The sequence below is a fragment of the Rhinolophus sinicus genome, linkage group LG10, assembly GCF_036562045.2.
Source record: "Rhinolophus sinicus isolate RSC01 linkage group LG10, ASM3656204v1, whole genome shotgun sequence".
NCBI lineage: Eukaryota > Metazoa > Chordata > Mammalia > Chiroptera > Rhinolophidae > Rhinolophus > Rhinolophus sinicus.
The window spans coordinates 64,557,752-64,629,840 of record NC_133759.1 but is presented as its reverse complement, the minus strand read 5'-3'; positions in this window follow the sequence as shown (position 1 = coordinate 64,629,840).

Below are 72,089 nucleotides of genomic sequence, written 5' to 3'. Positions count from 1 at the left end.
TACCAATCACTTCAAAACAGTGTTTCCGGTTCATATTTTACAGCATCACACTTGCTATATTGACATACCCTCGTCTGAAAGGTGTTTTCCCTACCTCTACATTCTAGGTCTGTCTTGCTGTTTTCAAGAGTAAGGAAGTGGTGGTTTTAGAAGTTACATCTTAGTTATGTGTAAAAAATATTTTTGTGTTGCAGTGTCCCAGGAGCTTTTGCTGACAATTCCAGTTTCCAAACGAAACATTTGGGCAATGGTGAGGGCTTTGATCCCTTCTCTGATTTGCTGTCAACTCTGAATGGGTGGATGTGATGCCTGCTGGCCGAAAGGGTGAGTGAACATTTATGATTACTCATCTGAAAATTCACAAGACAAAAAGTCAGCTGAAGGGGTCCAACCCAGTGCAGGAAACTGATGAAAGTCTTAAGTGATCAGAACAATTGCATTGAGGAGGAGTGATTCTCATTTCGAAAGGAGGCACACACTCTGTCATTGTTTTCTGGTGTAATCTTTTTGGATAATCCCTACAGTGATCTGAGGACTTATAGAAGGCATAATAGGATGCAGGAGAACTTTTTTTGTTTGCATGTTTTTTTAACCATACTCTGAAGGGTGGACTATCTAGATCAGGGGTGTCCAAACTTTTTTCAACGTTTTTCACCAAGGGCCATGTGCGGTAAAATACACAAACAGCCGGGCCACTCACTCGAGGTGAAGTACATATTTCCTCACCTGGTTTATTTAAGTAAACTAAATATATTTTTGGAATTTGCTGCGGGCCAATTAACAATGGGTCACGGGCCGCAGTATGGACACCCCTGATCTAGATTATGAGCCACATGCACAGGTGAAAGAGGATTGCTTTTTTGGTCCATTACAACTCGGTGATAAAAGGAGCCACCATGAAATAAGACTATAAGGACCTTCTCTTGAGTTTTGGGGGAAATTTAAGTCTAATTTGTTTATCGAGAAGGTCCCATCCCAAGCCTTCCACATGACTAGGGCTCTTGAGAAAGCTAAAGTGTTGGGAACTTCGATGTTCAAAGATTTTCAGAAGGACTTGTGGGCATTTTTTATACCATAGTTTACCTCATCAGGTTATTATTGTAATTTTTAGGGGGGAGGTTAGAAAGGACATGATGATCTTTGTCTGTTACATATGTTATCCATATTTGATGGCATCTGTTCCTCAGAAATCAGTGGCTTCCAGGTGGTAGTGAATGAACAATTGTGAATTGCTTTTATCAGAGACAATAATTGGTTGAGGCCAGGTCTTTTGCGTAAAAACTCTGACACCATTCAGTGGTAGCGTTGTCATAGAGTGAGGTCAAATTTATGGGGAATCATTTGGTTTCAGGTTTTATACTGAATGGTGTTTAATGGTAAGCGCCCTTGGCATAAGCTCTTCTTGTTTGTCTTAGTGGAGTTGTATTTTAGACAGATTCTAATTACTAACGGAGGGAAGTAAAGTGAAGTAGAAAAAGCACTGTATTGGAAATTGGGAGACCTATTAGTGACCTGACATCGGGCAAGTTAGTCTCAGTTTTGATTTCCTATTTTTAAAAATAAAGCAATTAGATGAGAGTGTCCTATTTGTCAGGCCAACAGGGCCCTAGAAGACATCTATTTAAATCCCCTCATTTTACAAATGTAGCAGCTGTGAAACCGACAGAGTTTGAGATGTAAAGTCCCTGGACTTGGTCAGAATTGGCTCCTGTTCCTTTTGCCTTCAATCAATGCGTCTTTCTATCTTATCTCAATGATACAGATTGAGAAATTCAGCCCATGCAGTTTAGTAAACCTTTTCTGACAAGTGCTTCTTCTAAGACTTTGTAATGCATTCAGTGATGTGGGCCTGATTTTTAAAGATTTTGCAGTTAGAGATCATTTCATAGATTAAGGAACAAAAAAGAGAGCTCTAGTGAAGCAGCTGGCCCAAATATCGCAGACCAAATGATCCTCAGAGCCTGTGCGCTCTAAAATTCACTTCCACTTAGCCTAGTTCATCTGACTACTTGTCCCTTTGCATTCAATTCTGTTGGAGCTAGAGAGAGAGAAGAAAGTCTTCTATCTTCCTTACAGTATTCTCTTTCATTGGCAAGAAATAAGGCAAACAGTAAACAGTAACACATACAGCAAGGATGTCCCCAGTGAAAAGAAATGGTTGGCGGAGTCATGGAATTTTAGATATGTTAGAGGTCTTTGACCATCTTACAGGGTGGTCCTGGGCATGTCATTTGGGTCCCTTGCCTATGAAGTTCTTCTGAGGTTTTTCCATTGCTGCACAGCTGTGACAGACTTTTGTGAATGGTCTGTAAACTCGTGAGCAGATAGCATGCAGTATAAAAAAATGATATCTTTGGGGATCCAGGTAGAGTTGAGAACAAAGCTGGGTCTACCTCATATACACACATGAGAATTCATAGAAGTGGTTGGAATTCTGAAGGTATTGAAATAGCAACAAACTCAGGTTTGAGGTTACGTCTCATCTCTGTCTTCAGTATTGAGAGACTCTGACTCAATTTCACTAACTTAAAATTGATGTATGAAATTTAACAAACCACATGAATGGATTTATTGAAGATTAGGTTGGTTTTATTCATTAATTTCATTGGGTAAGACCTGTTATTCAAAAAATCAATCCGAACTACTATAATGAAAACATTATCTCCTTTGAATTGATAAAATGTACTGTTAGGCCCAGTCAAATACCAGTTTTATATAAATATGGAAGTGCTTTGTATTTATCAGATTGTAATAAATGTCCCTTCACTATATTTTTAGTAGAAAACGGATGGATGTCCCTGAAATCTGATGAGTCGGAGCATGTGTTCTGATTTTCCATCTGTTTTGGTTTTTCTCAAAGCACACCTTCAAAGTTTAGCTTAAAGGATGAAGTCTCTTCCTCCAGGACGCAATAACCTGACTTTGTGCATTATGGATTTGATAGCTAGTTGGTCCTTCCATTGTCAAAAATGTATCCACAGTCTTGTGGCTTTTAGAACTTTACAGTTTACTGAGTAACCAAAAGAAGCCAATTAATTGTTATAGCTAATAATTTGCAGTCTTTAGGCTTGAAATAAACTCGTATTCTGAGTGAAGTAAGTCCTGGTGAATATCCTTCTGGTAGAACAAGGTCATAGTCACAGGGGTCAGGCAGCCAGAACAACAAATTGCCTCACTCACATACAAGGAACTGAAACTGGACAATAAAATGTTTGTACAGATAGATCGTTATGGCAAAGTTTTTAAGGTCAGAAAATGGAAAATGGGCTCAGTTTATGTTGGTGATAACATGCCCGCCTAACAGATAACTCAGGGACAGGATCCAGAGCGAGATGGGTGAAGCCTTGACAGCTCTCTTCAGTGATGTGGTTCTGTAATGCCACCGTTCTCCAGCAGGGAAGCCATGTTGGCTGCTGTGTCCCTGGCATGGGGCTTTAGTAGACGTTGGTACCTATTGGATGCACGAGACCCAAGCGTGAAGAGCGGCTAAGTCTGCTGCATGATTAATAAGCAGTTAGCCACAGTGTTATTAATAAATGCGGTACTTACAGTCTGGATTTGCATAGCGTTTTCCTGAGAAGAGTTGACAATAGATGCTGGCTTGTTTGTCAGCCTGTGCTTTGGCGTCACACTGCCTCTGTCAATAACTGTCCCTTGCTGGTGGATGTGGTGTAAGAGTGTAAACATCATGTGATACTGTTTTGTCACCACTTGTTTTTCCTTATTTGCCCACAGTTCCTCTTTTGATCTCTCTCATAATCAAATTTCTAGCATTTGACCTACTAGGAAGAGGTGATAATGGGGAAAATAATTCTTCTCACTTATGACTTGATAATGGGCTCCTTTTTGGCTTGCACGTCCTTGCTTTTTTATAAAACTCAAGTGTGTGGATTTTTTTTTTTTTGTCATTGGTTTTGGGGTGGGGTGGTGGTGGTGGTGGTACAGCTTCCAGGAAGAGGTGGGGGTAGGTAACAGGGTTTTGGGGACAGGAAAGCTGGCCCATGGGCTCCCCTTCCTACAGACCTGCCTTGTGTTGGAGCTTTCAGTGGGCCAAGCCACTTTGTTGTGCTGAAACTTTCAGTCCCTGAAATTTTGACTTTGAAAAGTAATTTTAACAATTTAATAAACTACATAATATGTTTTATAAGCTGGAGCGAATGATCTTAAGTATTTTGGTCTCTTTCATAACACAATGAACCTAATATTGGTAAAAATACAGATCTTCACTCACCCATAAAGAGAGGCTAGATTTAATAAGCAGTTATGAGTGCTGGCAGCTGCCTATCAGATTGTATAACTTGGGCTCCAGCATGCGAAGACAGTGTCAACTTACATTTTATCTCTGAAGTATTTTTAAGGCGTTTATTTTGCTTTTCTCTCCAGTCCCTAACGTAATAGAAGTAATATAATTGGCTGAATATTTTCCACATAGCTAATTGGCTAGGGGCCAAGGTGGAAACCATTGTGTGGCTTGATGAAGATCAGAAATTAACATGACATTTACGTGGAGGTAATGGAATATATTAGTAATATAGTAATTCAGGATGGTGAGAGCAAGAGTGTCCATCCTTTTCCCGCCCATTATCAGCAGGAGTTCTCAAGATGATGAAAGAACCTCCAAGCCCCCAGTACCTCACAGCAGTGGCCAGACAATCCCTATGTCAAATTTACTTTTAAATTCTTCAGACAGAACCATAAAATAAACTAATGAGTTACTCTAGTTGTCAATTAAAAAAGAAAATCCACCAACTACTATTATAAGATTAAATTCCAATTAAAAGATTGCATTTAATTCAGAAGCTATAACACTATTTTAATGAATTCTGTTGGAGGTGACAGTCTATGTGAGATAAATTGATATGGTATAGGTAGATATAAATTCATTGGATAATGTTAAACATATTACTTCATATATATTAGCTGTGAAATTTATTTCTTCTCTAGTTATGTCCCCAAGGAGGTAGAGTCAGAGGAAAAAACATATCTTCAAAGAAAGAACCCTTTCTGTCCTTTCAGATACTTGCTCTAAAACAGTCTTTTCTCACTTTTATTAAAAAAAAAATTGTTAAATTTCTGCATTAACTGAATTTATGATTCTTGGCGTATGCTATTTATAAAATTGAATATAGGTTTTATGATATAGGAAATTAGTCTAGGAATGAGAATATGATCCAATTTTGTAATAAAGGTAATCTGCATTTATATTACAGATATTTTCCATTCCTCTCTAAGTCCCTTATGAGATTATATACACAGTTATCTGGACATATAATATAAGTTCACTGCAGAGTAAACTTTTAATGTGTTGGACAGGCTTTTGTTCCCATGACATCTACACAAAGCATCAAGCCCTTTGCTTAAATCGAGGGTGGCAAACATTCTTAACACATTTTCAATCTCACATTACCTTGCTCTCGCCCATTTCTATGCCCCTGGCAGACATCACTAATTGATCACATTCTCTTTTCTGCTGAGTATGGTTGTGGCCTCAGATATTATTCCACTTAAATTCTTGTAGGCAAGCTTACAAATACAGCGTTTCCATGAGTGTAGGCATGTCAAGCAAGTAGCTTTTGCCCACCAATCTTTGTGGTTTTTCTTTGTACACCTGATGCTTATCCCAATATCTGGCACCCAAGGGTTAAACAGTACATGTTTGCTATATTAACGAGAGAATCTTACACATACTCAGTTCTGGCAACTATTTGGATTTTTGACATGTATATGCTGTATTTGTATGATTTTTTTTTTGATAGTTTATTTTCTACCCTTTATCTGGTTTTGGTGTGAAACATTATAGTTTTGTAGGGTTGTTTTTGTTTGTTTATTTCTGTAACTTTGGAAAAGGTAAGACAGAGACAGTTGTCACCTTGTTACCTGTGCATCCACTGAGGCTCACACGTAGCAAGGAAGTGGTGGGGTGAGCACTAGACCCAGACTTTCACTGTCCCAGTGCAGCTTCTTTCTCAAAGGGAGGGGCGTGCACATGTACCAGGTGCTGGCCGGTGCAGGGCAAGTTCCTTGCAATTTCCTTTTGCATATTAATCTTGGTTTTCATCAATACACTGAAGCAAGCTGTACCAGGGAGGAAGGCATTCAGCTATTATATTTCAAATGATATCTTCCGTGATGTAAAATTCTAGGAACTTAAACTACATTGCGTGCTGTTTTGAAAATATTCTGTTTTCTGTTAACTTGGTTCAAATAATGCACAGAGACTAAGAGAAGGAAATTTCCATTCAGTTTATATGCAGGCTACTGAGTTACCCTGTTGAGAATTGCTGTCATTTTAATTCCTCCTTAAAGAAAAATGAGCAATTAGTGCATTTAAGCACCATTTAGTTAACGTACATTTTAATTTCATTTCACCATATTGTTTGATTATGTGCATTGGTCATGGTAACTGGAGTTCTGGAAAGTGGTTGTAGGTGAACTTGTGCATGAGTAACCTCTCGGCCCATATTCATAGGATGGTATGGTTGGTGTTGGTCAGGGATGCCAAAAGCAGTGGGCCCTGCCATGGTCCATTCTCATGGTGACTCTTGGATATTTTCTCTGCAGAATTCCATGCAACTCCGATCACTTGATTGGAATAGGCTCATGAGATGAAATGAAACTTTTTTTCATCCCTCCTTGTGTTCCCTGAGATTTTAGCAATATTTATAATAAATAATTAATTATGGGAGCCACTCATTGGGCAGTTATTTTTCCTACAGTGGTTTGGATATCACATTAGTTATCTCATTGAATTCTAACAGCACTTCTGTGTTCTGGATATTATTGTTCTGGTTTTATTGTTGTGAAGGCAGAAGCTCAGTGCCTAAGTCACCTGATCAGGATCACATAGTGTTTCACAAGTGGGGTTACCTCAAATTGGACAGTTTCAAAGCCTGTGTCTTAACAACGAGGGCACACTACCTCCTTATGTCTGAGTAGATAGATTCTTTGGTTCTTTAAGACCCTTTGATTTGATTTAGGCAGGGAGGATTTTGTAGCTTATAGTTATCTTTATGGAAGAAATGGAATCTAATTCATTTAAAACTGCAGCTTAATTTACACAAAGGATTTTTACAGAACCAGTGATGTAAATGCGAACAACTTCTTCCCCAAATACTCCTTACTTCCTGGCCTTTTCCTCAGTCTGCAGTCTCCCAGAATCATGCAGTTTGGCTCAGCGTTGTGTGCTTCCTTTTGTCCTCTAGCAAAGCAGAGATGCTTCTGGTGCTGGTGGCTCCTTGGTGCACTGTGAGCAGACCACACAAGACTAGCAGGCCAGCTACTTCCGAGAGTGGGTGTGGCGGGAAGGGGAAACCTTCGCTACTGGACACCTGTGCCCAGGGTGGGAGCCAGGCAGTGGAGAGAGGTCAAGCCCTGCCACTTCCTTTGTCAGGTTGTTTAGGCCCCCTGTCTGTGGACTGCAGGGACTTTTGCTCTTCTGGGATGAACTTTCAGGTTAGATGGCCAGGTCCTCATTTCAGGTATGCTCGTGGATTATTTTTTCAACACATGCATTCAATTATTATTTAGGGGATTTTCCTCTGTATGTTTTTTAGAGTTGGATATTGGATTGTGTAAGGGTGAAATGGCATGCCATTTGCAATTTCCTTTACAAATCTTCAGAAAAGGAAAAATGGAATGGAATCTTGATATTCTAGAATCTGGGTGATAGGTATATAGGGTTTATTATGCTATTTTCTCTCTTTATGTATTTAACCACTTTTATAATTCAAGAAAAGTGTATGAGGGGTGGGGGAGTGCGGGGCTTATCTAGCTCATTGTCTAGTGTAGTGGTTGATAAACCAATCACTGGCTATAAACAGGTCCCTGCTCCCCTTTCTTCCACCCCACCTTGGGCAGCCCTTGGCTATGGGTATAATTTAATTGATATGGAGTCTTAGGGCAAGGAAATTCTAACCTAATCAGCCAATAGTTGAAGTAATTTTCTGGACAGTATGGATAAAGTGACTTTACGTGACATACAAGCATTCCCTGACCAACCTATAGAAAAATATGACAGCAGTTCAGTAGTTGTTATAACTGAGCATATGTGACAGGCCAGGGGCTATGATACACCTGTTAAAGATTTTCTCTCTAATTCTCTGGGCCGTGTTTGGAGAGGAGTGAGAGGGGACCTGAACCCAGGGCCTGTTGGACTTTCTTTTCCTTTACTTACCTCCAAGTCTGCGGGGACCATGTTTTTCAAAATTTGAGGCGAGGGCTGCCTGGAAAGTGTGTCACATACAGGCTTCTGGGTCCACACCCGGCATCGGCCGCGGGTGCGGTGAAGCAGAGCTTGGTCCCTGAAGTTAGAGTAGATGTCCCCAGATCCTAGCCCCAGTTCTCCCTAATAGTTGTTGCCTTGGCCAAGTCAGGGGTCCTCTGCAAGCCTCAGTTTCCTCATCTGCCAGGTGGGGACAGTGGTAGCATCTGCCTTGCTGGCTGTGACAAGTCCTTAATGTAGTGCTCAGCATCTGTAAGCACTAGGTATGTATGTCACTTGCAACTCTAGCTTAACCTTTTTGAGCCATTTGCAAATACCCTGACATAAATGGGAACATTAAGGATGAAGCAATTAACACTGCAGGTGGCAGTTTGGCGGATATAATTTAAACCTTATCTATATCCTAGAAGTGTTTTTGTAATTATTAAAAACATTTTAAAAATCAGTATTAGAGTTTTTTACATAGATATTTGAAAAAGAATTCTGTCACCAAAGTGTATGAGAGTTGACAAGTGTAAATATGCAGTTAAAAAGTTTCAAAAAAACGTGTATTATTTTACTGATCAATGTAGTGTCTCCTTTGCAGCCATTATACTCAGTCATTTCCTGTCAATCTCTCCACACTGTTATAATCAGACTATGGATATGCATATTAAAAGACAGCAAAGTTATTTTGGTGGCAGCTTTTTAATTGTTAATGTTGCTGCCTTAGAAGGAATCAGGGTAGTTGACTCATGGGAGGGTGAGTGGTCATCAGAATTGCATAGAAATTCTACAGCCAGAGCTCAGGGTGGGGGGACCTGAGGCCTGACTGGTGCTGACCAGGGGCTGCCTGCTCTGTCAGCCCCGTCACAGAGGGAGCCTTTTATCTGATGCTGGCGCTGATACATGGAGACTCCTTATGCTCTCCTTTCTCCTGCTGTGTTTGTTTGAAAACTTTTATGTTTGTGTCCTGTGTGATGGTAAAGGGTGATCTGACTTTTCTTTCTATGTCAGAAGTCAGCAAACATTTTCTGAGCCAGACAGCAAACAGTTCAGGCTTTGCAGGCTGCCTGCTCTGTTACAACTGCTCTCCACTGTTGTAGTGGGAAAACAGCCATAGATGATACATAGACAAATGGGTGTGGCCATGTTTCCAATACAATTTATTTGCAGATACTGAAATTTGAATTTTCTATAATTTCCATGTGTCACTAGCTAGGGATAATATTTTTATTTTTTTCCAAGCCTCTTTAAGAATGTTAATCTATTCTTAGCTCTGGAGTATAGGTTCAGTTTGGCCCAAGGAGGTCCTAGAGGTGACATCGAGCCCTGGTCTAAAGGAGAAACAGCTTGAAGGGATGGTGGGGAGGGGGATTCAGTTCTTTGTTCCAGCTCCATGTGCATTTACCCCATCATTTATTCCTCAGTTTTTGATGAAATAATGATGTCATCAGCCTTTTTTCCGATCTCCTCTTGAGATAGGTTGTTCTATGGGGTTGGATTATTAATTTAGAGTGAAATTTAGTGAGGGTCCTTCTCCCCCTTCCATTGTTTAAAACAGGGGAAAGATAATCTAGAAGTAAAAGTGAAGCTAGGGAAAAAAGATGAAATGAAAGGGAAAACAAGTCAAAGAAGAAAAGTAGTCTTTGAAAGTGATGTAAGATACATATTTTCTTCAATGCCAGTGTTTTCTGCAATGTGTTGTGTCTCACCAGTGGAATTGAAGATGAGTTTTCTAGGAGACACAAATGAACATTTTTGAAAATGTAAGAGTTAGGTATTATTTTTAATATATGATGTGTGATCAAAGAATGCAGTGAATGTTTAAATAAAAAAAATTACAGTAAAAGACACATTGCCATTAATTCCCCTCAAAATTCTCCCCCTCATTTGATGGGAACACTGTCATCCCAACGTTATTGCCACTTTCTGAAGCAGTTCTGGAAGTCCTCTTTTGTGTCTTTACTTCATCCTCTATCATGACAATGTTCCATGTCACACATCACTTCTGGTACGGCAATTTCTGTCAAATGAAAACATTACAAGGTGTCCTCACCCACCTTATTCACTGGATCTGGCACTGTGCGACTTCTGGCTCTTCCCCAAAGTCAAAATGATTCAGGACATCGAGGCAGCCATGACAGCGCAACTGAAGACACTCACAAAAGAGGACTTCCAGAACTGCTTCAGAAAGTGGCAAGAACGATGGGATAAGTGTGTTTGAAGCAACGGGGAGTATTTTGAGGGAGATTAATGGCAATATGCCTTTTACTGTAATTTTTTTTTTAAATTTAAACATTCACTATATTGTTTGATCACACCTTGCATATACATTGTTTATTAAATATATGGCAAAGTATTAGCACATCAAGCTTGGTTTCTCAGATCATATTGCTTAAATGCAATATTTAATAAAATTAAGAAATTTAAGGAAAAACAGAAGAATTTTTGTACAAGTGATTTTTGGGCACAAGAAAACTCTTAGAGATGGTACTGGATGATGAAAGCGGGAAATTTTCTTTTAACTGTCCCTTATTTTATCATGAGGGAAGAGTAGAGACCAGGGGGCACAGAATATGTGTCACTTGATTTTTCTCTAAAGAAATCTCTGGAGGACAAGAATGAGCACCAATGAGTGAGTGAGCATTCTGGAGAGAAGATGCCTTAAATTAGAGTCCTGGCTTCCCTTTAGGCTAAAGAGTTTCATCTTTTACCTTGTAAGCAGGCAGGGGAAGTCAAGGCAGGGGAAATACTGAAGAATGGGTCTGTGGAGTAGAACATGTTCATAAAATGGTGTCACAGCATCGAGTTAGAGAAATGTGTGACTGGGGAGGAGGAATGCCAAGGATTGCTGTCCCAGAAAGGTGTAGGAGAGTAATCTAGAGGAATAGTTCCTTGTCATGTATCATGATAAAATTGACTCGGATATGAAGGGGGAAGAGTCTCGGATTGTCAGCAAGCAAAAATATATGAAGCAAGGCGTTGTTACAGTTGGGGAATAAACACCGAGAAAAGACGCACCCCCTAAGAAGCCAATATGTTTTCACACAAATATCCATTGTAATAAAATAGGTAGGAAGTGGGAAAGAATACAACAAAGGTAGGATTATATTGAAAGCCTTGCAAATGGTTAGTTTATCTTTATTGTTGTTAAATAAAATATATGTATAATTGCATGATCCACACCAAGACTAGAACCTTCAATTTGTAATAAACACTAAATGTGGTGATTAGGGACATATGATGTTGGCTGGACAACTTGGGTTTGAATCCTGGCTCTGCCACTTACGAACAGGATAATCCTGGGTAAACTACTTTGCTCTGTGCCTCAGTTTCCCGACCTTTAAAATACAAATAATTATAGTACCTAACTCAGAGGTGATTGTGGGGTTAAGTGAGCTAATACACAACAAACATTACAAAAGAGTTGGCACATAGTAAATTTTCAGTAAATAATATAGCTAGCTATTAGCCGTAAAGTATGCCCTAAATAAAAAATGTGGTTTGAGATCATTATAGCAAATTTGCTCTTTTCTGTCTGGAGTGTCCCAGGATGTGAATTTTTGTGTGTATCTGTACATTTTAGTGATATACATTCAAAGTCTCTTAGACATTTAGTGTCTAAGGAATAGTGACGCTTAGGCTGCCCCCATGCTTCTCATGCCTAATCTTGGAGGCTGTATTGCTCCAACATGAGCAGAGTATTTGAATAAATCTGGGAACTTCTATCTGTGAAGGCCATTTTATCTTTGACCAGCCCTTAGGGCTAGGAAGTTCTCTCTTACACTGGACTAAAATCGACCATCCATCGGCTTCCCACTTAATAATTGGGTTTGGTAACTTCAGATTTGACAGAATCCATATCTTCTACATGACAGCCCATCAGTTATTTTCAGATAGTTAATCAGTCCTTCTTGATCCTTCTCCAGGCTAAAAATGCCTTGCACCCTCAACTACTCCTCTCTTGTTTGGCTTTAGGTGTCCCGTAGCCATCTTGATTGTTTATCACAACACCAATAGCCACAGGGGTGATTTTCTTCATATGTATTTACATTTGTGTATAATTTACTTAAAGGTGCCTCTTTTTTACAAAACTATCTTTATCATTTGGGAGGGAAACATTTTGACTTTCCTTAACCCACTTCTTAAATTCCAAATGTGGGAAGCTGGCACGTAAAGGAACTATTGCTAAAAAATCCTAACTCTCCCGTGAAACTCAGTGTGCTGGATAGACTTCTTAGTTCCCATCCAGGAGGCTGTGTAGAAGTAACAGCAGATCTCTGGTCCAGGTGCCTGAGGCCTCAGCTAGTAGTGTGTGCCTGCCATGTGCAGATGCCTCGAGTGCAAATTATTCAATCCTCCCGATTGTGGTTCTGTTACAGTTTTTATTCCTGTTTTGAGATGACCAAAGCAGTGCTAGGGTCAGGTGGAGACTGGTGACAACAGCCCAAGAGGAGGCGTTTTGGGTAAACATGACGAGGATTATTCATCCATATCTTTAATCCATATAATTTTTCTCTTGTACCTAAGAAATTGTGTAGGGTTTCATCTTTTTTGCTGTATTCCTTGTTTTAATGCATGAAAATTACAGAAATAACATAAAAATTGCCTCCCTTTTTGGGGGTAGTGCACTTTATTGCACTGAAACAACTCAAACTATTTTTTAAAGATACTTCTATTCTCAAGGCTTGGAGCCCACACATACAGACACTGGGGATGTTGTACTTTTTTTTTTTTTCTTTTCAGTTTTCCCAGTGATTTTTCCTCCCCGCTCCTTCCAGCAAGACTCCCAGAGAGGAAGCCAATGACAGTGTTGTCGGCAGCAGAAAGCTTTCAAAATACACTTATGGGCATGGGGAACTTGCGGGGATGGATGGGGGCCTTCCATGAGACTTCACACGTTTCCTGCACATGGAGCCTCACCATGGCAACAGCTGTGTCGTATGACACATTGGTGGCACGTCTAAGGTGCTGCCACAACTCGTCCCAGGTTGAATGTCTGTGATTCATTGTTTCCACTGACACAGTGACTGCTGTAAGTTGTAGTTGGAAGGTTCTCTGGTGTTCAGTGCCATTAATACACACTGACTCCCATGCACATGGAGGGCTCTGGGAAGGGAACATAAATAAATAGTGTGCTGTAAACATTGCCGTCATTAGCTCTACAGAGAAACGCGTGTTCATCAGTCAACCTCCGTGCCACTTGCATTCTTCCTTTTTAAGCATATTTTGTTGGTAACACCTTGGAAACTTGAAAATGATTTTATTTTTAATTATAGTTATACCCATTTCCACTTGGCAAACTTCAGATGAGAGAGTTCATGGTGGGCCCTTTTTAGTATTTACTTATATTCTTCACATGTAACAGATTTATAGATGAAAGCATGATTATGGGAATATTATATTTTTCTCATTGTGAAATGTATTGAACACTTTACATAAATCAGTTAGTGGTTTTATGGGTCCATTGCTTACGTGGAGTGCCTGAAGGTTGTATCAGAAGACTTTTCTAGAGGTCCAAGATAAGTGGTATTTTTACATATTTTAATTTCCGAGCAAGTTAGTGAGTGATTAAAAAAGTAGATTTGGAATCTGGAAGACATTCAAGAGATGTCAGGGACAGACGAATTTTGATTTGTAACCTAATGAAATGTTTTGCCAACTTATAAAGGTTTTTTATTTTGTTTTGTTTTTGTTTTGTTAGTAGAACTTTAATCATTTACTTGTGTTTCTGGCATGGTAAGGTTATTCCTGTTTCTGTTACATGATGAATCCAAAGTGAAAATGGGATTATTTTTAATTAGCAAAATTATAAAACCATTTACAGCCAATTGTTTTGTTTTGTATAAACTGTGAAGTTTCACATTTTACTTTAATCATTATAGGAAATTTCATTCTGAGGATCTCTTCCAGTTACTGTTTCATGTATGGATATAAATCCACAGCATTAGAAATTACCTTATAATATTCTTTTCCAGGGTCACGTTAACAGTCTGACAGGGTTTCTGTCATGTGTCCTGCTTGTGTATATTTTGGAGGTGTCAGGGTTACCTGAGTTGGATGTACCACTAATATTCAAATCAACATTATGAATGAAAGACTAAATATTACAAAAGAAATAGTATTAGGGGGTTAGAAATGTTTCTTTAACTTTATGTTGTAAGATTTTGTACAGCTCAGAATTACTTTTTTGAAGTTACCTATGTAATTATTTGAATTACAATGTTATATTTTTACTTTGTACTACAAGTATACGAATGGAGAAATTTGAAATATGTTTCAAATTTCAAATAACAAATTTGAAATACGTTATTTGAAATATGTTTTATTAAGAAAATGAGAAAAATGAGCCAAGTCATGGTAGCCTATACACAATTCCCAAACTTCAGTTTATGATGCTTCAATTGCATTTGATAATGAGAATTTTACATTTTCTGGGGGCTCATTGGAAACATGTTTGGAAACACAAGAATTCTGTGGAAATAAGAAAGGATTTAAATGTTCAGAATATGAGGATCTGGCTAGACAGGGACAGTTCCAGCTCCTTGAACTTTTTATACATGGTAGTTGCTTGCGGGGGGGGGGGGGGGGGGGAGTGCAGCATTTTATACTGTTTCAGTCAGATCCTCTGGAGTGCGCTGTGTCACACCGTCACAGTGCACCCATTGCTGCAGGAAGAAAGATGGTGGAAACCAGTGGTGGGGAAGCTGTACCCACAGCACTAGCTCAAGGCTCTGGTGATACATAAAGCCCTCATCTTTAGCCATTTGGCTTTGAAAATCATAGGTGTCATTTACCAAGAGCAGGAGGGAAAATGAGATAAGTGTCAATATATTTCTTTCAGACTGAGTAATTCCTTAATGAAACAGATTCTTAAAGCTGTTGGGTCCCCAGTGAATGTCACAGACCTAATCATTTATTATTAAACTGTGACTACGACTGAAGGACAGGAACCTTGAGTTAAAAACAGACAAAAAAACTTGATTAATGGATGTTAGTGTTGCCTTTAATTCAAAGAAGTAATTATAGTTTGGGAGGTGAAAGATGTACATTTTAGAGGAGTTCCTTAAAGCTCCCATCTAGACCTGGTAAAGACCTTCCTTATGTAGACATAAATACAGCCATCCCAGACAATACTGATAGTTTTCTAAAACAGAATTGGATAAGAGTTCCTTTAGGAAAGTTCTGTTCCATGGGACATGGCAATAGGGTCTTCTGGAGTTGTGCTTTCCACTCCCTAGCACTAGCCCTACATGGCTGCTTGGCACAGCAAGTGTGGCTGTGTCTAGTCTGAATTGAGATGCACTAAGTGTAAAATACACACTGGGTTTCAAAGACATTGATTACATGTTGAAGTGATAAGATTTGGGGCATATTGAGTTAAATAAAATGTATCCTTAAAATTTATGTGTGTTTTTACCTGTTTAATATGGCTACTAGAAAATTAAAAATTACGTATGTGGCTCACTTTATGTGCTCACTTTATATTTCTGTTGGACAACACTGTTATAGAACGTATCAATTCATACTTCTAAAATTATTAATCTTCAGGAAATTCCTTTCCTTAAAAAGGGGTTCAAACATTGCTCAAGTTGAAAGAAACACGTTTGTAATTTATTTTATAAAAAAGAGAAAATGAGACAGAATGCTTTTTAAATTAATTGATTGTATCCACTGTAAATGCAGCACAGCAATATAGGTATTCCCTCATTGATTATGATCTGATTGTGAGAAAACAACTTCCATTCATTTCCATTATGTGACTCATCCAGATGAAGAGTCAAAGAGTGAACAAACTAGTGAGGTTTGACATCAAGTGCTAGCGGATAATCTATATATTTTTAAAGTTATCTTCTCTTTTGTAAATCTCAAAGTGGCATGTGCACACCATTAGGCCTGCATCAGAGTAGCCAGGATCTTGGCAAATCACAGAATAATTTACTCTAGCATACCTGATGAAGATGCTCTTTTTTACTTGAAGATTTTGGTGGGAAAACACATCATTTTTACATTTTGAATAGCCCAATTTGTACTGGCATATAATGCAAGATTTTGAGTGTTTAGCAGTGACACTCCTGCTTGCTAAGGCCCCTTTGATTTGTGTTTTCAGACCCTCTCTTCCGCAAGAGTTCATATTCACCATCCTACCCACCCCCATTGCTGTTAAGGTATAGTTTGGTAGAAATATTTGAGACCAAACTTAGTTTCTATACTAATTATTACCTGAAAAAAATTACAGCTGCTACTTCCATTGAGAATTTTAATAGTGGGGTTTGATCATCTTAGCCAGCTGAATAAAAATGCTGGGTGTTGCTTACACGTGCTAGGAAACTGACTGCCCTTTGTCACTGTAGAGAGGCATGTTGGCAGCTCCCAGGGCAGAGGAAGATGTTGAGTTAGGGCGGTGATATTGGGAATAGAAGGCAGGTCGGCACAGATGGTCTCGGAGGTCTAGCAAAGGCTGGGAGGATATGGGGAGCACCTGGAGGTAGGATGGAAGAGACGCAGCCAGACTTTGCGCTCTCCTGACAGAGGATGGCAGAGTGCTTCCCAGACATGGGAAACTGGATAAGGGAGACTTTGGTAAGTAGGCAAGGGCTATGAACTGTCAACTTCAGTTTGGAGTTCTCTTTACTTTGGAGAAAGTGACGGTGAAAAATCTGTCTAGAAATACCCAGGTGACAATCATAATTTATCTTCAGAAACTCTCTCACACTCTTCTCATGGCCACATTTCTTCAGGGCTGGTTGTACTCCAGCATTCTTCTATTCTGGATCTCTTTTGGCCAATTAAATATGATTCAGATTTTTACTCTTTTATAAATGATACCATACTTAAGTAACAGAGGGGGAAAATCACTAATTCTCTCACTGTTGTGAAACTCTGAAAATTGAACCTTTTAGTATATTTCCTTCTAGTCTTTTCTGGTACAGAATTTAGATAAAAATATAGTTGTAATCATCTTGTGCTTATAACTTTATATCCTGCTTTCTTTCTCTAACATAACTGTTTTTGTGCTACCCTATTATCATGTTATTATAAAATAACAGTTAATTTTATTGACTGTGTAAAAGATCATCTCGTTTTTGCACATATATTTTTGAGGTGGCTTCTATGGGCCAGGGCCTGTTCTGGGCCATTGGAATGAGCAAAACCAGGTTCTCAACCACGTGGGGCCTGTTAGCTATTACTGTTTTTCAGGGCATGCCATCGCTATTTGAGACATAACAGTTCTTTTTGTGTGTGCCATACCTTACAGTAGAGTGTTTAACCTTCCTTGTGCCCCTGGTCGCTGTGACGACCAAAAATGCTCTCTCAGAGTTCCAAATACTACACTGTCCAACTCCTCAGTTGAGAAGCACTGGTGTAAACCATGTTTTGATTTACTATTTTCCTGCTAGACTGGACATGAAGTATTGGACATTTAGGTCAGGTACCTTTTGTTTCCTCTCTCTCTCTCTCTCTCTCTCTCTCTCTCTCTCTCTCTCTCTCTGTCTCTCTGTCTCTCTGTCTCTCTCTGTCTCTCTCTCCCCCTCTCCCTCTCTTCTTCTTCCCCCTCCTTCTCTCTCCCCCTCTCCCTCTCTTCTTCTTCCCCCTCCTTCTCTCCCCCTCTCTCCATCCCCCCCCTTCCTCCCTATCTCCCTCCCTTCTTTCATTTTGTCCTAGATGGTTATACATCAGTTGTATCTACGACTGCTGTTTTATTGTAGAACACTTGAGTGATGAGTGATTTTTCATGCTACTTTGTGGTTTTAGAGTTTTGCTACTCACAATTTTGGGACAATGTTTTGACAGTCTTGGAGAAAGAGCACATGACATAGTCTTGACGCAAGATCTCAAGTGGAAAACCTTTGTTTTTCCCACCCAGTGTCTTGTTTTCCTCTATGTCCATTCCATCCACCACCCTGAAAGGTAAAGTGAAATATACTGTAGGGGGATGTGTTAAGGGCATAGTACCGAAAAGTGCTTAAAGACTCATAGTTTAGAATCTCTCTTCCAATCCTAGTTCTGCCACTTATCGGCTGTGTGTCCTTGGGTGAGTTACTTAACGCAGTTGCATGTGTCTTCATCTTCCTCTATTGTATGGTAGTACGTACCTCAGAAAGATCTTGTGAGAGTAAATGAGCTCTGCACATGAGGTTAATCTGTTAGCTGAAATGGAGATGCCGCTGCCTCCTGTTGTGTAGTGGTTAGAAAGAAGCACAGGCTCTGCTTCCAGGCTGTTACTTCTTAGCTGTCGGATCCTTTCGTGTGTCCCTGTGGCGCTCTGAGCCATGGTTTTCCTATCTGTGAAGTAAGAATACAAAACAACGCTTCTTACTGGATCATCACAAAGCCGTGAGAGGACGGCGTGCTTTAATGCACTGCCTGCGTGTGCTAGGAGCATTCTGTAGTGGCAGCTGTGGGTACTGTAGCAGCACAGGGTGCTTGGATAAGTGGGATTATATAGACCAGTCCTCTCCATTCTCACTTTGGAGGAAAACAAAACTATTATGTCCACTTGTACATTTTCTTGACATATTTACCTTTTGTGTTAAAATAATTAAAATTGATAAAATACCTGGTTTAGGTAGAACAGTGAACTTGTGTTCCCATCTTGTTTCATCCCTGGACTTGGGCTTCCAGTTGGAGTTCTGGGCTGCTTCCAAAGTTCTGAATGCCGGGTACAATAGGAGAAGCTCCGCCTCAGGTTTGGCGTCTGTCTTCACTTCACTGGGTCCATATGTCATGTATTAAAGCAAGTGGAACCAATACCCAGCGTATTTGGTTGGAGAATCTAATTTAAAATGAGGCATAGGAAAAATAGGAAGGCATTTTCAAACTTCTGAATACTCTTGGACCTCCTTGATTTTTCATATATTTTTGTCAGTCACATTTGTTTAATTTGTATAGTGTGTATGTTAGGTGTGAACAGTATTACATATCGTATCTCAAAAGTCCAAACCTTTATTTTCTACTGAGAATAAGACACCACACTTAAATGGGGAAATTCCAATAGTATGGAGTGAGATTGATCCTGTAGCGTTAAAAAGAAAAACCCTGACAGAAAAGTGTGTGCCCCACAAAATAGGTACTCTATACTTATAACTCCTCCCCCAACAAAAATATGATCTTAAAGGCAATGAAACACACAATACATAATGAAAAACAATAAAATACGAGTTCTAGCATGTACTTTTAGTGACTCGCTGACTTCATAATAAAATGTAAACGTAATTACATTTGTGTGTCTTCTACCATTAGGCAAACTGTAGGAAGAAGTAAGGGAAAACTCTGCTAATACGGTTGTAGGACAAATTCAGATAAATCCTTAAACTTAAGAGTCACCTGGTGTCACGCAGTGGCGTCTTTCTTGACCTGTTCAGGTGGAACCACTATGAGTCATCAGAATATGGGCCCTTCATTTTGTTCACCAGGCAGCTTTATAGAACTGCGTCTGTGTGCTGTGTTCTTAGGATTCTTATGATAGTGATGATTCATAAATTAGCACAGGAACAAAACATGTTGAGTCTGACCGTATGGCTTCAGGGTGGACTCATTTTTACCTTTTTTCTCTCTATCACTTTAGTATTTCAACTTGCATGTCTCTTATAAAAAACCTGGCCTGTTTTTAATGTAGGTTCAAAAGAATGGAAACGTCGGCTATGGTTTTGGTTAAAAGTAGGGCCCTGCAGTAGTACTGAGTCCTATATGGAAAAGGCTAGAAGGTACATACTCAAAACTTCCATACTAGTGGTGTGGGCAATTATTGGTGGGATACAGCATTTTTGGCATTTTTGTGTTACTTTGGGCACAAGACAAAGATCTTAAAAATGTGGCATAATATTGGCATTGATAAATCTTAGTCATTTCTCCCTGTTCTTTCCCTTCATAAAACTTGTCAAGAACAAGGTTTGTAACTATATACATTTTTGTGTCTGTTTATTCAATGTGAGTATTCCCATTTGGGCTATAAACTCCACAAGAGCACAGACAGCGTGATTTCTTTTAATCACATACCACGTAGCACGAGGTAGCATCCAATAAATAGTTGCTGAATCAGTGTTTTGTGTGTACAAATAAATGTAATAATAATAATGGCCAGCACACACTTACTATTTGAATGTAACAGATTCTTTGTGAAGTGTTTTACAGGAATTCTTCCACCTGATCATTGCCACAGGTCTTTGGGGGGGGGGGGGTTACTCTAGTTGCTCCCATTATAGAGGTAGGAAGCTGAGGCTGGGGAAGGATCAGGGATAAACTCGTGGTCAGACAGCTGTAACCTCCTCGAAAGGGAATGCCATCCCAGACTACACAAGCTGAACAGTTAACAGTTCATGAGCTCTCTTAATGAAATTGTTCCTAAGATATTTGTTCAGCAGTATTTCTCTCTGCAACGTTGAGAGGCGTTTTCTAAGAAAGAGCCATCAGAATTTTATTCTAATAATTAGAAAAGAGAAATTACTTATAAATAATAACAATCACACCCATTCTCTTTGTATTAGGTATTCTGCTAAGCTCTTTAAACGCATTAATTCATTTTATCTTTATAACACCCCTATAAGGCAGATACTTCTATTATTCCTGTTTCACACATGAGGAAACTGAGGCTCAGGAACGTTAAAGAAAAGGTTAAATAATGTGCTCAAGCTTACACAGCTAGAATGTGGGAGACAGCAAATCACTAAATAACTTTAGGACGTCTTTCAGAAGGCCCGTAGAAGCCAGGGACTCAAAATATCTATTTTCACATCTTATGAATATTTTATTTTGGTTTGTCTGTACCATTTTGAAATCAGGAGGCAGTGGGAAAGAGATGGGTTGGCCAGGACTGTGAGTTTATGGAGTTTAAGATGATCCCACATGAGGCCAGTTCTAGTCTGCAGACAGGGTGCTGCCTCCAGGGGCTGCCTTGAGTTTTTTATCTACAGCACAAGACTCACAGAACTTGCAGGGATGCAGATAGACTACCCCATATCAGCCCTGTATAATATTCGCTTGGAAGAGCTGATATTTGAGAAAGTTCCAGTGACAAATCCTGGCTGTCAGTTGATGGTCTGCAGCTTTTCCCGTCGTTAGCTCTGTGGCTTTGAATTTTGGCTTTTGCCTCTTTTTTATCCTCATTACATTCTCAGCAAGAAAATAGATACTCTAATATGATGATCAAAGCTTAGTCGAGATTTTATGATTACCATGTGGTAATTAGTCTGAATTTCAGCGTGTGCTAAGTCATCCAGTAGATGTTATTTTCTTCATTATCCTCCCATTTGGATCCAAGAATGACGCAAGAAATTTGCTTCTTTCCTCAATTAAAATGGAAACAATTTTTCTTTTTTTCCTCTTTTGTTTTCTTTCTCTTCTTCTTTTTTTGGGGGGGTGGGTGGGAGGACCATCTTTATAAGAAGGTGATTTAGGAGGTAGGAGGAGCTGGTTTTCTGGGAAAGAAATTAAACTATAGAATGGTCCTAAATGTGTGTTTTAAATAATGCTGACATATTTTGTTGATGCTGGCTATTTTATTTGATTGCTATCCGTTCTGAAGTCTTCCCCTCCTTTTTCCTTCTTTGAAATCTGTTGGTTACTATGGAAACAGTGTTGTTTTGGGTTTGGGTGGAGCTGTACCCACAAATGCAGTATAGAGTCGTTTATAAAATGGGTTAATATTTACTCTGGCGTATATGGAGCTTGATGTAATGATAATCACGGTCACACATGCAGAATAAATTTGCACTTTTATTGTTATTTTCTTAGTCTGTCTAAATGTGTGCAATTTCGCTTGGAATGCACTGTCATTTCCTCTCTGATTTGGATATTGCCATTTAAAAGCCAACACCCAGCGCTGGTGGAATTGCTCCGAGTTGTAAGTTTTCCACAGGCCTAAAACCAAATTTTCACATCCCTGTGACCCAATTTTCATTCAAAGGACTCACTCCTGGGGTGTCTTTTGAGTCCTGCTGAAATACCCACCTGTCAGCGTGGTCCTGCTCCTTTTTCTCTTCAAGCAAGTTCTCTAGCTCTCGTCTGTCTTCGGTCATGTGGATGCAAGGTTCCAGTGATGATCAGTGAAAATGATGAAAGGGTGAGTGAACAGGACCTGTGTGGAAAGGTTACAGGAATGGGAACTATTTAACATACAGAGGAGAGGTCCAAGGATATGTGTGTATGTGCGGGGTGTTTTATGAACAATCTGGACTCAGGAAAAGCCATTGTAAAAAAGGGCATGTTTACCCTTTGGCCCTTTAAAGAGCAGGTTGAGCTAACCTGGAAAGAGTGTTTGAGCTATGACCTGGCTCTAAAAGAGGGCGCGACCAAAGAGAACTGTTGGGATCTTCACCCTGATGTCAGGCATACTTTAGATGTGCAAGTTGGTGGCTGGTTTGCAAATCCTGTCGGAAGCCAAGCAGCAACTTAGATGACGCCACAGAAGTTTCTCATAGGCTCTGAGTTCGTATTTATATTGTCTTATTGTCACTAAAGTTTTGAAATTCATTTTTTCAAATGTTTTGGCAGACATTTTTAACTCTCCAAAAATGAACGGGAATATAAAAAATTGCTCTTCTGAGGACTAAAAAATCTCACACAGTGAGGACTGTTGGAAAGATCAGGTATCCTGATCTTAAATTTCGCCATGCTGTGTACTGTTATGATGCTTCAAATAGCGTCGGATTTCCTTTGCAAAGTCCATTTTACTCAGAAGAGTTGTGGTTGCTCATGAACACACTTGTAGGGTGGTAGGATCCCAGGAACCTTGGGGATTGTCTGGATCAGTGGTTCTGCTGCATTAACACCACCTGGAAACTGTAAACATGGGAATTCTTAGGGCCTGTTGCAGACATACCAAATCAGAAACTCCGAGGGAGAGACCCAGGAAGCCTTATTGGATGAGCACCACAGATCCAACCAGCCCTCTTTACTTAGAACATTAACATACTAATCGAAAGTTTTGGGCTAATGGACAGTCTGTGACATTGTTCTCGTAGTGACCAATTAACCTGCCCTAGGGAAAAGAATGTTTCTTAGCCACAGGCTGCTCCCAACTGCCTTACCATGGTTCAGGACACCCCTTTAAGGGTGACAGGGGAGTCACTGTGATAATGGGCCATCATCTCTCAGGATAACATATTACAATTATTTGTATCAGTCATTTCCTTTTGGGGGGGCATCCATCCACCCATCTACCCACTCGTACCTTCCCACCCACAGATACTTCTATTCCTCCATGCAGCAATTCTTTGTTGATACCCCACTGTGTTCGAGGTACTGTGTAGTAAATGGAGCAGAAGGAAAGAGTTATGCCCTGAATTTTGCTGGTAGCTTTTGGTTTTTACTTCTGGAAGCGTACACCATCAGTGGTGCCTAAGTACCTACTTACCTCCTTCACATTTTTTTCCTTTTGTATTTTTGGCCTTGGGCTTCCTAGCTCTACAACCCACTAAATTCTGCAGTAATATGGGTTTTCTTATTGAAGCTAAGTGTTTATTAAATTGTAAAGATAAAAGAAATATATCCAAGGGAGTAAGTATCAACTTGAGAAGCACAGATGTTATCATGCCTTACATTGTGTGTTATATTTGAGTTGGTGCCTCTCTTGTGTGGCATTCTATGTATGGTGAGGAGAAAGAAGACACAATCTCTTGCTCTAGCAAACTCTTTAATGACCCTCCAGATGGGGGACTGTATCTTTGTACTTTCTCCCAGCAGACCCAAGGGTGGGGCCCAAGTCCCCACACTCCCCAATGACTCAGTGTCACTCCACCTCCATTGTCTTGTGTTGTTTTCTGCACCCACACCCCGAGCTGTTTTCTTAATGAAAGAGGAAGGAAGAAAATCCCCTGAAAACAATCCAATCCTGATCAGATTCGCATAGCATAAGACATGCTTGTTTGGACATTGCTTGGACTGTCATTTTAGCAAGAATCTTCTGTTTGATTAAATAACTTCTCTGTTATGTATTGAACAAAATGAAATGTATGTCATAACAGATATAACTAGATGATGACAACTTTTCTTGACTGTGAATTTCATTAAAGATATACATTTGTGTGCTATCCCTTTGAATGACAGAAGTTGACAAATAGGTGGGGAAAGTTGTTTTCTAGAGAAAAGTTAGCAGCTCATCCTTGTTCATATTTTCCCAGGCCAGAGACAAAACTAAGGGCAGGCCAGAAAGGCAGGAGAGACTGGGGTAGGGATGGAGAGAATACCGTGAGCGTGCGTGAAAGGTCTGGGAGGCTCGGGCCGAACTGACATCCGTTTGCTCCTGGGGTGGGCGCCAGCTTGCCCAGAGGATCAGCTTCATTGATGCTTACTTGTACCTGCCCAGCACGTTGCTTAGGTCAATGGAAAGATGGATTTGTTCACTTACTCACTCTCTGAGCACCTACACGGTATTAAGTCCAGGACAATATGGGTGAAACCAGGTGCAGCCCCGCCCTTATGGAGCACTGCATGAGTAACTGGAAGATTGCAGTACAAAACCCTGTAAGACGGGTACTATTGTCCCCATGTTACAGCTGAGGAGACTGGGTTATAGCGGTAAAATGATTCGCGTGAGGTTATGTAAGGAGAACGGGACAGAATGGAGATCAGACACAGGCAGTCTGTCAAGCAGTGCTCTGTAAAGTGCCAGCGTTAGAATGGATAGTGAAGGCTCAGGCTGCCCCCAGGACAGACCTGCTGAGCTGAGATTAGAGCAGTCCCGTGCTTGCTTTCCTTCACCCTGCACTCCAGGGGTGAGAGAGGTACAGCTGGAGCAGAGCTGGTCCCTGGCACTGCCTGTGGACTGGGAGGGCCTGGGAGGAAGGCGTCACGTTGTTTGGCATCTTTATGTCCCAGTTCCCAGGAGCCAGAGACATCTGGCCCTGTTCAGTTCCCTGAAGAGCCCAAGATGGAATAGTAGTAATTTGGCCTGAGATTGACCTTGCCCTCCCAGGAGAGCTCTGTGACTTGGGGGGGCCTTTCCAGGGCCTTGTCTTCAGAGGCTGCAGCTCTGGCAGTCAGTGCCAGCCTCATGCTCGGTGAGTGGGGCATTCTCAGGAGGGGCCCGTGGTAGGCCTGTGGGCAGCCTCCGGCTCTTCGTGAAGACTGTACCTGCTTACACATGGGTAAACCTTACCTGAGCCTTTGCACAGATGTTCGATGCCCCTCTAAGTACTACGCAGGCAGGCCCTCTCCCACCAGTTCTTTTCTCCTTCCCATCATCAGTACTTCATTCTTACAAAATATAGGCCTCTGCAGGGCCCGGTCTTGGTTCTAGACTTTTCCCATCCATGTCATTGGTAGTCAGACAAAACCTCAAAAAATGACTGATTGAATAGAGTTGTTTTAGGGGTCAAGACACAGTAACAACAGTCACCCTGGTGAGTTCTGTGCTTTCCTCCGCCAGCACCTTCAATCCGGGTATCACAGAGTGTTTTACAGACAATTGAAATTACAGCGACCCTGACGGTGAGGAGTGTTGTCCTCATTTCTCACGAGGACAAAGCCCCATTGAGAGAAGCTCAGCATCACCACTCACCTGGTGCCATGCGAAGAGCCATTCCCAGGTGGCCCCTGAGTGTGGGACGCGTCCCACTGCCAGCCTTTCCTGACAGGGCCCTAAAATCTCCCGAATTCACAGCTGCTTGTTAGTTGTGAGCTCTTTTTTACAAAAGTGACCTCCTGCTGGAGATCCCCCCTGTGGTAAGTTCTGGGTCTGAGAGTGGCCAGGTCACCAGAGGGCACAGAAATCACATGGGCAGCTTGGGTTCCGTCAGGCACTGGATTTTGAGGCAGGCACATCTCAGGTGAAAATATAGAATTAGCCAATTTATCTGGGGCAGGGGAGATGGGTTTATAAATGGTGCTGGGGGTGCCGGCGCACTGCAGTTGGAGAGGGCCCTTGGAGGGGTGACCAGCCTGCTGGACCACCCCGAGAAGTAAACTCAAGTCACACGTGTATATTGGGGGATTCTTAATTTGGACCACGTGAAGCTGTATCACATACAGATTTTAAAACATACTGTAGGTGGTGGCTGGTTTTATTTTCCATCATTGGATGACTGTGGGACACAGTGGAACTAAAGAATTTATTGTGAGTGAAATCCGTATTTCTAACACAGATGAAATGATTTCCCTCTCACATCTTAACTGATTTTTAAATCCTACAGAGGATTTGGCTGAAGACACTGTGAAATTTCAACTCTATACAAATAGGTTCTCACCTGTTATACTGTGTTTTAGCAAGTTAAATGGTGAGTGGAGCTTAGCAGAAAGGGAGCTGTAGCCATGGAGTTGGCCCGTCATGGAGACATGATTCTGTGAGGCGTGGGAGCCTCTCAGAGCCCAAGAGTGCCCCTGAGGCAGGTGGAAGGCGTTGTTTGAAGTGAACCATATTTTATTTTTCTCTAGAAATTCTTGAGCCGGTTCTGTGACATGAACATCTAAATAGAGTAACCGGATTCCAACTGCACGACTGACATAGGTTTACACATTCTTTTTCTTTCCCCACCTTTCAAACAAAATGGTAAATAATTTAATTTCCAGGAGAATAACATTCTCATTTTTGCCCTGGCGGGTCTTGTTTTAATGAGCAATTTGCTTTATCCTAGTACATTAGCAACGTGTGCCCTGATTTTATGTAGCGAGCATTCCCGGACAGCCCAGGAGGCCCTCCATCGTGATGGCTTCCTCTCTCCAATGGGGAAGGATTGAGGCAGGCCTGCTGAGGCCTCCTTAGCACCCAGCTTGTCTTGATACCTCCCTCTGTCTACGGAGAGGGAGGGTCCATTGTTTGCAAGGGGGACAAAGGCTTGTTTCTCACCCCTCTCCCTGAGCACCGAGCTCTGCAACGCTTCCCTGCATAGGATTACTTTCACACCGAGGTCACTGTTTGTGAGACCGAGGTCATAACCCCGAAGGACCTGTGATATGTCTCTTGTGTCGCACGTGGGCGCCGCAAGCACTTGTTTCTGTGTAATTTGTCGACCTGTGTTTTTAGACCTCATGTTAGTTTGACTTTTTACACGAGATGAGAATAAGATCATCAACCCACTTCATTCTAATATGAAACAAAAGCCATTGTGACTGAAATAGAGAGTTCGGTGTGACTCACTCACTGCATCATAAATATGCTCTGTACACAGAGTTCCAAAGAGATTTATAACTTTCAGGCACCATTTTATTGTAGCTAGTACTGATTAAACTCCAGAGTGGACAAAGTCTCCTAGACTCCCACAAAATAAAAGTAACACCTCCCTCTCCCCCCAAAAGCAACTTCCACGCATTTAGGTTTAAAGCCACAAATTCCTAGATGAACCTATTTTGTGCATCTCTTTGTTGTAATTGGACAAGCTCTCCCCCACACCCCGAGCTCATCAGAGTGACTCCCCACCGTCCAGGGCAGCACCATTAGATGACTGGATGAGGGAAATTTAATTCTCCATATCGTTCTTTCAACTAGAGATGGTGTCAGATCAAATTTGGCTAAGCTTCAGGGTGCCATTTAGAATGATGGATTCTCCCAACTATGAGTGCGTGGTGTAAAACTTTGCTTTTCCCCTTTCTTTTTTAGGTTTAACTTGTCTCTCGGATTGTGCTGTTGACAATATATATCTCACACAGGCTCTCAGTGCCCTCAGCAGTAATTGAAACTTCTAAAAATGAGATGTGCTTGAACTTTTAAAATATTATTTATGACCTTAAAGCCCTCGTTCCTATAGCCCAGGTTAAAGGGCTTTCTAATATCGAGAAGGTTGGATTGGATTTATTATTTTAGGATCCACAAGCACATTACATTGCATTTTAAGTTGTGAAAAATTAGGCAAATCAATTTTCATTTCTTAGGAAAATTGAAATCAGCTTAACTCACAGATTAATTATCTAATTCCTGTGAAATCATACATGTTTCTGTGTGTGTGTGTGTGTGTGTGTGTGTGTGTGTGTGCTGCCTTTATTACAAACATTGGAAAGCAAATGTTTCGTTTTAACAGTGTATGAATTTGGGGGCTAAAATAATTTCGTTTTGAGTGGGATACTTCTTTGCAATGATGGGATAAAAATATATATATCTATATCTTACATGAGGGACACAGATGAAGAGGGTGCTTGCCTTTTAGCATTCTGCTTGTGACAATTACAAAAATCTTTATTAATTGGCAATAGAAGAAAGCTCTGATAGGAGAAGAAATAGAGAGATCTGTTCATCTGTTCTCCTGTAGGAGTGATTTTTACACCTTGTCCAATATTTAAATACTTCTTAACTGCTAGATGTCCATTTGTATACCCTTGCTGGGTCTCTAAACTAGTGTACGAAGCATGACCTTGTAACTTGCTTTGTTTATACATCTGTCCGGACAATATGTTATCGCCCCCTAAAAATACAAACGTGCTCCCTGCAATACAGAGCTTTTCAGTCAACAAATAAATTGAGGTAAAGACTGTACCTAATACCCATTTAATTTAAATTCATTTTATAAACATAAAGACGCCTTTTAAGAGAAGCTTTAATTCCTACTAGCACCTTGATTTGTGGTTGCCATGGAGAATCAAATCTGTCATTTGACAAGAAAAGTCACCCATTTATGACAGCACTTTATCTTGTCTCTCCAGGGGAAGAAAATGTCAAAAGTGAGAGCAGAAAAAAAATAAAGCCTTGAAACACCAGAATTTCTTGATTTCATTTTTATTATTCAGCTATCATATCCTTTCTGATAATAGCAACTTGGTGAAAATAAATAATGTTTCTACAGTAAAATCAAATATTTCCTATTGGAATGGACAAGGTTCTTTGTGACTGTCAGTGCTGTGAAGTCTGGCAAGGAATAGTGTTATTAGATAAACCTACGGTGCCCAAATCCCATTTTCTTTTCATTATAGTGTCAAAATAATTATACCTGTGTAATTCGGGTAAGAAACTGCAGAATAAGTAAAATGGTCCATTGCAAGAGATTGCTTTAGGCTTGAGTTCCTTACAGGGTGGGGTTTCTACCAGCTAAAGAAATAAATGCTGGGGGAAAGTATTTTCATTTGAATAAAGATGTAGAGTAGGTCTTCCATATTATTTGCTAAATGGAGAGGTAAATGCTGGTCTCTGTTACTTTTCTCACATACCTATTTTGCAAATCACAGTTTAAAAGGCAGAATATTTCACCTTGTCATCAACTGGGATATTATATTTTACCTAAAATTTTTCAAAAATGTTTTACCGCTCTGATGCTTGTTTGGGGTTTTGAAAGTGGAGTTGCACTTTAAGAGACTGGAAATATATAAAGTTCTGATCCAGATCTGCCCATCGACTCTTTATCGCTTGCCGTGTGCGTGTGTAATGCATGTGGAAGTACCGTGTATAGGGACACACTACGTGGGAAGGATATTTGCCTGCCTACTGCATTCGTGGTTAAACTCTGACTCCTTTTTGAGACTTGTGTTGCATTAAACAAAAATGTTGGTGTTCTGCTCTGATAAGCACATGAAAATAACCTGGGCTGCGTCTTTCTCAAGGGGCAATGTTTTTGATTGTTGGAGTATTATACAGCTTGACGTGGTTCAGAAGTGAAGTGACCTTGTATCGATGAGATAGCATTGTAAGGTTGAGTGTAAATATCTGACTGGTAGGTGAGCTGGTTTCTGGAACAGTTGTGTTTCTACGAGATTACAAAAAACGCAGAGAAAAGAAAGGGCTGTACTCCCCTTTCCCTGAACTTGGCGCGCGGTGCTAGGGTTGTAGCCAGTGCTGTGTGTAAGCCGGGCCCCTGGCTCTGCTCGTGTGTGCCCGTGCTGAGTGTGCAGCATGGTGTGTTTGCTGAAAAGAAGAAAAGCAGGGAGAAGGGGGTTATGACTGTGGCAAACAAACCTGCCAATAAATATCAATAAACACATCTTTTCACAGACATATTTTTTGATTGCTTCAGTCGTGTATGTTAGACAAACTACATATTTTTTTACCCAGTGGTTGAGCCATTTCCCCTACTGTTTGTGTGCCTGGGAGTTCCCAATTGCCTAAATGTGAGACAGTACACTAAATAAAGTGTGCTTTAAAGGGATATGCACTAAATTCGAATCTGCAAATGCACTGTAATTCTGAACTAATGCTACGTTGTTATTTAACACACAGGACTCTCTTTGGTTATCTACTTTGATAAAATTGTTACTTTGATGTCATGGAAGTGAAATGGAGATGTGGATGGTTCCCCCATTAGGACTAGGATCTCTTGTGTGATTCATGAGGATATTTGATGTGTCCACACCAACTGGTGATAAAATTGCAATATAGCACAGTAATTGTAATTTACATTAATGTTCTAGGGTTGTGTATACAAGAGTGTGGTCCATTTGCTTGGATCCAGTGTGTATAAATATATTAGACAGGCTTGTATTTTATTGGCTTTAAAAAGTTTAAATTTGTATTTTAATTTTTATTAATGTAACTTTCTATGATTTCTGATTTCTATGAATATGTGAATGCTTTGCTTTATCTTTTTTTCTTTAAGTTTCATGGTAAGGATTAGCAAAGACATTTAAGAACATGGTAGAGATGTGTGAATGAGTAAACTCTGCCTTCAGTAGCTTAGCATTCTGTCAGCACTCTCAAATAACCCATTTTTATGTTCTTGTTCGAGAAGCTATGTTTGTGTGTCTTGCTTTCTCTGGGGATAAATGACATACCTCTGAGATAAGTTGCCAGGGCAGTCTTTTTCATACGGGGCATTTTCTTTAGTAATAACCTGCAAATACTCTTTCTTTAAAAATAAAGTTACTGATGTTAGTTGACATAGATATTCTAAAGGAAGAAGAAAACTGACTCTGATATTCCATGGGGTGATTTTAAGAGGATTGCTTGCTGTTAATAATAAGCATACCTAGCATATTTAGCACTTAGTATATTTCAGTCTCTGTGTAATTTAGGTATCTCACAATATCTCTGTGAAGCAGGAACTGCTATAATCCCCATCTTCCAGAGAAGAAACTAATGTTAAGGAAGATAAATATACTCTCCTGAGTCCCAAAGCTAATGTGTGGAGGAGTTGGGGTTTGACAGTCTGCTTCCACAGTCTCCAAGGGCAAAATGAGAGGGCTGAGGGTCCAGGGAACACTTAAAATAAAATTTGGTCACTATTGTGACGCTTTCAACTTGTACATAAAATATCAGCTCGGGACATGGTGAACTGACTCTCATGTCTGAAAAATTAAGAATTTACAAGAAACACCGGCACCTTTTGTTGTGTGTCGCTTCTTTGCTTCTGCAATAATGAAAGTAACACAAAACCTTATTTACGTTTCAGAAATAGTTTCCTCAAATTTCCTGTTTTGCCAGAATTTTGTGTCCCCCTCTTGTTCTCTTTCTTTGTTGAACCTGCTGCTCACATGCTTTGCTGTAAAGCCAAACCAACCAGTGTGCTGGTTTCATGAAGAAGTATGTTCACTACAGCTCTGCTGGGGGAGGACTGTTGCTGTCTCCCCAGCACTTCATCAGTCAAGACGACGGCAGCTGTTCTTTCCACAGACACTGAGTGCTTCCCCTCAGCTTGGCATGACTATCTGTGGCTGTGCTTTTTGGGAAACCCTGTGTCCAGATTACTTGACCTGAGTGCTCTCTTTATTGTTTTATTAATATATTCAAATTATAGTGATGTTTTCGTACGTTAATTGGAAAAGGACACTTTGAACTGAAAAGTAAAATGGTGGTGTTTCGTAAACTGTTCTTGCGAATCCCCGCAGATCTGCGATGGCAGATAAGGAAGCGTAAGTTTGTGGGGGGCTCCCACCACATACCCACCCGAAACGATTGCCAGTAGCGCCTTCCTTTTTTGGGTAACCTGCATCAGGGAACTTGAAACTGTTGGAAGTGCAATCCGTTAAAGCATTTTGACTCTTCATATTAGTGAAAAACATTTGGGCTTCTCCTCTGGATTTAAAACTTGGGTCTTTTAAAAACATGAAGTGGGAGAGGAACTCAGAAGTAAATGCATCTTGTTTTTCTGTGACATTGTAATTAGTTAATTCTTTGAAATACCACCCATCCAACAGCTAAGAGTTTTTGTCATTCATTTTATCCAAATTGTATAAAAAGCAGCGTTTTCTTAAACATTTAAGTGAGTTTTTATTTAGGACCCTTTTGAGGCTGGTTTTCAAGTTTTCTTTAATTAAAAAGAAAGGGTGTTTAATGACTAAAAGCTAACATATAATGGGTTATTTATTGCTGCTTGTTGAATCACGTGATTTAGCCCTAGACAAAGTGAATTTGAGTTCAGGAGAGTGCTTTCATTCTGTAGCTGCTCTATCGCTGTTTGAAGGCATCTATGCGTAGGGATGCTCTCTCTCAGTGGTACGCCTCCCTGTTTCAGATGGAGTGTGGGGGGGTGCTTGTGCAGACATGTCCACATCTGCCTGCCATTTTTAATGGGAGAGGTTAGCACTAAAAGCCTGTGTATGTGCATGTTTTACTGCGAATGACCACATTGACTTTAAGAAATGGACTATTTGTAAAGAGATATGTATCTTACATGAGAATTCCAGAACAGTGCCTCTACGCCATTCACTCTGGGGCATTTGAAAGCTAGCACATGCTTTTTGAAGTTTTTGCAAATTATGCAGTTGCAGTATGTTGATGATTTTAGCAGTGGAATGCAACCAGTCCATCAGTACAGGACAGAAGGAGATACACATTTGAAGGTGGTCCATGGTTCTCACGCTGTAGTAGACAGCAGGACTACCTGGGTGCTGGTGATTTATTTCTGTGTGTCTGAGATATAGGACTCAGAAATCTATGTTTTTAGAAAAGCTCCTTTGATGAATCAAATTTAGGTTCCATAGACTTTCATGTATGTTCTAGAAGTCAGGGGGTCATCCATACTATTCTACCATCAGGAGTAACTGGATCCTAATTGTTTTAGAGCACCATTCCTCATCTCTTGGTGTACATAGGGATCAGGTGTGCATTTTGTTAAAGTGCAGATGCTGACTTATTGGGGCTGGGCTGGAGCCTGGGACCCTACATCTTTAACAGTTTCCCAGGTGGTGCAGGTGGTGCTGGTCCAGGTCACGCTCTGAACACCAGGGTTCAGTCGGTTTTTTGTTTTTATATATTGCAGAGTTTTTTAAAAGAAAGAAAAAATTTGAAAGCCACTCTGGGTGCTTTTTGTCTCTGTGGTTTTCTATTGAACCTCTCTCTCTCTCCCTCTCTCTCTGTCTCTCTCCCTCTCTCTCTCTCTCTCTCTCTCTCTCTCTCTCTCTCTCTCTCTCTCTCTCTCTCTCTCTCTCTCTCTCTCTCTCTCTCTCTCTCTCTGCCTCAGCTCCTGCTTCAGTGTATAACCACGTCTGTGAACATTAAGGAGCATTTTCACAAAAAGTGAAAATACAGATGATGCTCCTCATGTATGTGGAGGCAAAAAGATTCTAAATTAGCCCTGATGACCTGCTCTGATTGTCCTGTAGGAACACAGTTCTCTCAGCTGGATGGCGGGGCAGTGAAGATTCTTTGGAGCCACTTTCTCTTACCCCTTCTGCAGCTGCTATTATGTAACAAAACAGCAAATGTAGTTCTAAACTCCAGGGTCACTGAAGAGGGACATTTACAAAGGGAGGTGGGAGAAAGAACAATGTAGCTTAGGATTTTCCTGCTAAAGCATAAATATTTACTTTGTAAAGGATTTGACAGCAGAAGAGATGGTTTGGTGGAAATACTCAAAGTCATGCCAGCTCTATTTCAGAGTTACACCCCTGTCAAGCTTGATCTGTTCCTTGTCTTAAGCACAGATGCATGGTTCTTAATGAGATTTTAGGACTTTATCTCCTTGCACGAAAAGGGATGAGATGAATCTTTACTTGAAGGCTTTATATTTTGGACCATAGAAGGCAGAGACTATTAGGATGTTGGTGTCTGAGGTTGGTACGTATTCATGAATTCCCTTTAGACTTGGGCTCTTCTGAAGAGGAGCATGACCAGTTGTATGTGTGGTATTTCTTCGAGGAGAATAGGATTCTAGATCCTGAAGGTGATAGCGTGTCAGTAACTTTGGACAGGATATCTGGGCTGGGGTGGTGAGGTTGGCTTCATTGTTAAAAAGCAGGAGTTAGACTTAAATGAGTTTTATGAGTCCATCAGCACCTTGTGTTGAAATCCTATTACAACTGACCCTTTGATTCAGCCTATGGGGCTGCCGGGATCACACTGTGAATCAATCTCCTTTAGCTCTTAGGATAACCAAGGTAACCAGTTCTCAAAATATCCATTTGTATGCGTCTTCAGCTTGAAGAATGTATCTAATAATTTATGTTTTGAACCAATAATCCCCTTACCCAGTAGACATTAGGAAACTGGGGGTTGATAGGGATGAGGTAGGACAGAGTAGGGGACCCCTGCTTGATTCTTTTTGTCTGTGTTTGTTTGTCTGGTGTTGGCATTTATCATGAAGCTGTACATATCCATATTCTCTTTATTCCCCCTTTAGGAAGTTAAGAAGTAGGCAGAGTTGGAACATTGGCTGATATTGGCGCAGATACCACTGAGTGCGATAGGGTTGTGGGATTATGGTACATGAGGAAGCCTTGCGCTTCAGGAGTCACAAACACAAATTACACAAGGAATCTGAACAAAGAAAGCAGGTGCGTAGGGAGAGCGGAAAACCAGGTACCATTGCTCCTCTACTCCATCCCATTGTTGCCAGAACTTTGGGCCATATTGTCTGAGCTTCTGAATTTTCCAGATGCCAGTAAGCAGAGTGGCCGCTTAGAAGTCCACTCTGGTAAGTAGTAAGAGTGTGGCCATCAATTGTCTTGGAGATTTGTTCATTTTACCCATTGGGACTCCACTGTGTGAAAGGGGAAGGGAGGGAGGGAGGCAAGCGTGTGGAATACATTTCCATTTTCTGGGAATACCAGAGGATTTTCTCAGCAAGTGAAAAGCTATCAAACAATAACATTTCATTGCAGTTGACTTGGGAAGGAGGCAGGCACTACTGCCCTGTGACCATCAAAGAATGATGGATCTTGACCAAAGCTGTGTCCACATTAAAAAATGTATGCCTCATCCCTGGAAGTTCAGTCCTCTTAGGTATTAAAATATAACAAGAGCCTCCTTTGGGTCAGTGAACCTGAACCTCATCATTTATCCCAGAGAGAATTAAATTTTATCTAGAGACTCATTCACGGTTGTTCCAACTCTGAATTTTCCCTATCTTGCCTTGATTCTTTAGGTCTCCCTGTGTTATTAAAAAATAAGGTATTATTCATGTGGTTTTCCAAGCTGTTGCCTACAAACATAGATGCAGCAAAATATGTATCTTTACACTTGGCTCGGGGTTAACTCCCGAGTCTTGAGACTAATTTCTGTGTGAGAAGTTTCCGTATGAGAGCTTTTCATGTTCCCTGTAGACAGTTTCCTTTCATGACATTATTTCGGAAGACACAGGGTGATAGGTATTAGAAATGGATATAAATTCATCTTTTAGGGGCTCCAAGGTGTTTAATTTTAGAGCCCTCGCAGGTAAAATGTTGGCAATTGCATGTACCCTTCACCCTATTGGCACCAACTTTTGCCACAGAGAGGTGTATGACAACTGGCACAGGAGGGGCACTGGAGGGGCACGCCTTCATAAGTGCGAAAGGGGCAGTTCTGCCCCCTGGAAAGCTGCACCCTAGGAAGCTGTTGTTTTCCCCACGGGATAATTTGGGATGACCCACCTGATGGTAGCTTGGAGTTAGATATTTCTGTTTGGGGTTTTGTAGCTAGGCCATTATTTCCATTTGACAACGGCTGGGTAATTTAACACCTACACAAATGGAACCCAGTTTTGTCTTCCTCTGTGCTTCCAGTATGTCCTCTTCATTTTTGTTTGTTTGTTTTTAAAATAGGGGACAGTCACTTGAAGTGTTAGTCCCAGTGTTAAAAAGATGGTGCACCCCGGATGCCATTTCTTGATTGCTGTGCCTTACCCAAGCTTATCAGACGCACTTCCAAACCACTAGTGTTTTAATTACTGTATTGTTCATCAGGTTAAATTGTATTTAATTGGCTTTGTGTTTTGCCTTTTTGATTCGATGAAAGAGGACTGTTGGGGGTATAAAAAAAAGCCCATTTGAATGAACCTCCAGCACTTAAAACACATATAAAAATGTTCTCAGATGTCTTTCATTCCAGATTTCTGTATCTCCCTTCCTGAGCTTAGTGCACTTTGAGGTCGATCTTTGTTTTCTGTGCAGGAGCCCCATGCTTACCATTGAGCCCCTTGGAGTTGCGTTTCTTGGGCTTGCACAGTCTTCTCATGAAGAGACTGATACGCTAACATCTCCTGGCTTCGATTTCGCAGACAGGATGTTCTTCCACACAGAGAAGTGCGCCTGTCTCTCCGGCCAGCCCGTGAGTGAGTGATTTCAGGCCTGGTGGGCAGGACTGAGTCCACGCGCAGCACAGCCCGGCCACAGTGGTAGGCAGCTGCATGTAATTTTGAACTCCACTCATTGAACTGTAATAAAACAATATAAGCACTGCTTGGGGGGAAGATTGGATGCAGTTATCCTTACACAAGGCTTGGGCATATGAAAGCAGTGCTGGCTGACAAGAGGATTTTGAGATTTGATTTTGATTGAATTGCAGAATGGAACAGGCCAGGAATGTCAGTGGAAGGCTAAACGCCTGTAGTGCCGTAAAGTTTTATTCATGTGAGGCTTTCCAATATCAAGTAGATGGATTATTGGAAAAGGTGTCAAGGGACATGAAATGCAAGGGCCCAAAACATAAAATGGAGGCAGGAGGAAAAAATTACTTCTTGCTTAGTATATAATTAGGTCTCAAAAAAAAAAAAAAACCCACAAAAAAATGAGAGAGAATATTCAATAAAATTGTTTATTTTTTCTCTTTAAAGAAATTGAAATGACCAACTCATCATATCGCTTATTTTATCCCTTTGAGGTAAATTGAATTTAGCAGTATTTAGACAGGAGCTTCTGTTACGCCATTCTTTAATTTTGTTCAATGTTAACGTAGAGTGATAGGCTTTCTTGATGAGAGGGGAAGGTGAGCCAAGGTGTATCATGGTGCATTCGGCACCACGGACATGCTGTTCAGAACCAGAGGGCAGCATGGGCTCACACACCCTGACACATTGACTCACGACATGGCTCAGCCGTGCGCACACACGGCGGCATTAGGTGGCTGATGGCAAGACCTGTGTGGCATTAGAGAGTGACGTTCATTGGCGCCGAGCTAGTGGTTCCACAGTGAGGTCATGGAGAAGGCTGGAATGGGGAGAGCCACGTTTGTTACATTCTCTGGCCTGGTTCTTTATCTGTGTGCAGTGTTTCTGCTCGGATCGTTAGTGAAGCTCGTTGCCAGCATGGATTTAAAGAAACACCTGTAAATTTTCAGTTTTGAATCTGTTTGTTTAGCATTTCTAACCGAAGTGGTTTCGGTTTAATAATCAAAATTAGGAATGTACACACTTTTGACTCCGTATGCAGGTGTGTTTTTCCTTTGTCCTCCTTGTTCTAATGTGTTATGTATTTAGAAATATGTTTATTTGTAAATGAGGGTCTGTGAGGTTAAAACGGAAAACCGGAAAGGAAAGTTGAACATTGAAGGCCTAATGTTTTTAAAGCCCGCTCTCCTTTTACTGCTTAATTTGGAAGAAATGGTGTGCCTTGGTTGAAGTTACCTCTCTGAGGCTTATAAAACTTTTTTTTAATCCTGTGTTCCATAGATCTATGTTAGAATGTGAGTAGATACACTTTATTATTGTTCAATTTTTCTAAAAATAAGCTCTGTGAATATTTAACCAAACAATGATTCATTAACAAGAGGCCCTTGAAAAGAAAAAGAAGTCTTCAGTTTGAGTGCTCGGGTGGCATGGTCAGCAAATGGTCTTTTAATTTTATTCTTTTTTTTTTTTTTTAAATTAAATTTATTGGGGTGACAATTGTTAGTAAAGTTACATAGATTTCAGGTGTACAATTCTGTATTACATCATCTATAAATCCCATTGTGTGTTCATCACCCAGAGTCGGTTCTCATTCCATCACCATATATTCGATCCCCCTTACCTTCATCTCCCACCCCCCATCCCCCAACCCCTTACCCTCTGGTAACCACTAAACTATTGTCTGTGTCTATGAGTTTCTGTTTCTCATTTGTTTGTCTTGTTCTTTTGTTGTTTTTGGTTTATATACCACATATCAGTGAAATCACATGGTTCTCTGCTTTTTCTGTCTGACTTATTTTGCTCAGCATTACATTCTCAAGTCTTTTAATTTTAAATTGCATCACCTCCTTTCGGTTTAGGCAAAAATGTTATCTGAGAAGGGATATTTTGCTGTTTTGGAATTAATCCTAATTTGCATGGGAGAGGATGGGAAGAGGTCAATTAGGAAATGCTCACAAAATTGCAAAGGGCTGCCTTTGAACTTGATAAGAGTGGAGGAAATTGTCCCCTGCCCAGGCTGCTCTCAGCGGTGGAATCTTGGTCTGGAAGGCAGAGATTGTTATGTTACTCATCAATTTACATCTTGGTGCCTTGTCGCAAGTTACTGCCACACACACAAATGCATGAAAATCACATTTGCTTCCATCTCCCTTTACCAGTGGACTAAGATAAGACAAGCTCGGTGCCTGGGGTGCATAAATTTAAGGAGGCACCCTTAGGTGCCAACCTTGTACGCGGATCCGCCCTGAGAGTGAGTGCCTCCTTAAATTTGCACCCTAGGCTCCTTGCTTCCTTCCCCTAGTTCTGGGCCTGGCTGCAACACTTTTGGAAGATTGTGTTTGGTTTGCATTTTTGCAAGAGAAAAAAAATCCTTGACCTATGTGAAGCACACCCACGGCTTTGCTATTTCTGAAACTATCCTGTGTTTCTTACAGAAATTAAACAATGCCAATGAATGTGATTATACAGTATTGTTTGATTACGGTTTCCATTCAGCTTCTCTGAATTGGCAGACATTCTGTATCTAAACTAAGAAGAAATTTTGCATTAGGTCTGGTCACAACATGTATTCTTTTCTTTGATCCCCCTGGAGCTGGTGTTTGACATTAGCTAACAAACTTCGCATGCCACACACCTTCTTAAGTTGTACAGTTGCGAGTACCCTCCGTTAAAAAGACATGTGCTGGCATTACCAGGTTGAAGATTGCTCAGCCAGTTTCCAAGAATTAGTATTTGGCAACTGTTTGGCTCTGAAATTGTGGAAATGGTACTTTGGTGTTCAAAGCAAAGAAGTTTGTAATGGGCATCTTAATTTGGGCCTGGAAAGCAGCTGACAGGAGGGATTGCTGTTTCTGACATTACAACCACCACCTACTTCTTGTTATGCTTGTCTGGGGAAGGGGGTGCTGTCTTTGAATTCATCCCATTTCATCCTCAGCAAAACCCAGTTTGGCAGGTACCATTATTACCGACTGGTTTACAGATGAGGGAATTGCTGCTTGGAGAAATGAAATCGTTTGCCCAAGTTCACAGCTCAAAAACAACAGAGCCTGACCCTTGAGCTCTTAATGCCACTGCTCTTAACCACTACAGAACTCTCCCACTTGTTGTCTGGGGACATTATTATAGATGCATCTGCCTTTTGGGAAAGGTACTGGGATTTCCTTGTTAAGTATTGCTTATACCTTACAAGTCAACAGCCTTCATTTGCAGAACTGTTAAAGCATTAAGTTCCCTAAACAAGTTTTTGCAGACTTACTGGAGCAGGATTTTGTCCATTTCTTTGTGGAAGCCATTCAGAGGAGTGTGTAAGGGGAAGAGAGGCAGTGGGAATCCTTAAGACTGGTCAGGGGAGAAAGATCTCCTGACAGAACAGGAGGTGACTGTCAATCATTACGGCTGAAGTCTCAGAAAGATTGCATTTCTGAGCTGGGGTTCCCTTCCCAAGGCTGGCAGCATTCACATTCCTTAGCAGGGAAGTGTTTGGATCCATCCACCCGTGAGGGGTTCCATGAGGTCTGGCATCGTCTGATGTGTGGTGTGTATGAATGAAGCCTCTCTCCTAAAAGCTGAAATCAGTTTAAGAAAACTGGAAGAATGAGTCATTTCAGGTTCTTCTCTCAGAACATGTCTACACTTGTCTCTGGCTGATTCTAAAGCACTGAAATTTCTCTGTGATCCTGAGTAGGACAAAAGGGAGAAAAGCGGGTATCTACCTTCCCCCGTTCTGGTAAGTATGCAGATTTAATAAAAATATATTTAAAAGGCTAGATTCTTTTAGAAGGATCCTGCTTCTATCTGTTATCACCTGTGTCTTAACAGGTAAAGCACTTCGAACAGGGATGGCCTTTCTTTATTAAGCTTGCTGTTAGCATGAGGTCTTGTCCACGTTTTTCCTTAGTAGATCCTCTCAATTCCTGTGTGCTGACTGGAACATAGATCTTAAGCGTTTCGCGTCTCCACGAGGGAAATGTGTGATGGGGAGTGCCGAGAAGTGGCATTCTGACACTGGGACCAGGCCACAGTCATCCCCACCTGGATCCCACTCCAACCCCAGGGCAGCTGGTTGCCGGTCACTGTCCAGGTATCTTCTGCCTCACTTTGTTCATCTGTTAAGTAGGTGTTCCTCTCTGTAAGCTCTTTGGGGGAACCTCGGGAACTAGTTAATGTCTGATGCAGAGGGCCTGGTTGTACAGTTCCTAAATTTCAATAGCAACCATTCATGGTTATATGTGTAGACATATGTATAGACAAAGGTATTCAGGCCACAGATATGTTTTATTTGACTTGTATAATGTTCTAAATAAAATATTTGAATTTACCAATTCTATTTACTGAGATTCCTATGCAAAACCCAGATTTCTGCCTTCTTTTCCCAAATTGAGAGATGTGACAACATCAGGCTCTCTCCCATATTGGGGCCAACGTGCTCGTGTAGACGGGGCTTGTCAAGCTCGTCAGTTAGGGATGCTGCCCACACTCCCTGGTGCTTCAACCATTTAAGCCATTTCCTGGCCGCTGTGGGCCTTTGAGTGTGCAGTCCCAATAGGGAGTGTGTCCTGGAGTGCACATGCCTGTGTGCACACGTGTGCAGACATGGTTGGCATGGACAGCTGCTCCCGCTCAGGAATGTGCAACTAGATTTCTGGAAAGTGCCAGTTTTTTAATCCCTTAAATGATTTAAACTTTCTGGAAGCCGTGCATCCCATATAAACAATGGGATCCATACAAAAACACACTCCTTGGAGAATTATGAGGCATGTAATTTTGTCTTTAAATCTTACGAGTGAATTGTAAGAACATGACTTCATAGGAACCTCTGAGACATTACAGCGTTTTAATAACACTTTGCTGCTGCCTGTGATGCTTCATTTGTACTTTTATTAATTCCTTCCCCCCCGTGTGCGGCAGTGAGTGCCCTGGGCACCTCCGTCCGGCTCCAGCTCCACCCTTGTCTGCCCTGGGGAAGCGCCTGGTTTCCTCCCTCCCTAGGGCAGAGGCTCCAGGGGCATGTCCTGTCTGCGAAGAGTTTATGAGCTTTCACTCAGTCCTTCATCCTTGAACATGCTTTTCCCCTGCCCATTACCCTCCCTGCTTCCTGTGGGGCTGCCAACACCGTGGTGTGTTACCCCTGTGCAACAAGACTGTTCCCACCACTGTGCCTGAGCCTGCGTTTCCACAGCATTAAACAGACCACTGTGTATCCATGAATGCCAGCAGCGTTCATAGAAGCCGGTCTCAGCAGGATGGCAGAGCCCCATTTCTCCCTGCTGCCACCTGTGATGCTTGGGCCAGGCTTCCCAGAAAAGGGCATGCTGCCTTCTGCTGCAGTCCCGTGGCAACCAGTACTTCTCCTCAGACATCTGATTTCATTCACTCATTCGTTCATTCATTCATTCATCCACCGACGAGTTCTTTTCAGTACATATTTGTTGAGTGCCTATGATATGCTAGATAGTGGCACTTTCAGTAGTCTATGAAAGCAGATTTCCGGCCTGACACTGTAACAGACACAAAATGAAATTAGAATTATAGGATTACAACAAAGAAAAGCCCTTGAAAAAGGGTGAATTGACTTTGTTGAATGCCATGGAGTTCAAACAACATTAGAATTTTACAACTTCTTGAGACGCTCTGTGGGTGGCGCTCATTTTCATTTTTCAGAAAGTGGGAGGCAGTATATACATGGCCTTCTCTATCCACCCTGTTCTGGTTCCAGGCCAGACACGGGGGCCACCATTTGCATTGCTGGTGACATTTGTGACACCTCGCGCATTGTGCAGTATATTCCCGGATTCAGACAGAACTCAGTTTGAGTCTTGTTTTTTTACCAGTTTGTGAACCAACAGGTGTTTTATTTAGCTCTCCCAAATTTGGTTTTCTCATCTGTAAAACGGGTTATGGAATCTGCCTCAATTACCAGGAGGACTGAGGGGAGGAGGCCTGTTAAAGGCCTTTGTTTCGTGCCTGCCACATGGCCTGTACTCAAGAAATAGTCGCGTTGCTGTTAATGACACGAATGATCTCCTTTTGCACATCTTTCCGCTCCCCCCCAGCCACATGGCATACTTTAAAGAGGATATCCTTCACCTTCATTTTCCAGAAAATTGAGGTCACTGTCTTGTTTCCTTCTTGAACCCTCCACCCTCTGGTCCCACGGCCAGCCCCTCCCCCACTCCCTTGGGCTAAGTCACGACAGAGGCCTGTGCGAGCATCCCTCACCCATGTCAGCTGCCTGCCTTGCTGTCTGTGTGCAGCGGCCTGTTTGATTTGGCTGCTTATCTGATCCAGGGAGAAGCTGCACCCCTCAGCCTTGAGTAGGCCAGTTGTGGGCTGGCCCGGAATAATACGATTATGAAGGTTAACAGGAAAAAGTGGGCTCCAGGAGCAATTCCAGGCAGCTGGCAGTCCTGCTGAATTAGAAGCGCCCCACCAATGAAAACTGCAGCAAGAAGCAAATTAAACGTCCTATCTGCCATCTCACTCTCTTTTCTCCCCTTTCCTGTTTGGACTTGAAAGGCGATTGGAGCCAGAGCCCTGACAGTTGACGGAAGTGCTGCAAGGAGAGAGTATTTATTTACAGTGAGTCGTGGCGATGCTTGTTCAGGATGCGGTTTCTTGCAGGAAGTTCTGTCCCCACCCCCGGGTTTGATCATTTCTCCAAAAAAAAAAAAAAAAAAAAAATCCTTGATTGTTTGAGACCTCTGCTCTGACATGGAGCAGCACTGTGTAACCTGTCTGTACTTGGAGGCTTTGCTGAGTGTGCCCGTGGAGGAGGGCCTGGAATGGGGCAAGAGGCAGCTGGCGGGCCCAGCTCCCTCCAGATGTGTTCCGACGCAGCAATAATCATTAGGCATTTAAAATAGTGAAGTAGGCTGAATGCTCGCGCTGTAAGGTGTGGTGGGTGCGGGCCATTCTGTTTCTTAACAGAAACCAGTGCCAACTGAGGTTGTTGTACCGGGTGTTTCAGAGAGAACTCACTTTGCGGCGAAGTCAGAAGCGACTCAGTGCTCAGGTAGCAGGTTACCTGAGTTGTAACTAGTCTGCCAGGGCTGGCTAAGTGCCAAACTGCTGGTTCAGCGTTCAGGGTGCCTTCTGCCTTTGGGGGGTCTTGCAGAATGTTGGGAGGGAAGGGTGAAAGGGCAACTGCCTTCTGTTGAAGAGTTTATTTTGGTATTTTCTTAAATTGTCAGACGATAATACTGTAGAATTTTCTCATAAACAGAAATAGTCTGTTACTTATTTAAAATATACACAGTGAAGAAAAATTGCAAAAGGATGTAATATGGAAATGAAATCTCCCTCTGCCAGGTAACTAACCCTCCTCTGAAGTTTCATAAGTCCCCAGGGAACACCACCACCACCACCACCACCACCACCATCATCATCATCATCTGGGAGCTTGTTAGAGATGCAAGTTCTAGGTCCCCAGAGGAGACCTATAGAATCAGAAAACCTGGGGTGGGGCATGGAAGTCTGTGTTTTAACAAGTCATTCACGTAACTCTGACGGCCACTAATATTTGAGATGCACAGACTTAAGGCAGTGACTTTCAAACTTGAACATGTCTCAGATCACCTGGAGAACTGGCTTGTTAAAAATAGGTGATTGAGCCACATCCCCAGAGATTCTGAATCGGTAGGTTGCCAGTGGAATCTGAGAATTTATATTCTTTCTATTTTTTGCCAAGCGTCCCTGCCCACCATTCCCCTCCCCCAGTGGTTCTGCTACAGTGATCTTAGACCTTTGATAAACTGACTTTGGGAGTGGCTGTGATCCTTGTTAAAAAACTAATACAAAACAAAAACCAAAATCATGCAATGGAGGAAGTGTCCCTTATTTGTGGAAGTGTCCCGCTAATTTGCTGCATAACGATACTGACAATAAAGAGGACCTTGGCACCCGTGTAACTTTCCCCAGATGTCCCAAATGCCAAACTCATTGCAAGAGACTTTGTGACTAATTTCTGCAACTAAGGAATTCATCACTCCTTTTGAGAAACTCTTGTTAAGTCTGCCAAAATCACTTGGATTCAGAGGAAATTGCACATGTCCTCCTATAGGTATCTTCCCCAATGTTTTACTTGATGTCTTAATATATTATTTTCTTTTGGCTTCTAAAGGTCTGTGAAAGGTGCTAGTAGTTGGATATAATTTTGAGCTGATTGGCTTTACTTGTAGAATATGGCAGACGAAGATGACAGGCTTTATTTCCCACTCTGTTGAGGGTCTGTTGTAATAGACATTGTATCCAGAAACACATAAGATATACGCAGTCCCTGTGTGAAGGAGCTTACAGTCTGGTTGGCTAACAGTTACTGTAGAGAAGTATAGGTAGGATAAAAGGATGTTACAGTATAAACTGGTGTGGAAGGAATGACAAACTGTTAGGCATATGGGAAAACTTCACAGAAGTGGTACACCAAGCTTGAGCAGGGTTTTGAAGGATGAATAGGAGTTGCTCCAGATGCTTCAGAGGAAGAATATCATTATAGGTGAGGCAGTAGCTAAGGATGTTCCCAGCTCTGCCTCCAGAGATGTGTAATGTTTGGGTCTTCTTCAAAGTTGTTTACGAGTGACTTCTGAATTGGAAGATTCTGATGAACTTAGTTGTTAAGATCCTCTTGAAGCAAATAACTTTGGGAAGAATGGAAGATTCTTATAATGTACAAAGGACAGTAACCTTTATAACATATAGAAAATAATTTTTCCTGAAATATCCCCCCCTGAATCCGGAAGTTCTTCCATAGTTTGTGTGGGGTTGCCAGGCCGCCAAGGTGCTTAAGGGACTCCAGTGGAGATAGGAATTGCCTGGTTTAACAGTTCCCCATACCAGCATTCTCCACAGTGTGTCCTATTGAACATTAGTATGTTGATGTGCTTCTCACTGAGTCCTGGAACATCAGGAGTTAGGAAGTAGAGGTCAGAATGCTACTCTGAGCTCTGCAGAGCTTACTCAGAATCCCTCCAATGGCCCTGACTTGGGACAAATTCTTGACCTCTCCAAGTGTGTTTTTCCCCGTCAAGCTGGGGTCAGAGCAGTATCCCTCTTCTAAGAGTGAGAGGACTGAATGAAGTAACATATAGAGAGCATTTAGCATGGTGTCTGGCAGGTTAATAACTGTTCACTCTGCTGGTTGCTCAAAGGCGTGTGTAAAAGAAAGAACGAAACCCACTACAGACCTGCCCTCTGAATCCCTAGGTCAATAAAGAGCAGTTTTTCAACCTTGGCACTATTGACATTTGGGGCCAGAAAGTTCTTTGTTGTGTGTGTGTGTGGGGTGGGGGCTGCTGTGCATTGTGGGATGTGTAGCAGCAGCCCTGCCCCTCCCCACTAGGTGCTAGTAGAATTTCCTACCCGCCCCCCCACCCCGACCCAAACTGTCTTCAGGCATTTTTGCATGTCCCCTCGTGGGACAGTCATGCCTGATCTAGATTGCAGTGCATCTAGGGGTCGGCCATAATTTGGAAATTTATTAATCCTGATTGAGGCATGGCTAACTAGGTCTCAAATGCAGAATGTGGATAAAGAATACACAAGGTGCAGCTTAAAGATGGTTTTATACTGTTTGTAACAGAGAGTGCAGTTGGCTTTTAAAGCAGTCAACCAGTGCTAAAGGTCTTGTTGTATATCACATCCCAACATACATGTGTTCACTTGCACGGCTTTTCATTTAATTTTAATTTCACTTTAAAATACAAGGACTGAGGTCTTCAGGCTGTTCATCTTTCCAAGACTTTTTTTCTTCTTTTAAAATAATTTTAATTACGTAAAATACACATAACATGAAATTTGACATTTAACCGTTGTGAATTATACAGTTCAGTAGTGTTGAGTGTATTTACACTGCTGTGCAACCGGTCTCCAGAACTTTTCATCTTGCAAAACTGAAAATCTGTGCCCATTAAACAACGAGCCCATTCCCTTCTCCCTCCAGGTCTTGGCAACCCCCATTGTACTCTCTTGTCTCTATGAATGTGACTACTCTACGTGCCTTATCTAAGTGGAGTCACACAGTATTTGTCCTGTTGTGATTGGCTCATTGCACTTAGGTTCATGTCCTCAAGGTTCACCCATGTTGCAGCATGTGTCAGAACGTCCTTCCTTTTAAAGGCTAAATGATATTCCATTGTATGTACATACCACATTTTCTGTATCCATTCATCTGTCTTGGACACTTGGGTTGCTTCCACCTTCTGGCTCTTATGAATAATGGTGCTGTGAACATGGGTGTGCAAATATCGTTCCAAGTCCCTGCTTTCATTCTTTGGCTACATACCCAGAAGTGGAATTGCTGGATCATGTGGTGATTCTATTTTTTCTTGCCCTTTCTTCACTGATGGAAATGGACGCCACTGTCCTTCAGATCCGTTCCCACCTTTTCGCGAAGGTTTTCATTAACACCCCTGCTGCCCCTCATTCTCTGTCCTCCTCTTCATGCATGTGGACACACTTGGAGGTCGGCAGCCATTTGCATCCATGAGCCTGCGCTTCTACGCTCTGTCCCTGGGACTCACGCTGCTGGCCCGAGCTCTGACCTGGAAGCGCCAGGCCTGGCCCCTCTTTGCCTGGGAGCCACCTGCGTAGACAATCACGTCCTCCTCATGCCATTTGTGAAGCGCTGAAGAGGAAGGTGTGTTGTAAGAAGGACCAGCCAGTGTCTTCTTCCTAGGCGTGCTTTGGACAGGATGTGGCAGCTCCAGCCTTAAGTAAAGCTCCACTCATTGCTCGCGTCTGAAGAGCTCTGTATCCCAACTCCCTTCCATGCTGCCCCGTAGCCTTCAGACTTTCCAGTTGGGTGTTACCAGTCAGGGTGTGGAGGAAGAGGTGGAATGTGTAAGTATTCTGGTTCTTCATTGACATTTTCAGTGTAAGGAAACAGGAAAGGAGAAAAGCAATATGTTGAAAAGCTTGTATCTATGGAGACTGCCTTCTTCTGCCTGTTTTCTCTTCCAATGAAACTGAAACCTCCCTAAATCTTTGTATTCTGTTTGAGGAATGGGCCTCCCAAGCCTTGTGCCTGAGAACTAGATTATGGCCATCAACACCTGGGGTGTATAAGCGAGGTCCACAAGGCCCACTGGAGGGACACGCTCAGTATTTGCAGATCAAGACGATGTAAGTGGAGACGACCCTGAAGAAGGCGGCCCGAAGTCACAGTCCCTTCTGTGCTGCCACGTTCAGTCCTTTGTGAGTCTGGGTTTCCTCTGCTGATGGCCAGGAGGATGGAGTCAGCAGAGGTAATGCAATGCCTCTGCTGCAATGCCTCTGCTGCATTGCATACAGGTTACTCTTAAAGGTAGATAGGTAAGTGGGAACTAGTCTTGTGTCACATTTTTAAAAGTAATCCAAAAACCAGTTCTTTTAAGCCAGTATAGCGCATATTAAACTAGGTTGCCAGAAAGGGAAGGATATGGGGCAAGATTCATTCATTCAGAAATAGGTTTCTTAAGAGCCAAGAATTCAGTGCTGAGCAAAACCAGACACACTGTAAAGAGGCTTCATGTTACTGCCTCCCCTAATTCTTGTGTGTAACTAAACACGCTAGATGCGTACATTTTTCTGAACTTAATAAAGTGTCCTGTTATTTTTCTTCCTTTTATCCCGTTTTTTGGTAGTGATATTAAAGATAGGTTCCAGTGCTGGAATTACACAAAAACATGTTTCTTCTGAAATAAGCCACTGTTGTTGTTTTAATTCATTTTCACTTTCTACCCCTCCCTCAGAGGATCATGGGAACGTTCCTTGGGTTCCCTTTTACTCAGTGTCTTATATAGAGCTTTTCACCTCTTGGGACCAAACTTTTCTTTTTCTTTTCTTTTCTTTTTTTTTTTTTTTTTTGACTGCAGGGTTACCCTATCCCTTTGGGCAGCTCCTTTTTTCTTTGATCACCTTTTTGGGTTGGTTCTCCTGTGCCACAGCCAGACAAGTCATTCCCAGTGTAGCAAGGTTTCTGTCTTTTTATTCCTTAAAGTCGCACAGGGATGCTTCTGTGAACAGATGGTGACCTCAGATGTGAAGTTCATGCTCCCTCACACCTGGGCCTCGGTTTTCTGCTGGGCTGAGAGAGACGGTGGCAGGCCGTTGCAGAGCGGTGGCGTGCCCTCCCCTTTGGAGAACACTCAGAGAAACCTGGGGGGTGGGGGTATGCCTCGCCCTGTGCCTCTGCCAAGCTTCCTGAGTTGGGGGAGCCCAAGTAGAGAATTGCTGTGGGCTTTTTTACCCCTGAAATTTCTGTGTGTTCATGATTTGTTTTCATTTTCATGCATTCTTAGAAGTGGAAGTGTTGCATTAGAGAGACTGTAAAATTTTAATGCCAGCATTCTGTTTTTCAGAATGGTAATACCACGTTTCTCTCCTATCTGCTTTGTATGTGAAGACCCATTTCCCTAAATACCACTAGTTGAGGGTATGCTGTATGAAAATAAGCCCTATCTTAATAGGTAAAAATATGGTATTATCTTAATTGGCATTGTTTTGATTGGCACTGGGGCTTAAATTTTTGTTTCCTGTGTTTTAGATAGGTATCAAAGTTCTATAAAGTTAGATTCTAGGCATTGTGCATCATTCCTATTACACATACAGATATACACTTGGGCAGATAGAGACTCCAAAGCAGAATATGGTTTTCCAGGTGTTTTGATGTATAATTGTTATCACTCTGTGAGAACAGGGTCTAGATTTGGCTTATGACTGCAGTTGATTTAATGCCATTGGGTTGATGAAGTTAACTCTTGAAATTTTTCTGTTCTCTTCTTAGTATTACAAGGGCTTATGTGTATCGATTCATTAGGGTTTATGGAAATCCGTGGCATTGTAATAGGGACCATATTTTATGAAACTAACACTCGGATTTCTGATTTTATGAGAAGGAGTCATATTTATGGGGACAATGGAATGGGCTAGATGTGGACTGTAGTGTTAGATCCAGAAGATACTATCATTATAAGAGCCAGCGTGTGTTCTGTGCTCCTCAGACCACGTGCTCCTCCCCGATTAATCCGTTCCATGCAGAAACTATCCTATGGTTAAAATAAGCTTGGGAACACTGGTTTATACCAAGCTGACTCTCTAAAGTTTGTTTTAACTTTAGGACTTCTCGACTTTTGTGTAGTAATGTGCACTGTCAATCTCAGAGGGAACTCTAAACGTACGTAGAGTTTCCCAAAGTGAATGTTCTTCAGTGGTGGTGGGGAGGGCGTCGAGGGACAATGCCCTTTGGTGTATTGAAGAACCCAGATCAGGAATACAGACTGAAAATGCTTCGTTGAAATAATTATAAATTCCAATGGCATAAACCCATACTCCCTGGGGGTTAAACCCAGAAATGTTTTGTAAGTTGTGGAACAAAGGTGTGTTAATATAGGTGGAGGGCTTCTCATTCCTTTCCCTTTCTTTTTTCTTTTCTTTCCTTTTTCTTTTGGTCTTAAAGTCTATTACTTTAAGCTCTTAAGAGAAAAAGAATGACACAACTGAAAAGTTGTGTGTGTGTGTGCGTGTGTGTGCACGTGCGCCCACGAGATAACCCTTGGTGTGGAAATGAATATTTACTCCTTTTGAGGACAGCTGTTTTCCAGGGTGAAAGGTAGCCAAACCAGTCATATGGCTACATTTTGTGTAATGTTTCCTAGTCTTAAGTGTTGCTTAATAACACTGGTTTTATTGACTGTTTTGTGGGAGACAGTGAACTGAGAAAGGAGGACAGATTGAAGTTAAGTTTCTTGGCCTCAAAAAATTTATACTTCAGTTGAAGAGGAGAAAGAAAAACAGTGAAAACTAAAGAGAGATTTACTTAAAAATTTAAAAACTGAAAAAATGTCAATGATGGGTTGTGAATTTGTCATCGAATGCCTGGCTACAGCAGACCAAAGGAGAGAGAAGTGGAGGCGACAGGAGCCTGTAGATTGAGGGTTTTAAACTAGTTGGGGGTCATGAGCCCCTTTATGAAACTGAAAAATCTCTGAGTCCCCCTATGTGTGTATATAAAACAAACATCTGCTTTCCCATGAACAGAATTAGTAACTTTTGACTGGTCATACTCATGTTTCTGCACTCTATATTACTTTCGAGAAATAAATATTCTAACCCTGCAGTTGAGGTCTGATTCCCCCTCAGCAGCCCCCCCCCACCCCCCGATTCCCTCCACCCCATAACATAGCATCTTCCTGTGTTATGCTCTCGCGTCCATCGGGACTATGTAGAGCTTTTGTGTACACCTCTCATTTGCACACATGGCGTCCTAATGTGCACATGCATACCATTTTTAAATGCGTGGCCCCGGGGCACTTCCTGGACCCTGGAAGCCCAGCTCTGGACTCCGGTTTTAGAGGAAGTTGTGACTTGAGCAGAGAAGGTTCCAGAAGGTGCAGTGGCAGGTGAATTCACTGGAGCAGGAGCAGACATGAGTGGTCTCCTGAGGCTGTGTCCTGCCTAGGGGCGGTGGAAGGGGGCAGTAAAGCCCCCCAGGACCTTTAGAATCCAGTTCCTAGCCATCACTTTTCTGGGTTTGTCTTTTGGTGTTTAACACATACTTCCTCAGAATTACTTACCTTTTTAGAGGTGTATGTCCTGTTTCTTCACCTGAACAGTAAACTCCTTATAAGTCAGACTCTGATTCCTGATCTTTTTTCTCTCTCCTTGGTTGCTTATCTAAGAAATACTTTGTGATTTTTTTTTTATGTACAGTGTAATAGTAATATTCATTGTGATGTTAAGTCTTTAAATAATCTTTAGAAACGAAATTTGCAGCAAATGAAGATAATGATTGTAATTTTTAAGCTAGCTGGGGAGCTATAACTTGGGCTTGGGCTCTCATTTGGCATGAGCCTGTACCTGAGAACATCTAGGCTTCCTGACTGCCACCGGGGAATGGCAGACAGTGCACATAAGTGCAAACACACCTCTGCTTACCTGCACACCAGAGGTGTTCACACTCATTCAGCCAGCAAGGCAGGGAAGAGAGAACTACCTGGGGACCTGGAAAGGCTGAAAGCTGCTCCTTGGGAGCTGGGGAGAAATGGGCCAACAGGGACCCAGGAAACACAGCCAGCTGGGAAGAGCTTGTCTCACCAGGGAGGAAAATGTAACCCTGTTAACCTGTTTTATATTCTGTTTGAACAGCATTACATTTGTAATGTGTGGTTTTATTTTAGTTTACAGGCCTTTCTCTCCCGTGTAACAGATTATTCCAAGTCTCCCCTGCATGCCCTCTCTCTGATGTGTGATGTCAGCTACTAGAAGTCTTGGGGAGCCTTTGAACATTTTTGTTTCTCATGGTTGACCCCATAACGTTGTTTCCCTGATGGATTGTGTGTGTGCGTGATGGTAACAAACGTGAGACATCGTTGCTGTCTTCTGATGGGCACATCTCAAGTGTTTGTATATTTAGAGAAACGGGGATATATCAAAAGTCTGGCACCTGCTCTTTGATTTTATAGTTTTAAAAACAATGCCTACAGTGGTTGAGCTGGTTTAGGCTGATTTGCTTTATTTTCTTCAGGGTCCCTGTATGTTCACAGTTTATGACTTGACTTGCACCATTTGATGGGTGAGTTATTGCATATAAATCTACCATCATCACTGATTTGCTCTTTCTATGTCAGAGGGTGGGGGGCTTAAAGACTAAGCAATTCACTCTTGTCATGAGTTTTTTATTTTTTAAATACCTATGCGTCTACAATCACCACTGCAGGTACAAGGTGAGCAGGGTGTTCTGACCATCGGAATCATTCCAACCAAGGGTTTCTTTCTCCATCGTACAGCTCACACTCTGGGACATCCTGGGAAACATTGCAAAGAAGAACACCTCAGGCAAACCATGTTAAAATTTTTTTTTTTACATGTTCACATTTCCTGTCAGAGTTGAGTGTTGAATTGCTTTGAAGGCTAGACTTAGGAATAAGCTGCACACTTAAGCCTGAAAATGAATGTAAATGCTGCAAGTTCTGATTTTTTTTGTGGGGGGGTGGGGTGGGCGTAGTGCTTGAGGATGGGAGTGAGACGCTGAGGAGCAGGTCTGCATGCAGCTCTGCACGGGCTGGGTGCAGACCAGCTGGACCCAGAGCTGAGGTGCCAGGGCCAGCTCAGGCCCTGCCTGGGAGGTGGAGCACAGTCCCAGGAGCACCATGGGACAGGAGCAGATTATTAGCCAGGGAGGGGCGGAAAAGGAAGCTTCCAAAGGGAGAAGAATGAGGGTCACTGGGCCAGGGCTCGGGAGGGGCTCGCCATTGTACTCCGAAGGCAGGGAGGGGTGCAGGGTCAGAATCTGCTCTGGGTGGAGAGGTAGGGCCAGGGAAGAGGAAAATGCTCTGCAGAGTTTGGGAGGAGAAGGGAAAACCCACTAGATCAGTGCAGGGGCGGGGCTGGGTGGCGCTGAGGCCCTCTGGACAGGCTGTGCACGCTCAGGTCTCAGAATCCACGCTCTGCACTTCCCACGTGTCCCTCTCACTGCTCTGTGGGGACAGGATCCAAGTACCACCTCCTCTGTGGAGTCTCTCTGACTCATGGGTAACCCCCCTAGAAAGAGTTGATGTAAATAGGTCTTCTAAGACTAGCACCCTGGGGACCCTGTGACTGTGCCATAGGTTCTCGCAGCCTCTCAGGTAGCTCAGGTGGTGCTGCCCCAGTGCTACCAAGGGAGCGAGTATTACTGGGCGATGGGCTTTAAATGGAGTCTCTCTCCTTTCCTTCATGGTTTGGGTTCCCCATGTTCCATGCACAGCAAAGTCAGAGTACATACATGGAAAGAAAAGGTTGCTGGGAAAAGGCCAGGAGCTTTGGAGGCTGAATATGACCCAAGGTGATAGGGAGGCTTCGTGGAAGAGTCAGTCTCCATTTCTCCTTGGGTGTGTTTGTTTCCAGTGAAGTGAAAGCTTTGCAGTAAGAAAGTCTTAAGTTTCTATTAACTTTAGTAAATACCTATGAAAAATGTGTTTGGTTTAAATAACCACTTGAACCAGACAGTAGGGTCATCTGGGACCAGATGGACCAGGGTTCGAATCCCTACTTACCATTACTGGGTTGGTGAGTCCAGCAAGTTACCTTATACCTCTGAACCTCAGTTTTTTCCATCTGTAAAATGGGAGTCACTGCAAGGATTGCATGCGTGAAGCCCACAATTCAGCCCAGTGCCTAGGGCAGTGTGAACACTGAGTTACCGTGTCAGCTCTTATTAGTGAACTGTACTCTGCTGGCATGAAACCTAAGTCACCAAAAATGTTAGCCACACAGGTACTTCCTGGGCAAACATATCCTGGCACGTTGCTTCTTATTCTTCATGGCTTTTCCTTTTCTTGAAACCTTTTTTGATCCTACTCACCAACCAGAGGAATTATCTGAACTCTGCTCCCACTGGATGTTGGTTAGGCTACTCAGGAGCTTTCTTCCCCTCTCCCTCCTCTTTCCATGGCTCATTTGCATGTCCACATACCTCTCCAGATAACCTTCGCCACTTGAAGGCAAGGGCCTTGTCTACTGGATCCTCCTCTAGCACTCATCTCCCTGCAGGCTTCCTCCCGCCATGCATCTTCTAAATATTTTGTTGAAATGAGATGAAAGTGTTGGGGGAGAATGTCTGGGAAGGTGTTTCAAGTAAATAGGAGCCGCCCCCCCCCCCCGCCCCCCACGCAGACCGGGTGTCTGTGCCGGATGTGTTCTCTGGCGGTTGTGGCTGCTTAGTTACTCAAAGGCAGCTGGGCCCTGACCTGTAGGCATTCCCCTCTGGACATTCTTGCCCCAGAAACATGTGGCTCCCTCCCCCGCCGCCCAGCGAGCTTGGGTAATAGACAGACGCCATAAGGCAGAGTTCGAGCCTCTCTTCCACGGTGACAGAATGCAGTGCTTTCTGTCTCCCTGGAATCAGAGCAGGTAGTTTAATCTTTCAGACATAAATCTGAGAGCTGCAAGTACAGAAAACCCCGAGATGGAAAATTAAAAATTTCGTGTTTTAAATAAAAGTCTGTTAAATAAGGAACTAAATAATTTCTATGGTAAATAGTAAATAGGAAAGGATAGATCCTGCTATAGGTGAAGTAGTGTGCAGTTAACTATTCCCGTTTTTCTCCCCTTGAACTTGGGATCCCTGTGTATCATAGATATGCATCAAAGCCCAAGATTCAAATCTGTTACTGAATCCATTCCAGAAAAGCAGGGAAAAGCTACCAATTTGTCATCTGTTCTAAAATTTCATAACCTTTCTTTTTTCTGGTATTTTTGTGCTATTATTCACTCGGCGTGCAAGACTGTGCCAGATTTGCGCCTGCTCATTTTACTATGTGTGCATGGCTGTGGTCTTTATTTTTGAGTAAGGACTGTCGGGTTGAGTTAGCAATGCTGAAATCGCTCACACTGCAAAGTTCTCGAGTCAGGCTTTCCGTGGTTTGAGGCTGGCTATTTTGGGGTATGGTCAGGAGGGAGCCAGTTACAAATATGAATTGCCTCATTCTCAGGGTGGTCTTTCTCTGTTGAGATTGTGGTCAGCGTAGCAGGGCAATTTGAGCAAACCTCTCATGTCACTTCCTGTGGAAGCTGGATAGAAAAGAAAGCGGAATCTTCATTTCCCCAAGTTGCCAGTTTTTATAGCTTCCCAGTAGAGCAGAAGTAGCTTGGAAAGATTTCGAATTTTGTTTTTCACTGGATATGCAAATATGTATTGAGGAATGCTGGTAATGGGCTTTTCTTGGGGTTTTGGAGTGAGGAATAAACTACACATAATTTTGTACTTTCTTTAATAATGTGAATGAAAAGGCCACCTCAGGTGAGTCAGATAGGGCACCACGGAGTTATTTAGCTGTCGTTAGATGACGATGATTCTTGAAGACAACGACATCCTGGAAGGTCTTATTTTTAGGGTTTCACCAAATTTTAGCTCAATATTTAGTTAACGCAGACAAATCATTATGGAACATGTTAATTCTGTTTTTCCATTTTTATACAATTAGTCTAACATTTCCTTTTCAAATACAATACTTGTTCAGGTTTTGCTCTTAAGCATTTTTCTGACTTTCCATTTCTATTTCACTATCTTCTGCTGCCCAGACATCACCAGATGGACAGGGACATTTCAGTACCACCCTCCTCCCACCCCTACCCCCAAGCTCTCATGAGCCACACACACAAGTACGGAGTTCCGCCCGGCTGCATGCTTCTTGGCACAGGCCTGTGATTCCTGAAATGCTCAGAGCAGACAAAAAAAAAGGTGTTTCTCAGGTAAGCCTGTCCAAGAATGGCTTTTTTCCTTAAAAAATCATTTCCTGCTGCTCCCCCACCCCCCAAAAAAAGTGATGAAGGCAGATATAATTCAGACTTCTACAGCTTTTCCTCAATGTCCCTTTAGGAACGACACCTCCTCCTTGGTATGGGCACGGTTGCTGAGAATACTTGGACTACATAATGCTCGGGGCAGCCGTGTGCAGCCAGACCTCACATCTACCTTCTTGGCCAGCCATGCTTTAGTTTTGATGTCTTCTCCTCAGGTTTGCTGGCGGTAATAACGGAAATAGCAAAAAATGTCAGCCGACTACTGTGTGCGTGTCGGCACTAGTCCAGGGAGTTTCAAAGAGATGCTTTATTGATTCTGTAATTGCTCAGGAGAATGGACACGTTGAGCTGAACTTCAGGGCCAGGAAAGCCCCTGCTCCACCAGCAGCTCCCAGACGAGCCAGGCTTTGAGTAAGAGCTCCTGGAGCAGTTGCAACTCAAGGTGAAGTGTGCACTTAACCCTTTCTTGGACATGCTGCTCCAAGTTTTCTCTGTGTGTACGTGTGTCCAGGCCACATCTCGTTGTTTAATTTCCTTTGAATCTCGTGACTTGTCCTATTATTGTTTTATGGCTCTTCCTCTCGGTGAGGGCTGTTATCAAACCCTGGGTGTGAAAAGACAGTTCATACAGAAGCTTTTAGAACAATGGACTCTCAATAGGAACGTGTCACGAAATAAGATCTATAAAGCAGGCCTCTGAACAAGACTTGTTAGGATACAGTAGCCTGTTCTCTGCTAATAAGCTGATTGCTTTCCAGACCTGAAGGGGTGGACCAAGCTGTTTTGCCAAAACAATTGAAAATTAGCTCTGTAAACTTTTACTGTTGCCATATTTTGTACTGGCATTTGTGTCTGTGCTGTTCCATTAATTTGGTTAGAGTAGGAAATAATTCGAACAAGGGCATTTTTAAAACCAAACAGAAATTAGAGAGGACTTGACAAGAGTATCTCACTCTGAGGTGGGCTGGAGACATCTGACAATTTTCAAAATTGCTTCATAAGAACTCCCTGATGACCGTGGCCCTGTTGGATCGGACTGGTCAGTCTTTGGCTTCTGTGTTCACCTTTCCGAGGGGATGAAGCCTTGGAATGCAGATGGGACAGTCTCACTTTCCTGCAGGAGGAAAGAGGCTACTCCCCCACCACACAGTATTTGTCAACTTGGTTAAAGCCACGATACTGGTGCCTGAAGGTTAAAAGCCATGATACTGGTGCCTGAAGGTGGGACTTTCTCTGACTTAATGGACCCTCTAGGCAGTCCCCTCCTCTCGTGGCTCTACTCTTCACCTCCACATGGAAGACTCCAAGATACCCCCATTTAAAAAAAGATGTCCCTCTTTTTTGGGAGTCCAGGCACTTTTTCTAAGGTTCCTGGAAGACACTGTCACAAAGATTCCCCCCTTACTCCCAGGTCTCTGAAGAGGCGTTTCTGGAATGGAGTTCGTCATCTTTTCTCCTGTACCTGCTCATCCTTCTTTATGTCCTGTAGCTGTTGGTTCTATCACCACCCTTCCTGTCCCTTGTGCCTAAAACCAAGGAGTCCTCCTCTGCCCCTTATTCTTTGTGTCCCCTTAGTTGCTAAATTCTGTGACTTGGTCTGCCCTTTATCATCATTTCCTTGCATTCTTGCTGGAGTTTTCGTCTCATTCAGGCCTTCTGTATGTCTTCTCCATATTATTGTGGTAGCGCATGGCTGACAATTCTGCCTCTATATGTTCCTGATGGAACAACGTGAATCATGTTATACGTGTTTGTTGAGAACACTCAGCAGCTCCTTTTATTGGCAGAAGAGCCCAGACACTTTAGCTTGGCATTCCAGACCTTCTGTGACTTCCCAGAGCACTTGCTCTGCCGTATGGTTTCTGGTTCTCCTTAGCCCCTGTACGGACCCTCTTCTCCAATCAGACCCTCTGCCCAGCTCCCATCTAACACCACTCACACTTTCCTGTCAGGGTGTTGCTGCTCTTCTCTCTCTTTGTGAAATGCTTGTTCTCCCTTCTTTATTTTGTATCCACTTATCAGTTCACGTGTTCTGCAGTCATGGATGGAGTCCTATATTTGTGCCAGAGCCTGGGCTACGTATTACATATATGGAGATGACACAGACAGCTGTGGTTCCTGCCTTGATGGGCTTTCAAGGGAAGAGTCAGGTAATGAATACCCAAGAAACACATATGTATAAATTATGGTGATTATATGAAAAAGAACTGCATGTGATGTTTTAAGAGACAGTGAAAGAAGGGAGGCACTTTTGTGTGGTCAGAGAAGGACTTTCCAAGGAGGTGATAGTTTTGTGAAGGGCTGGAGGATGAGAAGAAGACCCCCATACGCAGAGCTGAGAAAGAACCTTCTCAGCAGATAGCACAGCATGCATGAAGGCCCAGAAGTAGGGTGAGCGTAAGTCTTACATGAGCTGAAAGACTCTGGTCCTTCATCTCTTGAAGTTTTCATTTTCTTTTCACGTGCGCACTACATTCCTCCTCTTGCAGAAGCTGTCTTAGTGGGCTCAGCTGGATTCATCTCTACCCACCCTGTGCCAGTATCAGTACCTCTCTTGCCTTCCCTTTGAACACGTCTCCATTTGGCCTCGTACTGAACTTACTGAATGAATAGCCTCTGAATTCTTTGAGAAGAGTGACTGTACACCATACATTTTCATTTTTCTTCCTGACCTCTTCCAAAGGAAAGACTCATAGCTAACAAGAATTTACAGATGACTTGATGAACGATTTATTGATGTTGCAAATATAATTTAGAAGATGGCTTTCCTTCAGCCCACAGTGGAGCTTGTATTGTTGACTGCCTCCCCTGACTCATTTGCCCAACCCTCCTGGACTTCACAGAATCTTTTCAGTCCTCAGACCTACCTGCTTTTTCAGAGAATGCCTGTTGTCCAGCTCTTAGGCCTAGAGGAGTTGGTGTTAGTTAGTATTCTCTTTCAACTTCCCGTGGGATCGGGGAGCTGGCATGTCTGAGGCTCCCGCCTAGAGCTTGGAGTTTATGTTAGGGTTTTTCCAGTTCTGGGCAGAAACTTGGGTGAACCAGTGTGCTGGTCAAACCCAGCTGGCCTCTGGGCTATGGTCTTGAACAGGCCACACTACTGACTGATGTGGTTCAGCAGTATGTGGTTGGCTGAATGTGGTTGTGACCCTGGAAATTTGTTAAGAGTTTGAACGAGCCCAACTTAGTGGCCATTCATGTTGGATGAATGTCGTGGTAGAGCAAGAAATGAGGACGAATGTGGAGATATTCATAAATCTCGTGTCTTTTTTTGGTTCTTTTCATTTTTTTTCTTTTTTTTTTTAGTGGTTTGGCTCTCTTGCCTAAATGAAACTTTACTTGGAGCCCCCCCCCCTTAAAATAAACAAATGTTGAGTTCTAATGCTCAACTAGGGGCATGAGTTCAAAGCTCCTTCTTCTTGTTTTTTCATTCAGCAAATACTTATTAAGCACTTATTTTGCCAAGGACTCTGCTAGGAGCTGAGGAGACAGTTATACACTAGGAAGTTGAGTGAGATCCAGCTCAGAGCAGCTGGTCTCTCCTCCCCACCTTCTTACACCGCAGGGGCCCCTTGCAACAGTTTGAAAACCACAGTCTATAGTAAGAACAGTAAACTGAGGACACCTTATAGGTGATTATCTGACATTTACAAGTTAGTGTATTCCCAGTATAGAAAAACAATTCAAACTAGTACTTTTTATCAGTAAATACTAGAGTATTGTAGCTGCCATATGCATTTTCTTCTGCCTAGAAAAGTGTCCCTTTTCTTCTCAATCCCTACTTACCTCCTGTTTGACTGGAACCTTCCTTCTGTTCCCAGCCTGGAAGTTGTTTCATGGGACATGGGACTGTTTTGTTTCTCCAGTTGTATCATTGGTTTTTTTGAAGGAAGAGGTTATTACTGCTCCTTCTGTCCGACAGAGCAAGCACAGTGGAAGCTCGGTGGAGCCCGAGGGCCACTCCTCCTGCTGGGCGCTGATACGTCATTCAGTTTGGTGGTTCTCCTAACACGTGTAGAAAGGAAATCAGTGGCAAACTGTGCTACAGGTTTTTGAGGGATTTAAAAAACTTTCTGCTCATTTTAGATTCCAATTAAGATTTCACTGGGATTTAGCAGCCGTTTATGATCCCCACCGATGTTATCTAAGCCCCCAGCACCCATGGTGTGGGGTGCTAGAGATGCTGTGAACCCCGGGTCAAGAGAACCAGGCATTGAATTCCCTTCTGCCTGGCTGTGGGCATGGGCAAGGTGCCATCTCGGTTTCTTTCCTCCCGTTAACATTGCAAGGTCGTGGTGAGAACTGCGAATAAGAATGACATGTGCCCCCAGCCAATACCTGCGGCATAGCCAGAGCTTACAAAACATGGACATTTTCCTTGTTGTGACTTGAAATCCCAAGAGAGAATTTAAGATATTTACAGTTTGACTGCAAAGGGGGTGGTGCTTCTCTGTGCCCCGTTTCCAAGACCACTGTTCCTTCATTACCACTGTTGGTCTGACTGTTGTTAAAGCATCTCTTAGCTCTGTCCATCGTTACTCATTGAAAAAGATGTGTGTTCTGGCAGAGATGTTAGCATCTGTGTTTGCTGGTATATCTTTATGGACCTGTGGGTACATTTAAGGTTATGCTTGAAATCCCGTGACCTAGTACAAGCTGATCAAATGTAACTGAAGACATCTCAGCTCAGTTCGGTCCCATGCAGGATGGGGGGGGCCGTAATTGTCCTTCCCTACTAGGTTGCAACAGGATTCTGTGAGGGAGTGGATGTGCTCAGGCCATGGGAAATGTCTGTGAAATAGCCACAGGCTGGCCTGGGACATCCTGGGTTGGCCCCGCGGGCAGCAGCTGGCCCAGCGCTTGTTCCCTTCTTCTTTGTACCCATTTTAGAAACCTGTCTGAGCATGCCAGCCAGCGAGCAGGAGATGCTCATTGTGTTAGTAGAAGCTGTACAATCCTGGATGGCTTGATGAGTTGAGCAGTTTGTGAGGGGAGGCAGAGGGCACATCATTACGACTGATATGCTTTTCCTTGGCAGGATGTCAGGGTGAGTCTCTGTCCTCGCCAAAGCAACTCCGCCTCTGGGCCTGTGACTCGGGTGTTCTGAGTGCCAGGTCGGTCTCAGGAACGGGAGCCAGGAGCCTCCCCACGCCCGGGGATGTGTGCTTAGACCTGCCCAGACTATCTGTGTCTCCACTTCCTCATCCGTGCAATGGGCTTAATGCCACCCAGGGAAGCAAGAGCGCAGGGTTTATGTGGATTCATAAAGTCACCCTCAGAAAGTGCTTTGAAGGTGTGCGGCTGTCTCCCAAGGCGTGGAGGTGTGGGAACAGCAGGACCCGAGGTGCTGCGGTCTCTGGGCCCTGCTTTGCCTGTTGCACATGCAGTCGGAGCCTTCGGATCTGGGGTTGCACAGTCGACTTCGGGTTGTACTTCCGTGCTCTTGATCAGGTTGTAGTTTTCTGTGAGAAAACCATGGCTCGTTGTCTTAGCTTAGACATGACGACGCTTCTTGGAGTTCTGCTGTGCTTTTTTTCCATAGGAAAGAAAGGACAGAGAGAGAGTGAGAGAGTGAGAACATGAATGAACCATAATCTGTAGTTAACTTATTCAAAGAGAAATGAAAGACTTTTGAGACTTGCACAGTCAGAGAGTCTAGTTGCCAACGGTCGAGTTTGGCCCCTAGAGCCTTCCCAGAAGTGTGGGAGCCCAACAGCCATATCGATGAGTTACTTCCACTTCTAATTGGAAGGACTTGTTGCAACTTGGATGATTATTCTTTCTGGTTTTCTTTTCTATTGTTTTTCCACACGTTGGGTTCATTTGAAACGGTTTTCAGCCTGGCTCAGGTACAAACCTCTTGTCAACTGTGGGTTCTCCTGACCTTACTGGGAAGCTGAGAGGAGAGGTGGAGGTGAGGAGAGGAGCCCTGTGCTCACACTACTGGCCATGAGTCCCTGCACCGCAGCGTCGGCGTCACCTGGGTGCTGCTACAAAGGCAGAGCCGCGGGCCCCTTGCCCACTGGCTCAGTCTCTCTCTCACCAAGATCACCAGGTCGTTCGTACTTACAGTAAGGTTTGAAAGCACTAGAACATTTCAATTTATGTGTGTTTTTCTAATAGCAGTAGGAAGGGATGTTTGTGGTTCTAGGTTGACAAGTTCCTGTTTATGCTGATGCTGTGAGAGGCTTCTTTCTTCCAAAGCATCTATATGATCACTGCCCATGATTTCTGACTTCCTTTCTGCGTTGTCCTTCACTTGTGTTAGAAAGCTGTGAAGTGTGACTGAAACTAGTAGGTGAGTTCATGTTTCTACATCACACCATTCAGATATCGAAATGTCGGAAAGGAGAAGATGCTTAGGACCCACATGGCTTGATGACTGCAGGCTGCCTTCAGAACTTGGGCCGGGTTGTGTGAACATTTCCAAAAGAAGCGTCTCCTGAAATGATGAAGTAGGAGACCAAGGCTCTGTCAAGAGGGGATGAAACTATGCCTTGTGCTACTGGTCTGCTCAGATGGGGGAGCTCCATCAGCAGTGCCGAGGCAGCTGGGAGGCTAATCATAGGCGGGTTAGCGCTGTCTGGTTTTGTGCAAGAGAATTATGGTAGGTGCTGACGGTTTTAAGAGTAAGTCTGCCATTCCAAGAGAAGGCTTTGGCCAGTGGCTTGCTGACATCATAGCACTTAGATGAAAGAAGAGTCACGGCAGCCTTTCTTTGGGCAGGAGGTCCTGAGACCAGCGAACTCTCTGTTTCTAGCGTGAACCATTCATTATGCAGGTGTCTGTGTCCTGAGTCTGGCTGGTGACTGACGTTTGCATATTGAGGTTATCCTAAACTAGGGTGGACTGCTGCAATGTATTATCATATAGTGGGGAGATGCCCTCAGACAATTTATGCTTCTTTGAAAAAAAAGTCAAATTGTATAAATTCAAGATTATTTAGGAAACACATGCAATTTTGGTCATCTTATTGAATAAAAAGATAACTAGATTGCCTCAGCACAGGGAAAAATTTGAAACCATGCAGCATAGCTTTATTCTTTTTTCTGAAATTAAGAACAGGGCACAAACTTACCTGAGGGTAGAAGATAGCATCACCTAGCTGAAATCACCTCTAATTTGTTTAATTTTTTTTATCCTGATGTCAGAATTGAGGAAGATTATATTTATTCACTTTCTCCTGCAGTTTTATTCTTCCTTTGCTTATTCTTAGGGAATTTCCCCCGAAGACTGCATTGCACAGGGCACTTCTTTAGGAAGTGGCTTTGGGAATGATGGTGACAAGTGTTCCTTTGGTATGTCTGTCCCTTTCAGAATGGTGGCATTCCTTGTGATGTGGGCATTTCTAGGGCTATCTCATTCCCCTAGGGTGAGGCTTCCTGGAGGACTGACATCCTACAGCCAGATGGGACTGTAAGGACTCCTAGTCCTGAAGTTTCATTCCGTGCGACAGGAGGTAGGAACTCGGGAAAACTGCATCAGACAGGGAAGGCTACTGTAAACATTGTTGCTTTGGTCCCCAATCAACCACCGGCTTTGGTAGGGTCTTGTTTTCCATCCGTGTACATGCGTAGGTATTTACAGTATACGTACGAGTGTATGCACATTTATGTGTCTAGGTCGGTGTGTATATATCTGTGTGTGTGTGTATGTATGGTCTTTAGAGACATATGCAGACATGAACCTTTAGAGACATTTATGTATATGTCACTGTGTATATGCATTTTTAGAAAACAATTTAGGGAGTATCATGATAGAAACATTTGGGATCCAAATATTTAATCTACTACACAGATGAGGACACTGAAGCTGAGAGCAGTAAAGTGGTTACTGTAGCATCCTGGTGGAATTAGATATCAGGCCTCTGCTTTCCTTCTATTTGTTCTAATATGGCTTGTCACCTTGCCTGTCACCTCTTTGTGCACCTGTGTGATTGGTTATCAAACTCAGCACTCTTGTTTTTGCCCTATCTTTTATTTATTTGGAACATATACTTAATACTTTTTCTTTAAGTTTCTATAAAAATGTTTATTTATTTATTCATTTATTTCCTAATTTTTAGTTAATATTTTTTTATAAAAGACACTTCAGAATTTGTCCATTATTGAAAAATCAGTATGATGGTGAACTGTAAAGGAAAGAAAACTGTTAAAAAAACAAACACACACCTAGCTATTAAATATATGTGTGTATGTGTATATGCGTGTGTGTATGTATGCATGTATATCTTCACTTGTCACTTAAAAACATCCCATGTACCTCTCATGGTAGTTGCACGATACTTTGGGAAATACTGGGTTAGACCAGAAACCTCTTTATCGGTTTACAAATGTTATGGCAATTGAGAGACTGGTCTCTAAAGATCATTGTCCATAATATGCTGCTGGTTCAGACGAAAAATGTTGCTGTAGCTCTAGTTTCTCTCTTACTTTTTGATAGCAGGTGTTGGGTACAAACTTGAGTAAGACTGTACATACAGTCTTACTCAGGACGTGTAATGTCTGTAAACATCTCCTTTTTAAAAAATCTTTTTAAAAAAGATTTTTATTAAAATACAGCTAACACAACATTATATGAGTTTCAGGTGTACACCATTGTTATTCAACATTTGCACACTTAAAGAAGTGACCACCATGAGAAGTCCAGCCACCACGCTATCACGATATTACTGACTGTACTCCCTATGCTGCCCATTACATCCCAATGACTTATTTGTTTTATACCTGGAAATTTTGACCTCTTATTCCCCTTCACCTTTTCCCTCCCTTTTAAAATTTTTCAATTACAGTTGATATTCAGTATTGTTTTATATTAATTTCAGATGTACAGCATAGTGGTTAGACATTGATATAATTTAAGAGGTGATCCTCCTGACTAGTCTAGTCCCACCTGACATTATACATAGTTATTACCATATTATTGACTATATTCCCGATGCTTTACTTTACATCCTCATGATTATTATGTAGCTACGAATTTGTACTTTTTCATCCCTTCACCCTGCCCCAAATCCTCCTCCCATTTATCACGCCAACAAATCTAGTACCCATCTGATACCATACATACTTATTACAGTATTATTGACTATATTCCTTATACTATACCTTACATCCACATAACTACTTTGTAATAACCAATTTGTACTTCTTAATCCCCTCCCATTTTTTCACCCACTCCCAGCCCCCCACCCATCTTGCAACTATCAAAATGTTCTCTGTATTTATGAATTATCTCTATTTTGTTTATTTTGTTCTATAGATCCCAAATATAAGTGAAATCACATTAAATCTGTCTTTCTCTGTCTGACATAGTTCACTTAGCACAATACCCTGCAGGTCCACCCACGCTGCCGTAGATAGCAAGGACTGATTGATTCCCTTCCATGGCTAAGCAATATTCCATTATATATACGCACCCCCTCTGCTTTATCCATTCTTCCATTGATGGACACCCAGGCTGCCTCCACATCTTGGCCATTGTAAACAATCATGCGATGAACATATGGATGCACACATTTCCTCGAAGTAGCATTTTGGGTTTCTTCTATAAATACCCTGAAGTGGGATTACTGGGTCCTTCTTTGTCTCTTGTTATAGCCTTTGTTTTAAAGTCTATTTTTATGTCTGATGTAAGTACTGCTACCCCAGATTTTTGTTTGTTTCCATTTTAATGAAAGATCTTTTTCCCATCCCTTTACTTTGTCTGTGTGTATCTTTCCATCTGAAGTCAGTCTCTTCTAGGCATCATATGTAAGGATCTTGTTTTCTTAAGCATTCAGCCTATCTTTTGATTGGAGCATTTAATTTATTTATATTTCAAGTAATTGTTGATAGATATGTAGTTATTGCCATTGTATTCATATTTTTTCTTTCTTTTTCTTCGTCTTTTTAGAGAAATCCCTCTAACATTTCTTGTAATACTGGTTTGGCGGTGATGAACTCCTTAGCTTTTTCCTGTCTGGGAAGCTCTTTATGTGTCCTTCAATTCTAAACAATGTCTTTGCTGGGTAGAGTAATCTTGGTTATACATCCTTGCTTTTCATCACTTTGAATATTTTGTGCCAATTTCTTCTTGCCTGGAAGGTTTCTGGTGAGAAATCAGGTGACAGTCTTATGGGAGCTCCCTTGTAGGTAAATAACTGCTTTTCTCTTGCTGCTTTTAATACTCTCTTTTTGTCTTTAACCTTCGGCATTTTAATAATGATGTGTCTTGGTGTGGGCCTGTTTGGATTCATCTTGTTTGGGAATCTGCGCCTCCTGGGCTTGTGTGTCTATTTCCTTCACCACGTTAGGGAAGTTTTCAGTCATTATTTCTTCAAATAGGTTTTCAATTCCTTGCTCTCTTCTCCTTCTGAGACCCCTATGATGCAAATGTTGGCATGCTTAATGTTGTCCCAGAGGCCCCTTAAACTCTCCTCATTCTTTGGATTCCTTTCTCTTTTTCCTGTTCTGATTGGGTATTTTCTGCTACCATATCTTCCAAATTGCTGATTCATCTGTTCTACTGTTGATATCCTCTAATGTATTCTTCATTTCAGTTATTGTAGTCTTTATTTTCAACTAGTTCTTTTTTGTGTTTTCTATCTCCATTTTTATGTGTCTTATCTCTTTGTTGAAGTTCTCACTGATATCACTGAGCTTCCTCATAGCCAGTGTTTTGAACTCTGTGTCTGGTAGATTGCTTGTTTCTGTTTTGTTTGGTTCTTTTCCTGGTGCTTTGTTCTGTTATTTTATTTGGGACATGTTTCTTTGTCTCCCCATTTTGGCTGCCTCCCTGTGTTTGTTTCTATGTATTATTAGGTAGGACTGCTATGTCTCCTGTCTTAGTAGAGTGGCCTTATGTAGTAGATGTGCTGTGGGACCCAGCGGTGCAGTCTCCCTGGTCACCTGAGCTGGGTGCGCAGGTTTATTTCTTGTGTGGATTGTGTGTGCCCTCCTGTTGTAGTTGAGCCTTGGTTGCTGTTTGCACATGAATGGGAGGGATTGACCCTTGGGCTGCTTGGTTGTGAGGACTGATCCTGACTACATTGGAGGAGCTGTTTTCAGGGGTTGACCCTACAGAGCAGGATTTGCTTTAGCAGGGCTCTAGTGCCTGCCAAGCCTGCTCGTTTGGTGTGTTGTTCCCTGAGGCAGCTGGGTAATGCTCTGACTGGTTCTGAAACTGGCCACTGGGGATGTCAGTCTCGGGGCCTTCTGTGAGGGCCTCACTGTAAGTCAGGTTCAGCCACAGCCTGTGCCCATGACCTGAGCTACAAAGCAACCCGCAGATGGCTGCCACCCGCACCAGTCTTGGAGGTGCCTTGAGAGGCCAAGTTGCGAACCGAGGCCTCTATTGTCAGGCCTAGGGCTGCTAGCAAGAGGTATGGGACACACTGAGGTCAAATCCTGCTTGTTTGGGTTTTGTGAACCTTTGAGAGATTTTAGGAATGTTCACAGCATGAGCTAAGACAGGCCTTTTATACAGAAAAGCCACTGCAAGTGCTTTGGGTGTGCCCCAAAGTTGGGTAGGGTGGGGTCTCAGGTTATCAGGACAAATGAGCAGTGTTAGCCAGATTGATAAAGATTCAGATGTGTTGTCCACTTGCCTCTGCACTCTGGGAGAGGGGAGGGCATCTCAAGGGAAGTATGGCTTCTGCCAGCTCCTCTATCTAGGATAAAAACTGCCCCTCCAGCCCTCACCCCAAAGTCAAATAACTCAGTCCCTCCCACCCCCACCCTGCCGTATGTTCCTGGTGGCTTTGGAACTGCTACCCCAGAGCCAGAGCTCAAGTGAGTGATTCTGTCTGTGTGTGGTACCTTTGTGAGGAGCGCCTAGAACTCCAGCAGCTCTCTGTCTCACTCAGCCACAATCTCCGCTGTTTTTCACGGCCAGAAGTTAAATGGGGACTTCTCTCCCCAGCACTGGAATCCTGGTCTGGGGCGGGACTGGGACCCCTCGCTCCTCCAGGGGTACCTCCACAGCTGCAATAGCCCTCCAGATTTTTAATGGATGTGGGAGCAACCACGTTTTTGCCCCTCCTTCCAGTCTTGAGGTGGCTTCTTTTGTGTGTCATTAGTTGTAGGGCTTTAGTTCAGCTAGACTTCAGGTGATTCTCAGTGATGGTTGTTCTATAGTTTAGCTGTAATTTTGATGTGGTTCATTTACCCATTCTGCCATCTTGACTAGGATCCTGGACCTGCAAATCTGTAAACATCTACTTTTGATTGCTTTTTTTTCTTCGCAGTTCTGCTGCAAGGGTAGAAGCTGTAATTTGGGATAGTGTTTTCTCTTTCATTCCCCTTCTGCTTATGTGCCATTAACTTCTGATTCTTAAATTCTTATATTAACCTTCTAAAAAATGTGTAACTGATTGAGTAGATGTTTTCTTTATTCTTCACAGCGATATTGGCCTCGAGTGAATAACTGGAATAAAATATTAAGATTGTGATTGCCCCAAATTAATCTTTTGGCTTGGAGTTCATATCCTATCTTTGGATTTTTGGATCTGAGTTGGGCATAATAAAATATTGTAGTTCTGGCAATTTCTAATTTCTTTCTCTATTAGCTCTTTTGAATGGAGGATAAATTTCATTTCTTTTATAACTTTAAAATAATAAGAAGAAAGAACCAGCAGCAAATTAGTATAAGGAAACAAACTATTGTTTTCTGTTCCTGCCATTTGAACCCAGCTTCCTAAAATGAATGGTGCATTAAGTTATAGGGCCCATGAGAGAAAATGCAAGGAAGACTCTGCTTAGCCTGGCTGTGCTGTGTTTTGTTTTCTTTGCAGGAGAATATGCAAATTGCCTTTCTGTGGATGCTCTGTCACATCCTTGTAACGGTTCTGTGGGCATTCATGCATCTTGCTGAGTTGAGTCTGGTGCCAGATTGGAGAGTTTGATTGTTTTTGCTAATAGAGACAGACTTTTGTCATTAGAGATACCCAAGTATGTTGCTGCCTATGTTCTTCTTGAGTCTCCGGTCACAGAAATCCCTTTGGGTTTAGGTGCAATTCAGTGAACCCCCCCCCGCCACACACACACACAAGCACACAGAATTTGCCTGTGAAGTTGGCAAGGAAGAAGTGAGCCAAATTTGGCCTGGAGAAATTCACACTGGCAAGTTCGTGATGAAAAATTACATGAAAAGCACTCATGAGGGAAGGAAGAAGGAAAAAAAATCTAGGAAAACAGTGCAACAGACCACATTTTCTACCCAGTCTGTCTTCTTGGGGCTGTTTGTCTAAACAGCATTGCCAGTTTTTCTGAACAGTACTGCTGGTGTCCTCAGTCTTTAATATGGAGTAAACTGACTACATGAACCAAATTCTCACTGAGTTGAGAGTTCCTTTATTTGGGTACATTGAACCGAACAACCCAAGTTCTGTCCAAACTTGTGTTAGTCCAGGGCCAGCTAAGATACCCGTCCTCGTTTGTAGATTTGCAGAGAAAAAAAAAAAATATATATAAATTAACTGTTTTCTGTCTTTTAGATGAAAGAAATTTTAGCTCCAGGTAGATAGAACTCATTCAAGTTTTGTCTCCAAAAAGCTGGAACCATAATACTTTGAGATTGTCTCAGACGTTAAAAAAAAAAAAAAAAAAAATCATAAGAGGCTCTGTATGGTTTTCTTAGAAGGTAAGTACTAATATGAAAATCTTGTGTGGCTGGTCCATTATTTCCCTCTGCCATCCTTACCATCTGCTGCAGAAGGCAGTCAGGACACACAGTGCCCATTCTTAGGAGGACAGTTGGAATGGTTTGGGTTTGGGTGTTGGGTCTTAGACATCTTAGTCCGCAAGCTCAGATACAGAGATAATTGGAATCTTAAAACAGTAACGATGGAACATAGCCAGTGCGAAACACATGCTGGAATAAACCATCTGCAAATTCCTTGGTGGGTGGACTTGGGGTTCACTTCCTGGACCACTGGGCCAGCCCTGAGGATACTGTGGGTCTGTACCATTTGCTGTTCGAGCCCTCTTCCTGTGAATGCCAGAGGTACCTGTTACCTTGTGTGTATTTGAAGAATTGCTTTGGGCATTTTGTAAGGACCTTCTCATTTTTGCATATAGTAGGAATCCAGTGAATAAGGTTGGACATTTGTTACAGACTGGCCCTCCTCCAGTCTGCCCTCCATTTAGCAGCCTGAGTGATCCTTTCAGAATGCAGATATGATCATATCCTACTCACCTGTTTACCAAGGTGAGGTCCCTTTGCTGGCCTCCTACTACCCTTAGGATAAACACAAAATTCTGCCACGGGATCTGTACAACCCTTATAGGGTGAGTTCTGCTTCTCATTCTATGCTGCCTCCTACTCCCTTTTCCCCTACTGCCACCACCCTGGTTATGTCTGTGTCTGCTCCTTGGTGCCACAGGACCTTTGCATATACTGTTCCCTCTGCCTGGGTGTGTCTCCTTTTCTTCTTCACCTGGTTACCTCTCAGCTCAAGCAGAATACTCTCCTTGATCTCTCTGTCTATGCCAAGGCCACTCTGAAACTTTGTATTTCCAAGTATGCTCCATGTAACTTGTTTTTGTAGCATTCACCCAGTGTAGTTTATATGTATCTTTGTTTCTATATTGGTTAGTGCCAATCTTCTCACCAGCTTCAACAGGTAAGAATATAAATTTCTGAATGTTGTAGTCTAAACACAATGCCTGGCACAAAATAAGTATTTTGTAAATATTTCTTCAGCAAATGGCTATAGTAGTTGGTCTATTATTCTTGTTTTGAAAGACGCTGAAGTCTCAACCTTCTATTATTTTGAGCCCTTTTGAAGTCCTATTTTAAAACTAAACCAAATGGTTTACTTATAAACCAAGTGGTTACTCTTTAAATGATTTACTTTATCAGTTTTCTAAAGTTGCCTTTCTATTATATGGCTGAGGTTCTTTTTGGGAGCGGGGTGATTATGTGTTTGTGGGGTTAAGGGCAGTTTATGGTAATTACTGTTTTATACTTAGGGATCCAAATATTAGATATTAAAGCCTATTATGGATAAACAAACCCAATTTTTGAGTTTTTTCTTGCTTTCACTTCCAATTCCTAATAATGCAGGACCCCCTCTTTCCCTCCCTCCATCCCCACCTCACCACTTACGTCCCACAACCATGCAAAAGCCATTTTACATCTCTCAGCCTCAGTGTCCTTATCTGTGGAACGAGGGAGTTGGATTACATGATATCTGAGTTCCTTTCTGGTTCTGACAGTCTAGGTTTTATTCGTATAAATTTTGGCTCTCACCTCAAGGACCCAGGTTCAAGAACATGCTTCTGTGTCTACATCTTAGAGAGCTTATAGGTTTCATGGAGGTTTGTTACCAATGCGGTGACAATTATACTCATAATTTATTGATTGAAATATCATACTTAAGGATATTAACTTTTTTTAAATCACTGGGATCCTTGGTTCCCCATATTTTTTCATGAGACTTTAAATAGGTGATCTGTGAGAAAATAAAAGATTTTCTTGACAAACCAGTTTGGCTGCACATAGTTTCTTTCCCAGAGCCTCTGACAACACATGCCTTATGAATCTTCAAGGGCTGGGGTGTGGTATACCCAGTAAGTTGAGTACATAGCTCATTCCATGGCAGGGAATGCTGTCCTTTGGAGTACACGTGTGTGTGTGTGTGTGTGTGTGTGTGTGTGCGTGCGTGTGTGTGTGTGCCCGTGTGTGTGTGTGTACCAGGGGGTAGGGTTGGCACCGATGACTTTAAGATCAAAACGAGAGCTTAATGTTGTACTTGCAAACCCCTGGATTTCTCAGAGGGTGTGCTCTACGGTATACTTTGGGAATATTTTTCAATTTTTTTTTTAATGAATAATAACAACAACAATGAGAAAGTACCAGGAGAATACAGTGTCCTAAATGAGAACGGGGCAGGACTATTGACCTGAAGCCAGATGCAGGATTTGAAAACTAATCCAGATTGCCGTCAGCGTCTGCTCCTCGGTCAGCATGTGCTGATCTGAATTGCCACTTTATTTTCTGGACTTTGCAGTTGTCTTACTATCCCTTACCTGTGGCATTATCACAGGGACATCCACTCTTTACAGGAAAGGCTACAGAGAGGTAGGCACCTTTGAGACCCAGGCCTCCTGTCTCCTCTTCCTCTGCTCTGCTCTGCTTGCGCCCGCCCCTCTCATCCCCATCTGAGGGCTGGGGCATTCTAGAAGGCTCCAAGAGCTACCATCAGCATAGTCCTTGGGGCAGAGGAAATTCCCCTCATTTGTTCCCCTCTTTCAATTATTAGAAATGAGACC